Raw genomic sequence first — 72,089 nt, 5'->3', positions numbered from 1 at the left:
ATATATATAAAGTTAGACAGGACAAAAGTCAGCATAAGCCAAACTGAGTGGAACGGAACTCAGCATGAAAGAATAGAAGCTGAGTGGAGTAGAACTTAGTAACAGAAGCTTCCTTCAAAGTTGTCAGAACGAAGCTGACTAAATTAGAAGACTCCTTAAGAATTGTATAAACAGAACGGAGCTGACTAAGAAGGAACTCATCATAGAAGTTGAACATTCGAAGATAACGAATGAAGCTGAGTAACAGTCAGGACAACATGAAGGATCCGTTCACTAAAGACAAAGTCTGCCAATCTTCTGCACCAATAATTGAAGCCTCAGAAGACTAATTCCAAGAAACATGGGTCAATGGATTTTTGGTAAAAGACAACTTCCATAAAAAGACAAGTCTGTAGGAAGAAGACAAGGCTGACACCTGAAGAAAACAGATGACAGGATTGGCCTGCAAAACTGAAGCTGACCAGAAGCTGTCTACTAAAAGAGCCGTTTTGGAATCAACGGACACACCAAATTCAAACGGTATAATCTCCAAATTTCTATCTATAAAAGGACAATCAAAGAACCTTGGATTATTGCCGAAGTACAAAAAGAAAAATACAAGTGAGAAATCTTCAAAGCACTCAAATACAAAAAGATCTTACACCAAATCTTCTATTCTCTGTGTAATTGCTAGATTGATTGTTTGTAATCATCTAAAGTGTTCTTCATTTGAGAGAGAACAATCTTTCATCAATTGTAATATTGAAAGTGTATGCTGAGTGCTTGGTTGTAAGCATTCAGTGGTAGAAAAATCTAAGTGCTGGGTTGTAGTACTTAGTAGGAGCTGAGTAGACGAATAGAGGACGTACTCTTGCATACTCACTGCCTTGTAAAGGGTTTGTGCTCTACCTTGAAAGAGCTCAGTATTGGATTGAAAATCCCAGGAGGAACTGGGGACTGGACGTAGGCAGAGAGGCCGAACCAGGATAAGTCGTGCTGAGTAACTTCTAAACTCTTTCTCTCAATATATATATATATATATATATATATATATATATATATATATATATATATATGTGTGTGTGTGTGTGTGTGCATGTGTTGCTTGTGATATTTACTCAGCATATAAATTGTTAAAACTGAAACTGAGTAAATCTGAGTGCTGAGTTGGAAGCTGACCTTTCAAGAGTCAATTCCCAACTCTCAGGTCAAGCAGTCTTAGTCAGCATAGAACTAAAACTGTCTGACTAATCAATCGGCCGTGCTGACCAACACGCTGAGTTAACAAACTCTTAAAATAACATTAAGTTAGCATAATTAAAAGTGAAAAAGTTACATTAGTTCCTAACCCCCCCTTGGAACTAATTACTAGGGACCAACAAGTGGTATCAGAGCTAAAAGCTCACTACTCAAGGATCTAACAATCTTGAGCTGATCCCTATAAATGGCTGAAAACAACACTCGGTTCCTTCTAGGGAACCAAACAACACAGATACTCCCTGAGGGATTATCAATTAGTCGGCCTCCCCTATTCTTTGGATCTAATTATACATTCTGGAAGAATAGGATGAAGAACTTTATTCAAGCCACAAACATGAGTGCATGGCTTGCAATAGTTCAAGGTCCACATATACCTTACAAAACTGTTGATAATGAGAAAGTTATCAAGAGTGAAACTGAGTGGACAGAAGATGACCTCAAAAAATTGCAAAATAATGCTTCGGCTATCAATATGCTTCACTGTGCTCTAGATGCTGCAGAATACAATAAGATTTCAGGTTGTGAGTCAGCACAGGAGATCTGGAAGAAGCTGGAAGTGACTTATGAAGGCACAAGCAAGGTCAAGGAGTCCAAAGTAAACCAGCACATGTGATTGTATGAACTGTTTGAGATGACTGACAATGAGGACATCTCAGCAATGAATGCCAGGTTTACCAACATAATAAATAAGCTCAAAAGACTCGGGAAGAACTTCACTGAAGAAGAACAAGTGAAGAAAATCTTACGAAGTCTTCCCAAAAGCTGGCAAGCTAAGAAGACAGCTGTAGAGGAAGCTCAGGACCTGACCACATACAAATATGACGAGCTGATCGGTTCCTGGCTGACCCATGAAATTTCCATGAAAAACTTTGAAGCTAAAGAAAAATCTGAGGATAAGAAACAGAAATCACTAGTGATGAAAGCTGACTCCACAGAAGCTGAGTCAACTGATGATGAGGAAATGGCCATGTTTACTAGAAAAATGAAAAAGCTGTTCAGAAGAAATGAAAGAAATAGTAAGCGGCCATACAAGAGAGGAGACAGATATAAAGCTGAGTCCGGCGACACCAGATACAAAAAGGACAGCTCCAAGCCTGTCACATGTTATGAGTGCCATCAAACTGGGCATATTAAGTCAAGCTGTCCTAATCTAAAGAAAGATAAGAATGGAAGCAAAAAGGCAATGGTAGCCACGTGGAGCGACAGTGATGAGTCAACATCATCTGAAGCTGAGCAAAATGAAACAGCCAACATATGTTTTATGGCAGATGATGGAGCTGACCAATCTCAATCTGAGCAAGCTGACCTCTCTGGAGATTCTGAGCAGGAGGAAAACAACTATGAGGTAACATCCTTACTTTTGCTTAGAAACGAAATGGTAAATGCCCTGAGTGACTTATATACACTAACTAAGAAGTGTAACAAAAAGATTAAGGCACTCAGCAGGCGCTGCGACGAGATTGAGGAGGCCAAACTGAGTGATCTTCGATATCTCCTCCAAAACAATTCAACACTGCATAGCAACATAGAAGTTATGCACAAGTTTGTCTTGGAAGTCCAATCAGATTCAAAGAAACTGAAAAAGGACGTCACCACCTTATAGAACCAAATAAAAGGTTCAACTAAGAATAAACCCCATGCTGAGTACTCAGGTACTGGTCAGCATAAACAGTTTACTCAATGTAGCTGCTGTGGGAAGAAAGGACACACAAAAGCTGTGTGCTGGCATAACAAACAGACTGTCCAATGTGACTTCTATGGTAAGAAAGGTCATACTACTAAAGTATGCTGGCACGCTCAACACAACAATGCTGACCACACCCAACATCACCCTCAAAGGGTAACTCAGTGTGGCTTTTGTGGTAAAAGTGGCCATACTACAAAAGTATGCCATCACAAACTAAAATATGACTCTGCATCTGTTTATACTAACAAGAAAGGACCCAAAAGGAATTGGGTACCTAAAGATGAATAGTTTAAAATGCAGGTCAGCTTGACATGCGTGGAGAAGTCAAAACTTTGGTACATAGACAGACAGGTGATGAAACTCAGTTCATCACACTAGAGCTTAAACGAGGAGGTAGTGTAAGCTTTGGAGACAACAAGAAGGGTAAGATAGTTGGCTCAGGAACTGTCGGAGGTAACCCCAGAATTGAGTCAGTCTCCTTAGTTAAGGGTCTCAAATATAATCTTCTAAGTGTAGCTCAGCTTTGCAAGAGTGGAAGGAAGGTTATATTTGATGATACTCAATGTCAAATACTCGAGGGAAAAACAAACGATTTGATTTTAACAGCCCCTCGTGTAGAAAATGTTTATATGTTGAGTTTAGAAAAACAATTTTCAAATAATATATGCTTAGTATCTAAAGAAGACAACTCCTGGCTATGGCATATGAGACTTGGGCATGTCAGCATGGACCTCCTTGCCAAACTAGCTAGAAAGCAATTAGTTGAGGGATTACCCAAATTAAAGTATGAAAAAGATCAACTTTGTAATGCTTGTCAGCAAGGTAAACAAACCAAAAAGTCCTTTCATAGCAAAAATGTTGTCTCAACCAAAAGACCATTGGAATTACTACATTTGGATGTTTTCGGACCTATCCAGCCACTCAACATGGGAGGTAAGAAATTTTCCTTAGTTATTGTAGATGATTTCTCTAGGTATACTTGGATCATCTTGTTGAGTAGCAAAGATGAAACATTTGAGATGTTTACTACATTAGTCAAAAAGCTTGAAAATGACAAAGACCTAAGAGTAGCTCACATTAGAAGTGATAATGGTGGAGAATTCAAAAACCAAATGTTTGATGAATTCTGTGAAACCAATGGTATTGACCACAATTTCTCTGCCCCTAGAACTCCTCAACAGAATGGAGTTGTTGAAAGGAAAAATAGGACAATAGTACAAATTGCCAGGACAATGCTGAGTGAAAATAGGCTTCCAAAGTATTTTTGGGGAGAAGCTGTCAACACAGCATGTTATATATTGAATAGGGCTTTAGTTAGACCCATATTAAAGAAAACACCCTATGAACTTTGGAAAGGACGAAAGCCCAACATTGGCTACTTTCGTGCCTTTGGGTGTAAATGTTTCATACTCAATATAAAAGACAATTTAGCAAAATTTGATGCCAAAGCTGACGAAGCAATCTTTTTAGGGTACTCAACAAACAGGAAAGCATATAGAATTTATAATAAAAGAACTCAAGTTGTAGAAGAGTCAGTCCATGTAGATTTCGATGAAACTGACCCTGCAGGTAAGACAACTCAACCCATGGAGGATGAGCCGAACTCAGCTCATACTGACCTAATAGGAGGTGCTGAGCCATCAGCACAAGAGCTGACCAAAGGTAAAATCGAAACTGAAATCACCTTTGCTGACCAATCTGTCCCTGCAGAGATTGTAGAAACACCTGTCACAAACAACTCAACATTACCCAAGGAGATAAAAATTCCAAGAGGACATTCAGAAGAGTCCATCCTTGATGATGCCAACAACAAAGTAATGACTAGAGACCAGCTTAGGAAATTCCTTTGCAACGTTGCTTTCGTATCAGTTCATGAACCAAAGAACTTTGCTGATGCTGAGCATGATGAGTATTGGATCAATGTTATGCAAGAAGAGCTTGACCAATTCACGAAAAATGAGGTATGGGATTTAGTACCTAGACCTAGGAATCAGAAATCCATAGGAACTAAGTGGGTTTTTAGAAACAAACTAGATGAGCATGGAAATGTAGTTAGGAACAAAGCCCGACTTGTAGCCCAAGGCTATAGTCAGCAAGAGGGCATTGATTATGGTGAAACTTTTGCACCAGTTGCTAGGTTAGAAGCTATACGTATATTGTGTGCATATGCTAGTTTCATGAACTTTAAATTGTATCAAATGGATGTTAAAAGTGCATTTCTTAATGGCTTTATAAACGAGGAGGTATATGTTAATCAACCTCCGGGTTTTGAAGATCCAAAATTTCCAAATCACGTTTATAAACTCAAGAAGGCCTTATATGGCCTGAAGCAAGCTCCAAGAGCTTGGTATGAAAGGTTGACCAACTTCCTGCTGACCAGGAATTATGTCAGAGGAAAAGCTGACACAACCTTGTTCATTAAGAAAAAGGGTAAACATACCCTACTTGCACAAATCTATGTAGATGACATAATATTTAGTGCTACTGACGAATCTTTGTGTCAAGAGTTTAGCAAACAGATGCAGACTGAGTTCGAAATGTCTATGATGGGAGAACTCGGCTTCTTCCTTGGACTTCAGATCAAGCAAGGTAAGAACGGCATCTTCATTAGTCAGTCCAAGTACACCAATGAGATGTTAAAGAAATTCGATATGGAAGATTGTAAGCCCATATCAACCCCTATGGCTACTGATACTGTCCTATGCAAAGATGAGAAAAGTAAGTCAATAGATAGTAAACTTTATCGAGGTATGATAGGCTCTTTACTTTATCTCACTGCTAGTAGACCTGATATACAGTACTCAGTATGTTATTGCGCAAGATATCAAGCTGACCCAAGGGAATCTCACTTAATTGATGTAAAAAGAATTTTTAGATATTTGCAGAGCTCAGTTGATGCAGGTTTGTGGTATCCAGCTTCAAATGACTTCACACTCATAGGATACACTGATGCTGACTATGGACGGGATAAGCTAGAACGTAAGAGTACTTCAGGAAGGTGTCATTTCCTTGGAAGCTGTCTAGTATCCTGGTTTAGCAAGAAGCAGTCATCAGTTGCTCTGTCTACAACTGAAGCTGAGTACGTTGCTGCTGGAAGCTGTGTAGCTCAAGTCCTATGGATAAAGCAACAGCTTGAGGATTATGGAGTAAGAACTGAGACAATAGAGATCAAATGTGACAACAAGAGTGCCATTCATCTATCCAAGAATCCTATCCAACACAGCAGGATGAAGCATGTCAGCATAAGGCATCACTTCATCAGAGATCGCGTACTAAAGGGTGAGATCAAGCTGACCTATGTGCCAACAAATGAACAGCTTGCAGATATCTTCACCAAGCCTTTGGCTCGTGAGCAATTTAACATACTAAGGGAAGCTATCGGTATGTCTAATCCTCTTCAATAATTCTAAATATTTGAATGAATGTTGAGTGATTGTCATGCTGACTGATATCAATCTAGTAACTACTGCACATTGAGCTTAATAGTCTATGCTGAGTAGATACAAATGTTGAGTAAATATTCTGTGCTGAGTGGATAAGCATATTGAGTAATCACCTTATGTTGAGTAGATGTACAGTGAGTAGATGTACATGCTGAGTGATTAACGTATGTTGAGTTACTAAGAGATAGAAAATCCATCTACGTAGAATTAAATACTCAGTTCATATCCTGGCAAACTGAGTAAAAGCCCACTTGTACCAATGAACAATGACACGTGTAACAAATCATACCTAGAAAAACACAAGTAACAAATCATCCTGATTTTCATTGACTCGAGCATACTAATTATTGGTAGTCCACGCAGATCAAGAATATATCTGTTAAAACACTCACATAAGTTATTTAACAATATGTCACATTGTGGAGTAGTCCTGAAGTATGCTCTAGTCCAACTACTTATTGGTCTATCTGGATGAGTTAGCCACTCCCATGCAGCATGGTTCTCCTTTTGCAGAGCTTCTAAAGATTTAGTTAGTTTCTGAACGTAACTAGCTCTAGCACAAATTCCATAACAAGTCCTTTAGGCCTTTTCCCTTAAAACGATCCCTGAAGTTTGTGTAAATGTGTCGAACACAATGCCTATGATCAGCCTCAGGGAATAGGTCATGCACTGCTCTTATCAGTCCCTAGTTACAAATAATACCATCAAAATTGTAAAGTATCCTACACATTAAAAACGTACAGATTCTGGGCAAACATTAAAAACCATTAAGTACAAATTATATTTCAAGCGTACAAAACATTAGACATTAAAAGCCTTTTATTCATAAAACATTAGATATTATATTTCTAAACTATATTTGTCAAGTATCCTAAACATTAAAAGCGTATTATTCATAATTACATTTGTTTACAACATTGACTTTAATATATATAATATAGTTTGTTAATTGAGTTGCATATTGACTTAGTGCATGTCTTTTTATTCACTGCTATGTTCATATGATGAAGTAACAAAATAAGAATGTCAAACATCTTTGTCCACTACTGAATAAACATTAGTGAATTAAAATAAGGATGTCAAACATTAATGAATCAAAATGAAATGTCAAATAACTTTGTCCACTACTTAACAAATATTAATCCAATTCATATATAAAATCATCAAAAGAGTAAAGTATTCAACAAGTTCAAGTCCAAGTCATTACCTTTTGACGATCACTCATGAATGTGATATCTTTGCCATAGTGCAAGTCTAAGTCATTACTTAAATTCTCAAGAAACCACATCCATGTGTCAGTGCTTTCAGTCAATACAATTCCCCACGCAATTGGATATATGTAAGTAGCTGACCTCCATATGTGCCTTTGAGCCAACAACCATCAATATAAATAATTGGCCTACAACCAGTTTTCCAGCCAGTTTTCAAAGGAGCCAAACAAATGTAGTATCCTTTAAAGACCCCCAATTCCCCCCATAATACAACCGTTGAACCAGGATTTGTTGCCTCAATATCCAGCTTATAACTCAAAAGTTTATAATAATGTTCTTTATCTTCACCATATATCCAACTCAATGCCTTGTCCCTAATCTTATAAGCTTTTTGATCTAACAATTGTATATGCAAAATCTCTTTGAATACACCTAATTATCCCATTCACTGACCATTCTCGATCTCCCCGAAATTGATCAAGATACTTCTTAGCTAACCACTCAGCCGTTGCATGCCTATTTACAAAAACTTTACTACAAGTGTGTTCCAAATGTGAAGATTTTATCTGAACTGTGGGATCATCGGGATCACCCTTGGTGACAGGAGCAGCATAGAGTCTGAATTTACACTTGTCGTTATCCTTGTTGTTCTTGTTGGAATGACATTCACAAATGCATCTTTTAAGGTCATTGTATGGAAAATATATATCAAATCGGTGCTTAACTGACCAGTTCCTGCAAGCCAATTTGAATTCTGCAAAATCTCGAAATAACATTCCCGTTTCAAGTGATGGATCATAATAATCCTTTTCCACATCAAATTCTGGCCATCTAATTATATCTTCATCATCAGAATCTGATTCTGAATGAAGTTCATCTGACTGGGCATACTCTGTGTCTGCATCAGAAACATCATTCAAAACAATTTGGCTATGCACAAGGTTACTATCTACCTTCTTGTATGGTCTGCCTCTAGAAGCACATGGTTCAATCCTTCCGTCTCTTTCATTTTTCTGTCTCTGTATTTCATTCACTACTTCATTATAGTCATCGTCCCCGTATGGGATGTCATAGTCATCATCCCTCAGTTCATCATCATCTCCCATCCCAATTGCATTTCCATCAATTTCTTCCACATTACGATGACTATCATCTTCTACATTTACTTCAGCTTCCTCCTGAAAATTAAAAATTAACAAATATAGCTTATCAAACCGTGTATGCTTTATTTTGCATTTTTTGTTATCAAACAGTGTATGAGACTATAGAAGCTTCTTAATTAAAAACTCTAACCTAATACGAGAATGATTTCATAATCTTATAAACTAATCAATATTTTTAAAAGACATTATTAAGCTATTAGTTTGTGGCTTTTACCTCTTCAAGTTCATGATCAGCTTCATAATCTTCTCTGGCTGCATTATGATCTTCATTCACTACATAATGCCCAAAAGAATTATATTTTTCAATATCTTCCAGTCCTTCGTCCGAATTAGCCTGAAACGATTCTTCGGCAGTCGGTGTGCGTACCATCGTTACCAGCAAATTAGTGTTTCTCTGTTAATAAAAAATGGGGTTTTCATGAAAGAAAGCAATTGAAAAAGATGGAAGCTATCAATTATGTAAGAATCCAAGCAACTCTAGAAGAGAAATTCAAGTAATCGATTGTCTAGGAAGGAATTGTCATGGTGATTTTTCTTTTGTAAGGTTTAGAGAAAGATGAAGAGTCAGGAACGGTGATTTTTACCTAGGTTAAATATTTTTAACTAAGCCATGTGGCATTGGCGTGGTGCTAAGTGTCGGATTACATGACACGTCATCAATTCCGGTGAGATAGTTACCGGAAAATGACTAAAGTGACTTTATTGGAACAAAAACAAACAAACATAAGTGATTTTATTGAGACAAAACAAACTTTTGTGACCATTTGGGGATATTGTCCAAACTTTTGTGACCGTCGGTGCTAATTACCCAAAAGATGATGTAGCATTGGGGTTGACAACTTTTAAAGGATGCATACTATTGGAGTAACGGTGGGTGCTAAGCAAGGTTGCCACTTTTTGGCAACATTGCTGCAAGATTACCAAACTTTTTTTAATATAAAAAAGTGATTTACTTGATTACTATTGGTGCATTTTTTTACGAGTCTCTCTCCTTTCACTATTGGTTGACAATATTTATAATTAAAATAAATCATATATAAAGTAATGATTTATGCGGTCATTGTGATAATTTTTAAAGTTGCTTACTATTGGAGCATTTTTTTACAAAAATTGCCACAAGTGATATGGATGATTAAGTTAATAAAATATTATATTTTAGTATGATGTGTTAAGTTTTGGCACTTTTTAAAGTAGCCTCTATTGGAGATGCTCTAAGATGCAATAGGCTGAGCAGGCCGTATTTTCTCATGTTCACCAAGCACAACATTAAAATCACCAATTAATAGAAAGCCTTGAGGCTGCTATATAGATGACCAACCATTTGTATGCGTTACTGATATGAGGAGATCGATTTTCGGACGTCTGCACCACGATAAGATGGGGATTGGTTCACTGGAGGAGGAAAATAATAGTCATAAAAGACTAATATCTCTATTTACAATCAAGTAGTTATCAACTATAAAAAATCAACTAAGTTTTACTGAACAAATTTACACCAACGTAAATATAATTATCTAAATGCGAAACTTTAAACTCTATTTGACAAACAATGTCAAATTCTAAAGGAAGTAACTAATGACCACCTTGAAAAATATACTAAGAATACTTATATATATTTAGGACGCATTTGACATTGCTTTCCCGAACACTAAAAATAGCTTTCTCAACTTTCCCAACTAAAAATATCGTTTGGTAAATGCAAAATTGTTTTTCTTAAAAGTTGGAAAAACCGCTTTTAGGAGAATCTACAATTTGCAACTTTTGTGGAAAATAAATATCACAAATTATCAAGAAAACTCATCTTTTTTGACAAAGTAACTTTCAATATAATCTAATAATTTTTTTTATCTAAGTTTATTTTTTTTTTTTGTTTTTTTGACTTTTAGAACTTTTATTGTTTATTTATCAAATACTTATCAGCTTTTTCTCACAACACTTTTTTCAGATTTTGTTAGCTACGAGCAATACCAAACTAAACCTTAATAATACCATTAAAAGTGCTAAAAAAAAATAATAAAATTCGTGATTGTTTATGATTTTGAAAATAAACTGTAATGTTATCTTCTATTTTTACAATATATAATAAAAGGCAAACAAACAGATTGCATTTTTTTTTTTTTTTCAAAATTGATGTACTTAATTTAGTCCATATTGGAATTAGGTGGAATCCATAAAATTCAATTTAGAATCACCATGTTTCCCGGTAATCTGAACATTCCCACTTTCAAAAATTTCAATGAATTAGGGAAATTGTTGATTTTCTTTTGGAATATTGTAAGTGTTAGTGCTACCGAACAGCCTATATTGAAAAATGAAATGATCAACAAGTCTAATATTCTGAGCTTATACCTAACATTTTTCAAGTTGCACTTTGTCAACTTTAATTCTTCTATTTTTATTTTTAATTCCAACAATTTGTTATAAATTCACACCATTACATTTACTTTTTAATCCCATAAACTAAAATACTAATTGTTATAATATGATTTGTATAAGGTTTATTTGATACTTAATCTCATAACTAATCATTAATTAATCTTAACTAGTAAATCTAAATATTTAATTTAAATTCTAAGTTGTGTTGTGGCTCTTTTAAAGTAAGCGAAATTACGAACGTATAGTACCTGCAAATTTCGAATGCGTTATTTTCGAATTTCAAACCATTCTTGGAAACAAAAGGGATCAAATAGTTTTTTAAAGTTGGAATTATTAAGATATATATATATATATATATATGGAAAAAATACCACAAAATTGTAAGAAAATTAGAATAGAACTGAAATTAAATTTCTTGAATGAACTGAAAATAAAAAAAATGAAATAAAAACAAAGAAAACATGTATAAATTGAAAAATGAAAATAAATTGAAGAGTTTGTCTTTTTCTTTTAGATTTGTTCACTCGGACTTTAAAATAAATAAAATTTCTACAAGCGGGATTTTTTTTTTAAATAAAATACCACATATCATTCCATTAACTTAAAAATACAAGTACATCACGAAACAAAGAGGAATAAAATGTCCATCTCATACAGACAAAGACCCACAAAGGAAAGAAAATGACTACAAAGAGCAATACATAGACTATAAAGAGCAATAAAAAGACTACCCAGAGCAATAAAACCAGAAAAGATACAAATACAATAAACATAGAAATCATATTCTTCTCGTAAGTCGAATCCCGTTGAAAAACCGTTGTAATCCATACTTCATCATTTAGGCTCTTCCGGACGTTCGGATTTGAGTCCTTTCTGTTTGTGCATCCACGCAGATCTATAGATCTACGGACAAGATAAACCTTTTCCGCTCTTGCTAAGACCGAAAAAAGAATAAAAGAAAGAAGTATAGCTCACAAGTGTAGATCTGACGGAAAAAGAAGTTCAAGAAGGAATATAGACTTCAAACTAACAAAAAAAAAATGTAGATATAAAACTAAAAACAGAAACTCAAAATATAAATGGGAGGAGTTCCTTCTTCCTCCTCAAAAAACCTGAAAAGTACTGGTAGAAAGGACTCAGATCTGATTGGCTAGAAGAAAATAAATGATGATGACTGGTTTGCAACTGCTTTCATGCGGAGTTGGATTCCTGAGAAGTATGCGATTTGTCCCTTTTATGGTTATGTTTGCTCTTTATAGTCTTTTTTATTTCCTTTATGTATCTTGTATTAGGTTTTAGCATGTACTTGTGTAAGGTTTTACTTGTACTTCTTCACCTAATGAAATGATTAAAGCATTATTATAAAAAAAATAAAAAAAAAAATCAGTTTTTTTTATCAATGTAATTAGAATCGAACCGGATTTATAAATAGATCATGAGTCACTTGGTCGGACCGGATGGCTCAGATTGGTCAGTCTGGATGACGTAATAAATAAATAATATATATATATATAATTTAAAATTATTTTTTATAAAATTATATATATCGAAAACAAATTATAAACAACTTTGGTTTGTTATTTTTTGTCAACTTGAGGGTTAAATATATAATGGATAAATGAAGTTTAGAATAATTTGAAATATTTCAACGTATTCTATGACATGAGATCTTTTTAACAGCATATTATAAACGCAAAATAGGCAAGTGATGAATGAGAAATTGATGCTCAAAGTGAACTACTTAAAATGGTTTGAAAGAAGATAAAAGAAATAAGAATCTTGACTAGTTTATAAGTAAATGATTTTTACCCAATTACTAGGTGAAAGACTCTTTCACGTGTAAAAGGTGCAGTTGAAGCACCATCGAATTAAGGGCGCACAACGTGGAAACGCGAATAATGAGGCGCCTTAGACCGACCTACTTTTACTAAAAAAATATTATAAGCGAAGCTTTTAGTTAAAAAATGGTTTAAACAGATTTATTTTTATTTTAGACAAATGTATCTTGGGTAAAAAAGCCCCATTTGACAATCATAATAAATAATTGAATTAAATAAATATTAATAGACTAGTTTAATTAAATTGACCTATTGGTTGAGAGTTTACTTATGACCCTAGAGGTTATGGGTTCGAATCACATGAGTGAGGTGGGTTGAGAGTTTTCCTTTCTCTTTAATGTAATCTTTCTTTGTTTAATGTAAATGCATTGCGCAAAATTTTTAAAAAAATAAATAAATTGGCATACAATTATAACATAAATTTAATTAAACTATATATATTAAGTTCAAAATAAAATTATTTTTTTTGAAAGGAAAAAAATAAAATTATTTAATAATTGGTAGAAGCAAATGCCCTCGTAGTATTGGATTTAAAGGCCACGAAAAGGTTCGATGAAATTTTTGGTATTCTGCAGGCGGCGTCTTTTCGCGTTCTCGGTTTATAAATAATATCATGAATAGATTTTAGAATTCTCTTAAAGGTTAAACCACAAGATAAAAAGTGTGACATGCAAGGATTCTATTGATGGGAAATGCATCTTGAAGGTCGGTCTATAAGATTTAAAGGTCGCTTGCAATGTTAGCGTGAAACAAAATGTACTTTGAAGGTCGACATCCAATTCCAAAAAGGCCGCTTGCAAAACTAAAAGGCACACCTGCAATAAAAAGGAACATAAGTAATCTTTGTCCCGATCACATTAAATACACATAGAAATCCTAACATTCATCATAATTATATACAAACAATAACATAACCAATGCAGTCTCTTCATTTATTATTGTCTATCAAAATCTTATTATCAAAGAGGTAAATAACCAATTAAACAATTTAATTGGTCAATAAAATTCATTTAAATCTAAACAAAATAATTCAAATTTAACAATATAATAAATCTTAATGAATATCTATGAAATTGCTAATGAGAATGAGATGCGTATGCTGGTCAACCTGAATGTAGAATGAAACTGAGAAAACTAGCCAACATGAATCTTCTGGACCTAGCCTGAAAATTTCAACGTGGCAAGAGGTGAACTGTCTACTTAATAAACATAATTACCAATATTTATATATATAAATATATACACATATACAAATAATCTCATGCATCTTACATTTAATTAATCAAACAATCAATCAATAAAATATAAAATATAAACATAGCATCTCGCACATGACTTGATTTACTTCAAAAAAACAAAATTATAATTTATTATATTCGTTTTTTAAGTTCTCAGCTAGATCTAAGTGAAACATACCTAATAGTCTCATGGTTAACAACATACTCCAATAACACCCGCTCCAATGTCCAAGTCAATTGGTGCTTTAGGAAGGATTGAAAAGTAATGACTAGTTGTGAGTTGAGTTTACGTATCATAGGATGTGGCTATACTTGTCTATATATAAGGCTAGGTCGAACTCATTCTCTTGTCTTCTAAAAACCCTTTGTGTGTTAGAATTTCTTCTCCTTTTAGGAGTTTCATTCTAGAAGAAGTTCTTTATAGTGAGAAATCTTCGATCTAGCCGCATGGGGGTTCCTTTTAGAGATGAGATGTTCTATGGAAGCTTCATAGTGGATCCATAGACCTATTTTGAGATATGTGGTGGTTGATCCGAAGGCTCCTGAAATACTAGGAGTCGATCTCTTTTTACGATATTATTTATTTAATAGTAAAATTCAAGTTTCATTTAAAAAATATTCATTTTATCAATGTATGAGTACATGAATGAATTAGGAGGAAATTTAATAGGTCTTGAGTTTAAACTCTAGAACCAAGCACCAATTCCCCCATCTATATTAAAAAAGGGATAAGGTGCAAAAATGCAATAATATCCTTAACATAAAAAATGGTACAATTACAGACCTAACGTTGACAACTTCGTTCAAATTTAGACAAACTAACAGATCTTCAATATACTGATAAAATTTCCGTTTGAATATTTACTCTTCATATCTTGCAGCCCATGAAAATTCTAAATGAATTGTAACCTCATAGTCTTCTTCTTCCGGAGAAAATATATCGATTTACCAAATTTAAATGTTTAAACCCTCACCCCAATCTCTTCATTCACAAAACCTAAGAACACCAAAACCATCCATTTTACTTTTTTTTCTTATTCCACTTCGATTCCTTTGTTGTAACCGATTCCTTTCTTGTGATCACTGAGAAGAAGGAAGAAATTGGCCAGGAAAGAAACCAGCACAATGAAAAATGGTAAAGTTTGATGCTGGGTAAAAGAGAAGAAGAAGTCAGTTAATTTGGACAGTATACTAGTTTGCTGTGTAAGAGCTGGGAAAAGTTTCAAATTAAGAGATGATGAAATTAAACAAAAAAAAATAATAATTGGGCCTTTGTAAGTTTTTTGGATTAAGAGATTTGGGGTGAGGGATTTGAAAAGTTAGACTTGGGATTCTTTCACAGATGTAATCCATAGATGTAGAATACGAGGTACAGATAACTTGGGATTCTTCAACTTGATACAAACGGAAATTTGCACCTTAATTGTGAACGAAGTTGTGAACGTTAGGTCCTTAATTGTACCATTTTTTACGTTAAGGGTGTTAGAGATTATAGCAAGTTAATCAACTGTAGCGCAGCGGAATTGCGGTTTAAAATTTATTTCTAATCCCTTTAGTTTGATCTTTGTCCGTTAACCATTGATTGAATAAAACCTTTTGGATCCGTTTAGGGATAAAAACTTACCCGGACTGTCTCTTCTAGAGACGGCTGAAGAATCCACAAAGTAGTAAGATCTCCGTAGTCAAGTGCACGAACAGCTATCGAGCTAAAACCGGTGCTAGCCGAAGAACGGAGGAAGAACTGGAGAGAAAGAGAACTTTGCCAAAATTCCACTACATCAATTGTGTGGTTCTGCGAAAATCAAAATTGTGATTTTCTGCCTATGGCCGCCCAAATGTGAATAGTAGTTAATTAGGATTTTAATGTTTTAATTTATATATACAGTGTATTCCTAAACCTAATTGGTTTAGGGTTAATTGGTTAATTACAAAACTAATCCAATCCTAATTTAATTACATAAATAAATACCAATAATATTTATTCTATGCAATTAATTATGATTAGATTAAATTTAATTACTCCAATTAAATGAATAACACTAATTAATAAATTAACGTATTGATCTAATTAATTATTCACCGAATGCAATTTCATTAATTTACAAATTAACTAATTACATCGTGCAAACTAATTAATCAATTAAATACTCAACACTTAAGACCATTAATTAATTACCTTGATACGTAGTATCAATTAATCAATTAATTAACCACCAATTAATTACCTTGACATTTTACTGTCAATCAATTAATAAATTCTATCTCTCCAATGTACCGTTCTATAAGTTCTAACTCAGATGTTTGATGTGCACGATCCTATGGGACTGTCCTTAGCTAGTAGTGGGCTTATGGCTCACATACAGTAAGTGGGTTCTAGCAAACCATTACTGCCCCTAACTAAGACAGAGTTTCAGCAGTCTAAAGATGCAGAGACCCTGTAGTTATCTCTTAACATCTTTTACCATTTGATATCGATATTATAAACTAGAGGCATGGCGGCTGTCATCCTCTCTTATGTTTATGATATTTCTTGATCTTAAGTAGATTAATGAATCAGATAAGTAAACTACTTATCAGGGTGTGGCCACACACTTATCAATCTCACTTATCAAGTGGCATGTGATATCATCTCACTGTTATGTGAGTGGTAATTCCATCACTTCACTATCAATACTAATGTGTTCACCTGTTCACCCAATCATACCCGTATTTGGCATCCTGTTACAGACCTGTTAGGCATATGTCAAAGTGAACCGAATCCCACATTGATATTATAATGAAATCTGGTCTGAAGACAGTTAGAGACCTACTTAAGAAAACTAATGACACAACCACCATGTAGTTTTCTCGGGCGGATCGATCCAGTCACATGTATACAACATGTACCCATATTCACAACTGACTTATCAAGTGCTATGGCTAGTATAAATTACTACCATACAGTCATCGAATATACAAGTCTGTGGTCCTAATCATTCCCATGATAGAATAGACTTGGGATATGGTTTTACGATTATCAATCAATGGATTCTCTATTCATATTATAGCACAAGATATAAATGAACTAGATTAATGCCTTTATTAATGTGACACAAATACATTTTATAAGAACCAATGCCTATGAACTAGGGCACACCAACAGTCTCCCACTTGAACTAGTTCCGAGCGGGTATTACTCTAAACACTATAGATCTAGTACTACCAATTGCCTTGGTAAACTGATCAGCGACATTGTTCTCAGTGTCAACCCTCTACAATGTAATGTCACCGGGTAAGGTGTTACTATCTAAGTACGCATTTGGATCTCTTGTGTGACATGGGATCCAACGCTTGTGCTATGACCCCATTATTGTCACAGAAAACATCAAGTGATCTTAGGAGAGTTTGACCTACTCCTAAATTAGTTATGAACTTCTTAATCCAAACTACTTCCTCTACATCATCGCATGCAACCATGTACTTAGCTTCCATCATAAAATCGGCAATGGTTGGCTACTTTAAGGATCTCCAACTAATGGCATTGCCATTCAGGAGAAATCCATAACCAGTATGTGACTGGTTATCATCCTTAAAGTCTCGATCAGCGTAACCTGATATTTCCATTCCTTCTCAAATACTAAGAAAACCATCCTTGGTACGGTTAAGGTACTTTAGGATTGCCTTGACTGTCTTCCAGTGTTCCTTATCGGGATCTAACTAGCACCGACTAGTCATGTTTGGTGCAACACACAACATTTGGCCTTGTACATAACATAGAGTACATGATGGATTCTTGTCTATGTACGATGCCTGACTCAAGCCTAGAAGTCGGTTGGATCTAACCTTGTAGATCTTGATCGGCTTCTCCGAAGTCTTTCATTGTGAAGCATTTACTCAACCACTGCATGATCTTGCAGTGTTAATATATTGCCTCCAATGAGCAGTATGTCATCGACATACAATATTAGGAAAATGGATATGCTCCCACTAAATTTCATATACACACAGGGTTCATCAGAATTCTGTACGAATCTACTTGAAACACCACATGTATTACCGGTTTAGCCTCCTCAATGTTTTGAGGATCTATATCGGTTCCCAAAGCATCCTCAACATAAGCTGCAGGAGTTTGTGAGTCTTGAATCTCAACGAGATCAATATCACTCCCACTGTCTACTTTGGAAAGGAATTCCTTTTCCAAAAAGATTGCAAACCTAGCCACGAATGTTTTATTCTCAGCTGGGTTGTAGAAGTAATAACCCTTAGTTTCCCTAGGGTAACCCACGAACTGGCATTTAACAGATCTGGACTCTAGTTTGCCATTTATCAATTTCTTGACATGTGCATCAAAGCCCCAAATCTTTATGAAGGAAACGTTGGGCTTTCGGCCCGTCCATAATTCATATGATGTTCCTTCAACTGCCTTACTCGGTGTACTATTAATTATATGAGTAGCAGTTTCCAAAGCAAATCCCCAAAAGGAGATAGGGAGAGAAGCTTGACTCATCATTGAGTGGACCATGTCGAGCAGGGTCCTATTCCTCATTTCCGACACTCCATTCCATTGGGGTGTACTGGGAGGAGTGAGTTGGGAAACAATCCCATACTCTCTCAAGAATGAGACAAACTCTTGGCTCAAGCATTCGCCCCCTCTATAAGACCGGAGCGCTTTTACTTTCTTGCCAAGTTGATTTTCTACTTCATTTTTAAAATCTTTGAATCTCAGAAGAGTTTCAGATTTATGTTTCATCAGATACACATACCCATATCGGTTATAGTCATCTATGAAGGTAACAAAGTACAGAAAACCAGATCCAGGACTGGTGCTCATTGGACTACATACATCTGAGTGCATCGGCTCCAATAGCTCAGTGGCCCTTGTACCAGTTTTGGTGAAAGGCGCCTTTGTCATCTTCCCTCTTAAACAAGATTCACACGTGTCATAAGACTGCATGTCAAATGACCCTAGCACTCCACTAGAGCGAAGCCTAGTTATGCGTTTCTCATTTATGTGGCTAAGACGATAGTGCCAGATATATGTAGGATTCAGTTCATTAGTCTTAATCCTTTTAGCTTTTATGTTATAGATTGATTCACTACGTTTTAGATCAGGGATATACAAACCATTTTCTAGAAATGCGGTTCCATAAACAATATTGCCACGATGTATAGAAATCATATACGTCCAATATTAAAATTAAAACCATAAATATCCAACATAGAAACTGAAATAATATTCCTGCGCATTGCAAGTACAAGATAGCAATTTCTAATTTCTAAAACTAATCCACTAGGTATCTCTAAGAATAATCTTCGATCTTTAAGGCCTCTACATGAGCGCCATTGTCGACTCGAAGATCCACTTCACCAGATCCCAGCAATCTCCTATTTCTTTGTCCCTACACATTTGAGCAAATGTGAGTACCACATCTAGTGTTTACAACCCACGATGTAGAAATAGCCAGATTAAATTCAACAACATAAATACCTGAACCAGAAGCTTCGTCCTTCTGTTTCTCCCTTAGCTTTGGACACGCATTTTTCCAGTGTCCCTTCTCATTTCACTCATGGCAGATATCATCTGCTGAGGCCAACCTACCTTTAGAAGCTGCCGCCTTCCTAGCCTTGGGCTTGGCCTTTTGGGCCTTTGCTTTGGACTTGGACTTGGCCTTTCCCTTAGGTATGTTCCCTTTGTTAACCAGCAACACTTCTGGAGTCCTCTTGTAGGATTGCTCAGCAAGTTTCAACATGCCATGCAATTCTACTACAGACTTATCAACGCCCTGCATGTGGTAGTGCATGATAAACTGATTGTAGGATGCAGGAAGTGATCCAAGAATGATGTCGACTGCTAGTTGTGCAGGCACTGGTGAGCCAAGCCTTGACAATGTGTCAATAAAACCCTTCAACTTTAGCACATGTGTGCTAATAGAAGTCCCGGCTTGCATCGTAGTGCTGCATAGCGCCTTTGTTGTCAAGTATATTTCCTGACGAGCTTGATCTTGGAACATCCTTTTGAGTTGATCCATGATCTCAAAGGCGTGCTGCTCCATGAACTGCTTCTGAAGATCAGGAACCATGGTACCCAGCATAATGCATGACACATCTCTGTCATCCTTAACATGTCGGTCGTACTCCGCCATTTGATCAGCGGTTACGCCCCGACCTGTAGGACGAGCTGCTGGTAAGGCAGCAGTCAGCACATATTCCTTCGACTCGTGTCTAAGAACTATTTGCAAGTTCCTGGACCAGTCAAGGAAATTAGTCCCTGAAAGCTTTTCCTTTTCCAGGAGTGGTCTGAGTGAGTTGTTGCTTGTTGCAGCCATTTAATTTTCTTTTCGTGTAATTTTGATGTGGAGTTTAATCTACGTGGAAAAAATTACATTAGAGTTAGAATAAAGGGCTTAAGCCAAAGATCAAATTAATAATCCATTTTAATTCGTTATTGGTGATATTTATTTGGCTGTCTTGACCAAGATCCACAATCCATCAATAATCAACCGAGCTAGGGCTCCACCGTCGACCATTGACGATTTGGTAGGATAGACTATCCAATCCTCCACAAGGACTCTTGGTTTGATGGGCTTTGTGACACTTAGCCCATCTGTGCTTAGGGCCCGCTCTGAGCTAATGCTACCCACGTTGAGTCCAACCACTATACACGCGTTAGCCATACCAAAGTATCCTAACCCTCGACGGCCCACTAATTACTACAGCATACCTGCTAGGGCACGTCATACACTGTAGCACTACCTGGGAGGAAGAGGTGTGAATCTGGAAAGCACTTTTAAGCGACTCAATATTTCATTATCCGGATTAATTAGGTGATACGACTTTAACATATAATTATCACGGGTGATGATCTGGTGATCGTTGCTACTTATATTTCATGTTATACTAAGCAATTGTATAATCAAAATAAACATAGAGACTCTATGGGCCTTATAATACATCCTAGTGAAACTAGATATATTATCTAATCTTCACGGGCTTGCTTCAAGTCTCCTTGGGTTCCCACCATGGGCTTGGACCATCTGGGCTTCTTCACGACTAATTACAATTTATGAATAGAACCTATTCTAAAATTACATTAATGAAAGAATGGCACGCAGGCCATATTTCCCAAAATAAATTAAATTACAAACCGACTTTAATTTAGGGCCCATAGAACTCTATAACACATTGCTGCACAGTAAGACATATAAATATAATGCATGATCATGGCATTCCAAAAACATCTAATAAAGTTAAGCCGAGTTACTTAGGGTGAAATCGCCAATTTTACCATATGTGACTAAGGCCCATAAAGGCCCAAACGGTTAACATCCATTTGTATGCAAAATTAAAATTTTGCTCCCACTGAATTTTAGGATCGTCACATATCTAAAATTTAGCCCTCCCAATTTAAACCGGTGTCACGGTCTATTGGGCCAATTTCACAAATTAACCATATTCAATTTTACACAAATTATCAATTCGATTAAAATTAAATATGCATGCCAATCAAAAACGTTTTAATACCAATTAATTTTCATTCAAAACACGTTTAATAAATTAAACGGTATTAGGGCCCTGATTTTATTAAAATTACCCGTGAAAATTTTAAAGATTAAAATCAGTCCCGTCAAATCCAAAATTAAACAAATTCTGAATTTTTAACGGACCCGGGACAGCGATGGGGCTGCTGTCCGCATACAGCAGCCCCATGGCTGCTGTCTGGCGGACAACATTAGTGCTGCTGTCCGCCCAACAGTAGCCGCGGGGCTGCTGTTCGCGGACAGCAGTCCCGCGACTGCTATTCCGTGTCCGAACTATTTTTTTTTCATCACTGTCTAATAAAATTGCTGCTGTATTTTTATTTATTTATTTAATTTTAAATTATTTTAAAATTAATTTCAGAACCACATAATACAAAATACAGACAGAAATAATAAATAGAAAACTTCCTAGAACAATTTCTACACGAGGAATTAATAGGAAATTTCAAAACTTGATTTGGAAAAATAATAAAACCAAATCATATTAATTTTTCAATCAATCAAAACGGACTAAACCATGGCTCTGATACCACTGTTAGGGATTATAGCAAGTTAATCAACTGTAGCGCAGCGGAATTGCGGTTTAAAATTTATTTCTAATCCCTTTAGTTTGATCTTTGTCCGTTAACCATTGATTGAATAAAACCTTTTGGATCCGTTTAGGGATAAAAACTTACCCGGACTGTCTCTTCTAGAGACGGCTGAAGAATCCACAAAGTAGTAAGATCTCCGTAGTCAAGTGCACGAACAGCTATCGAGCTAAAACCGGTGCTAGCCGAAGAACGGAGGAAGAACTAGAGAGAAAGAGAACTTTGCCAAAATTCCACTACATCAATTGTGTGGTTCCGCGAAAATCAAAATTGTGATTTTCTGCCTATGGCCGCCCAAATGTGAATAGTAGTTAATTAGGGTTTTAATGTTTTAATTTATATATATAGTGTATTCCTAAACCTAATTGGTTTAGGGTTAATTGGTTAATTACAAAACTAATCCAATCCTAATCTAATTACATAAATAAATACCAATAGTATTTATTCTATGCAATTAATTATGATTAGATTAAATTTAATTACCCCAATTAAATGAATAACACTAATTAATAAATTAACGTATTGATCTAATTAATTATTCGCCGAATGCAATTTCATTAATTTACAAATTAACTAATTACATCGTGCAAGCTAATTAATCAATTAAATACTCAACACTTAAGACCATTAATTAATTACCTTAATACGTAGTATCAATTAATCAATTAATTAACCACCAATTAATTACCTTGACATTTTACTGTCAATCAATTAATAAATTCTATCTCTCCAATGTACCGTTCTATAAGTTCTAACTCAGATGTTCGATGTGCACGATCCTATGGGACTGTCCTTAGCTAGTAGTGGGCTTATGGCTCACAGACAGTAAGTGGGTTCTAGCAAACCATTACTGCCCCTAACTAAGACAGAGTTTCAGCAGTCTAAAGATGCAGAGACCCTGTAGTTATCTCTTAACATCTTTTACCATTTGATATCGATATTATAAACTAGAGGCATGGCGGCTGTCATCCTCTCTTATGTTTATGATATTTCTTGATCTTAAGTAGATTAATGAATCAGATAAGTAAACTACTTATCAGGGTGTGGCCACACACTTATCAATCTCACTTGTCAAGTGGCCTGTGATATCATCTCACTGTTATGTGAGTGGTAATTCCATCACTTCACTATCAATACTAATGTGTTCACCTGTTCACCCAATCATACCCGTATTTGGCATCCTGTTACAGACCTGTTAGGCATATGTCAAAGTGAACCGAATCCCACATTGATATTATAATGAAATCTGGTCTGAAGACAGTTAGAGACCTACTTAAGAAAACTAATGACACAACCACCATGTAGTTTTCTCGGGCGGATCGATCCAGTCACATGTATACAACATGTACCCATATTCACAACTGACTTATCAAGTGCCATGGCTAGTATCAATTACTACCATACAGTCATCGAATATACAAGTCTGTGGTCCTAATCATTCCCATGATAGAATAGACTTGGGATATGGTTTTACGATTATCAATCAATGGATTCTCTATTCATATTATAGCACAAGATATAAATGAACTAGATTAATGTGTTTATTAATGTGACACAAATACATTTTATAAGAACCAATGCCTATGAACTAGGGCACACCAACAAAGGGTATTATTGTTCTTAGTTGCCAACGTTAGGGACATTTTTGCACCTTATCCCATTAAAAAATAAACCACTCGCAATTTATAGTTTTAAGGACCTCATTAGGTAAAAGACAAGATTGATAATTGACATAGTAATGAGGAAAGTACCTAATCAATTGAAACTAAACTTTGAATTGTTTTTTTTTTTTGGTAGAAACAGGAAAGAAAACAAACCAACACTGAGACAAAAGCTAACCTGGGATCAGCCTAGGAAAGCTAACCCCAACTCTGTCCTCTAAAAGGAGAGAAGAAAGATAGATAGGAGGATCAGAAAGGGTGGAAACACCTAACATCCTCTCGTGCCCAGCCGCCGCCAAGCGATCCGTAATTCGATTTTGTTCTCTGTAGATGTGGCTGAACTCTAAGGACTCAAAGGAGGAGCCAAGACTTCTTATTGCTTTGATAAGGTTCTGGCTACTAAGACAAAAAGCATGATTATTAGAGATCATACTAATAGCCTCCATATTATCAGACTCCACAACAAGCCTTTTAATACCCAGATTTCTGGCAAGCTTGACTCCAGAAAGAATACCCCAATGCTCCGTTGAAAAGGATGAGCCCAAACCCAGGTTATGGGTGAATCCAGACAACCAGGCACCTCCTGCGTCCCTGAGCACACCTCCAGCCGTGATCTTTCCATTGTTGAGACAGGAGCCATCCGTGTTCAACTTAACCACCCCATCCTTCGGCCTACACCACCCAACGAGTTGAACCTCTTTATTCTGGGTAGAATTGGCAAGGGGGTCCCCTTTGAAACTCCCCGTAATGGTAAGGAGCTTTTTAGAGAAGAACTCGGGTAAGTTCTGAATAAAAAAAGTATTCTCACCAAAGATCTCCTCGTTTCTCCACTTCCAAAGGTGGTGGCAGATAATAGTAAATAAAATGTCTCCCTGCTCCATGCTAGCCATTAACCTACCTTTAACCCCATTGGAGAACCAGTCATTCTCAGGATAGGCAAAGAAGGAGGGGAGAATGTGGTGCGGAAGAACTTTCTGCCAAACCTCCTTACTCTTAGGGCAGTCCCTAAGGGCATGGCACAAAGATTCAAATTGGCCTCTGCATCTACTGCAAGCACCTGAATCCGCCAAGTGACATCTATGTCTATCCGAATTAGTCAGCAACCTGTCCTTGACTCCAAGCCACAGGAAGCTCCTCATTCAGTAAGGGATTTTCAGAGCCCAAATGGATTTCCAAGTGTCCGAAAGAGGGTCGGATCTGTCAAGAGTAAAAGCTTCAAAGGCAGACTTGCAAGAGTAAGCTCCATTTTTTGTCAGGGCCCAGCAATGCCTATCCTTGTCCTCCTCAAGGTTACTAATCTTCACTCCCCTGATTCTGAGGAGAGAATCAAGGATCAAGAAGGAATCAAACATAGACCAAATCCAGTCCCCATCAGAGTCCACCACATCAGAAATCCTCCAGTTGCGGAAATTGCTAGGCGGGGGAGAGCAGCAAACCTCTATAAGAGGTTTATCTCCGATCCATGTGTCATACCAGAAGCTTATGGACTTACCATTACCCACCTCCAGGCCAACCCCCGTGCAGAACTCAGCAAACACAACACTGAGCCCTTTCCAAAGGAAAGAACAATTTCCAATCCTCTCTTTAGGGCCCCCAAAGATTTTGTCCTTTCGATACTTGCCACAAAGCAATCGAACCCAAAGAGAAGAAGGGTTCTACCACATTCTCCAGAGGAGCTTCATCAACAAGACCTTATTGTTATCTTTAGCTTGTCTGATGCCAAGACCCCCCTGCTTTTAGGCTGGCAGACCTCCTTCCAAGGGACTAGGTGAATCTTCCTACCCTCTCCAGACTCACCCCAAAGAAAACGCCGGTTGATTTTATCAAGCTCATTGAGAACCGGCTCAGGCAACTTACATGCTTGCATGATATGATTGGGAGCTGCGCAGTTGACAGACTGAATTAAGGTTAGACGGCCAGCCAAGGAAAGAGAATTGGCCTTCCAACTAGCACACAACCCATTAGTTTTGTCCAGAGTCTCCTTAAAGGAGGCTTTGGAAACTCTGTCACTATGAAGGGGGTCCCAAGATACTTTCCCAAGGATTGGGTAAGAGGGATACCCGAAAGATCGCCAAGCTTATTACAGAGGCTTCTATCCATGTTCTTAGAGCAAAGCATCCGGGACTTGTGGACATTGATCTTCTGGCCAGAAGCAACGCAAAAGCACTCCAGGATATTCATGACCACACCAATTTGCTCCTCATTCCCTTCCACAAAGATCATCACATCGTCAGCGAAGAACAAGTGGGAAATAGGAGGGCAAAATCTGTTAATGGACACAGGATGGAGACTCCCCTTATTCACAGCTTCTTGAATTAGGTGAGCCAGCCTTTCCATTGCTATCACAAAAAGGAAAGGGCTCATAGGATCTCCTTGACGGATACCCCTAGAAGGAGAAAACTCATCAGACATATCTCCATTGATCAGAACCTGGAAAACAGGAGAAGACACGCAACCTTCAATCAAACTCCTCCAGTTCTCAGGAATACCAGCTTTACTTAAGCTATCCAAAAGAAAGCTCCAGTTTAAATGATCATAAGCTTTCTCCAGATCAAGCTTGAGAGCCACGATCCCTTTCTTACCCTTCCTCATTTTCATGGAATGGACCATCTCCTGGGCAATTACCACATTGTCCATCATTTGCCTACCAGGAACAAAGCTACCTTGATTTTGGCTAATAATCTCAAGAAGGATCCGCCAGATCCTATTCGCCACAATCTTAGTGATAGCTTTGTATAAAACATTACATAGGCTGATCAGCCTCATTTGTAAAAAGGAGGAGGGCTTTTCAACCTTAGGGATCAGAACTAGGAGGGTTTTATTCACCAGGCTAATCTCGTTGGAACCGCGGAAGATTCCAAAGATAAAATTATAGACACCTTCCTTCACCGAGTCCCAGTGTTTATGGTAGAAACTAGCAGGGATACCATCGATCCATGAAGCTTTAGTAGCTCCAATACTGGTGAAGGTAAGATCAATTTCTTTCCGGTCGATAGGATGAAAGACATCAACAATTACCTCCTCCTCCAGCCTAGGAAAGGTGACCCCAGAGTGGGCTTTGTCCAGATCCACAACTTCCTCTTTAAAGAGGTTTTTATAAAACTCAAGAGCAAGGCGACGAATATCTTCTTCCTCATAAATCCAGTCACCATTAGAATCTTTAATAGCATCGATCTGGTTCCTTTGCCTTCTAATAATAGTAGAAAGGTGGAAGAATCTAGTGTTCCGGTCACCATCCTTAATCCAAGCCTTCCTAGATTTCTGGAACCAAAGGAGCTCTTCCTGTCTAAGGACCGCTTCCAGCTCGTTCTGGAGAGATCTAAGATGACAATTCATACTGTGGTCAAAACGGATCTCCAAACAGCGTTGAATGCCTTCCATCCTCCTTAAGAGTTTATTTTTCCTTCGGATAATATGGCCAAAGATATTTTTATTCCATCCCAGCACATTTCTTCTAAACTCCTCAGCAGCAAGGAGAACATTAGAATGGGGTTGCCAATTATCCTTAACAAAGTTCCTGAACTCAGGATGGGTGTCCCAAACAATAAGGTACCTAAACGGTCTATTCCCTTTGGGCCGATGACCTTTAACCAGCTTAACGAGGATAGGACTATGGTCCGACTGGCGAAAAGGGAGGTTCAGCACGTTTACCTCAGGAAATCTATAGATCGCCGCTACATTCGCATACACTTTATCCAACCGAACAAACATGTTGTTCCTTTTCCAGGTGAACTTGTGGCCAGCCGCACCAAGGTCCGATAGCCCGCAAAGATCCATATTCTGCTTATGGTTAAGGCACCGGTTGATATAATGATTGCCCCCCCTTTCTGATCACTCATCCGGGCAATATCATTAAAGTCACCAGCGACCAACCAAGGATCCATCATATTCGTACTAATAGAGAACAAGATCTCCCAAAGCCTCTTCCGGTTAGTCAGGATCGGATCGGCATAGACAAAGGACACAAAGAAAGGTTTGTTGCCAGGATAACACACCTTGCTATGAATGAATTGGTTATCAATAGTAATAATATCAATACTTACACGACCTGGCTTCCAAAAAAGCCAGATCCCCCTTGCTCGACCAGTCGCCTCCGACCTGACACACTTCCAATTCTTAAACTTTTTAACTACCTTATCTGCTTTAGAACCACTAACCTTGGTTTCAAGAAGAGAAAAACAAAAAGGGTTAAATTGCTTAATAAGATCATTAACATGGATGCGGGTTGCCTTGCTAGCCGCACCTCTAACATTCCAAACAAAGAAGTCCATCAGAAGGAAGACAACTGATCACAGGCACACACCCTAGAGCAGGTATTTATTCGGGGCTCCTGAGAGTCTAGAAGAGGTGCCAACCGGCCCTCTTTTATCCCAAGAATCCAAAGAACCAAGGTTCTTTTTAAGGTTAGCCTTAGGTTTCTTCAAAAGAGACTTATTAACTCCTATAGACTTCCCAATTAGGGGGTCTACAAGGGGATTCAGGACACTAACCTCATTAAGCTTTGCTTTCCCTGTCGAGCCAGTGATTTGGGATTTCCCCTTGGCATAAGCTTTGGGATCGAAGAGAGGATTAATAGAGTCACCAAGGATGGTAGCTGGCTCAGCAGATTCCAGGCTTGGCATACTTAACTCTATGTGTTCAGGTGGTAACTCCGAATCCTGACCATCCACAATAGACAGGGCTCCGAATCTAGATCCTGAACCGGAAGCTGAGTCCCTACCAACACCACTCTTAGTATTAGGAGGCCTAGCCTTGATCTCAGGAGCAATTTGGAGAGAGGTCATCTCCTTGCTGATGTCTAGAACTTGATTTCGAGAAGCATAAGCACGTGGCTTCCTCCGGGCTGACCTTTTGGCCAACATCCATGGCCCAAAATTCTTCTCCTCACCTTTGCTACCTTCATCTCTGCCTATGATAGGCACCACCACCTCCTCGACCACTTTCCTTCTTCTGGGGCAGCCATCATAGGTATGGCCAAACATACCGCATTCATAGCAGATATTGTGAATACCTTCGTATTCAATATAAAAGACCTTATTCTGAACGGAGAATTTAGACAGAAGAGGCTTAGCAAGATCAATGTCAATACAAACCCTGGCAAACTTGCCTCTTTCTGCCCCCACGGTAGTCTTGTCAACGTGGTGAATTTTCCCAACCAGGCCACCAATCTTATTTAGAAATCTTTCATTATAGTATTCAATGGGTAGACCTGGGAATCTAACCCAAGTAAGGATCCTATTAACAGAGCAATCAAGCGGATTAAAATTTGGTACCCAAGGCCTCAGCGCTAAAACATGATTGGATATGATATAAGGTCCACCATTAATCACTGAATTGTAATCTTCTGCCCTTGTAAATTTTATGACATAATAGTCATTCTCCAGATCCGTGATGGTAACCTTCCCTTTCTTTGCCCATTGGGCCTGGATCCTCTGGGCAAAGTAATTGAAGCTTATCCTTTTCCCAAGAACAGTGACAATTAAGGAGAGTTTCCATTTGGATTTAAGAACCCGCTTGTCTTCCGATGAAAGCCGGATAACAAGACACAAAGGGTCCTCTTGCTCACCATCCTCAATATCTGAGTCAGAAACATCTCCCTCAGAAACCTCCTCGATAATGTCATCCTCAATCATGGGTTCTTCCTCTACCACCCCCATTACATTGTCTTTCCAGGATAAATTCCCCAGCCCTAATCCAGGGTTACCATGAATACCGGGATTAGACCTAGGAACTGAGATTTTTAGGCAAGCAGCCCCTGGGCCAAAGCCCCGCTCAACAGGGGAGCCACAAAATCCCCAACATCCCTAAACTCCGTGCCATCCTTCGGGGCCTCGCCTTGGGCATCCACCTTTAGTGCCAGCAACCCCGCGTCGCTGCCTACACTCGTAGGAGCGCCAGGCGAAGGCCTACCGCCCTCCCCAGCCGGGGCGATAAAATCCACAACGCAGGCCAAGGATCCCGCCCCCCGCCCCCCGCCCCCCGCTCATGCTCTCCCTCTCCTGCAGCCGGCAGAGAAACGGAGCCAGCGCTCCCGCCTACACCATCAACCAGTCCCAGCGCCCCCGAAGCCACGGCCGTAATCTGGCCACACTCCGAGCCACCAAGCCCCGCCCCAGCAACACCTTCCTCCGGAACAGAAACCCGTTCCCTCGACCTTTCACGGATACGGTCGGTACTGAACTGTCTAACCCGCGGAGAAATATCCGCCGATCTCCTAGCCTCCTCCGCCAATCTTCCATCCGGATCTAGATCCACGCCCAGCCCCTTCGCCGCCTGTTAGACGAGGTACCGCGGCCTAATCTCCCGGGGGTGGACACCTCATGGCGACGTAAGTGGTGATTGGCGTCGAAAGCAACCAATCGTGGAATCAAGCTGCTCGGCGGGACCGGAGCTCGGAGTATGGAAGAGTCGCCACCCACGAATGGGAAAATGAACACCGATCCCTTGCGGGAGACCGGTGAGGGTTCGGGAAACTTAGGTACGAGCCGAGAAGGCTAGCTCCTTTCTGGAGAAAGGCTACTAGGCACCCCGACATCGCCCGGTTATGAACCACCGGCCTCCTACTCAGCGTGTTAGGCGATAACGGACTAATCGCATATTTCTTTAAGTTTAAAATTCATTTGAAACCTTTTCTTTCTCGTTTTGAAAACCGTTTTGAGCATATATTATTGAAAGCCATTTTGGTAAAGAATCACCCATTTACATCAGTTCAAAATACATAGGAGAGAGAGGGGGGAGAAGAAAGAATTGATTTGTTTACAATGTGATTTATGCTTCGTATTACACACTAACTCTAAACTAAACTCACTTCCAAAAAATGAGTTTATTTACATGGTTCGTACCTTAATCGCCGTTGGAACGATTTAGGTACGTTTCAAAACCCCGTTTAATGACGTTCACACGAATCGCCGTTGGAACGACCCGAGCGTTTGAAAATATTGAGATAAAAGTTTTAACAAGAAAACGTGATTAAGCATACAAGTCAATTTATTTTGTTCAAAAAAAGCATTTAGTTAAGAAAACGATTCAAAAACTCTATTATTTACAATTAAAAGCAATTTTAATTACAAGGTTCGCTTAATCCGTCGTTGGAACGAATTAAGGTTTTAAAACGTGATGTTTTAGGAAGTGATTTAAAGTGATAAGAAAATCTTTTTATTTACACCTTAAGAACATCTAGAAAAGCTTTAATTTAAACCAACAAATTAAACTCTCTTTTTTGTGATTTATTTTCCCCTTTTCCACTCAATTAACTCTTTATTCAAACATAATAGACCAATTGAACCAAAACTCACCCAATTAAACCAATTCAAAATGTCAAAGGAGTAAGAAAAGGATATATACATATATACATATACATTTTTAGCTAAAAATAATGGTATATCTATAGATTTAAGGCAAGTAAATAAAAGGTAATATAGTACTTTATTACGTACATGTATGATAATAAAAGTAAGAAATATCGAATATAATACATTTTCATCCTAATTAAAACTATGTAAAAATAATGGAAAACCATAAAAAGGTTTGATATAATAAGTATATAGAAAACACCCTCCCTTAAATAAGAGCTAAACCAACATTTTGATAACCCAAAAGAATATATATATATATATATATATAAATAGTGAGTCAAAACAAATTAAACTTTACATATGGAATAAATAACTACATAATAAATAATTAATGGTTATATGACCCCAAAAATAATTTTTATAATCATATTACATAATTATATACTTATATATGTAAGAATCAAATATCAAAAAGTTGAGAAAACGGGTTAAAAGATGAATTTTCGGTTTCCAGCAGATTACCGACGGAAAATCCGTCGCCAATCTGCTGTTAGTGACAGAAAATGGAGAATTACAGCAGCAGTCCTAAACTTTCCAGATTTATTCAAACACCTTAAATTAGATCTATTCTATCGTTTTGGAACTCCGAACTACCAAAAATGGATCATAGTCTATAACGGGGGTTCTTAAACGATGTTTTTCATTTAAAACGTTATTTAGAAAAATTTTGAAAACTTATAATTACAACGTTTTTAATACCCGAACTACCTTTGAATCGGATCACGGTTCGTATTGGGATATTAAAACGAGGTTTTTATTTTAAAACAAAACCGAATGTTTGTCTAATACGAGATGAAAATTAAATAAAATGTGATAAATAAATAAATAACTAAATAAATAAAATTATAACATAAAAGTAAATAAATAAAGGAAATAAATTAAATAAAATAAAACGAGTCTAGTCCTCGGATAATACCTCAAGTTCGGTATCTGACAGTCGAAGTCGGTCGATTCCACGAGTTGTGATTTTCCGGTTTTTTGTGTTTTTTTTCGTCTTTTTAGTAAAAATTTTAACTTTTGGGAAATTCGGACTTTTTGAGAAAAAAAATATTTTTCTCAAAAAAATTCACTTTCTCTCTAAAAATGTCTAGAGTGAGAAGAGCTATCCAAAAATCCTCCTCCCAAAATGCATTGGGATCTGTGCCTTAAATAGGCAACGGATCCCGGAAGCTTTGGGCGACGCCCAAATAAAATTGGGCGTCGCCCAAAGCCGGTTGGGTGAACGCCCAACTATTGTTGGGCGTACGCCCAACTATCGTTGGGCGTACGCCCAACTTCAGGGCGCGCGCGCCCAACGCTGGTTGGGCATCCGCCCAACGTCGCTGGGCGCTCGCCCAACGATCGTTGGGCGTCCGCCCAACGTCGCTGGGCGCTCGCCCAGCGGCCATCGGGCGTGCGCCTCGCGCTGTCGGGCGCGCGCGCCCCACGGTCGTCGAGCGCGCGCTCCGCGCTGCCGGGCATGCGCGCCCAACGGACGTCGAGCGGGCGTCCAACTGTCGTCGGACACGCGTCGGCTGCCGCTAGGCGCCCGCACCACGTCGCTAAGCACTCGCGAGCCGTCCACTTGACGACCGCGACTCACATTAACTTTTCTTTTCTTGTTATAAATTTTTGTTTTAAAACTTCCGGAATCAACCGCTTCGACCGTCTTGTTTATAGGTTTTCGTCACAGGTCCTCCGACTCGGTGTCTACATCGCCACATGAGCCGCCGCCTCATTCGCAGCCCGGCCGCCCGCTCCTCCCATCATCACCCTAGACCTAGCCTCTCGTTCCTTCGTCATGAAAAATCGCCAAAAGAATCGCCCGTTTATTTTTAGGATTTAGGTCTTAAATTCTACTATTAGTTATAGTTAATTTAGTTATAACTAATTGAGAGAGAGAGAAAAAAAAAATTGAGTTATAAAATTGATCATGTGTTTTAGAGAGAGAAGAGAGATCTGAAAGAGAGGAGATAGATCTAAAAGAGAGAAAAAGATCTAAAAGAGAGAAATAGATCTGAGAGAGAGAAGATAGATCTCAAAATTCTCCATCTTCATAAAAATTCTTCACCATGACAACAGATCTAAGAGAGAGAAGACAGATCTGAAAAAGAGAAGATAGATCTAAAAGAGAAGAGATAGATCTCAAAACTCTCAATCTTCATAAAAATTCTTCACCATGACAACAGATCTGAGAGAGAGAAGACAGATCTGAAAAAAAGAAGATAGATCTAAAAGAGAGGGAAAGATCTAAAAGAGAAGAGATAGATCTCAAAACTTTCAATCTTCATAAAAATTCTTCACCATGACAACAGATCTGAGAGAGAGAAGACAGATCTGAAAAAGAGAAGATAGATCTCAAAACTTTCACTAATTTTACTAAACTTTGAATTGTTAATTGTACGTTGGACTAATTGTATTGTAGTTGTTTAGTATTTTTTATATTATATATGTACATTCCTCCCATCAATCATGGTTTGCATGAAAAAAAAATAAGGTATAATATTAAGAAGTGCCCGAATTTAGCCAAAAAAAAAATAAAATCAATTTACCTCCTAAACTTCTAAAATTATAAAATATTTCATTAATTGACATTGCTAAATTGACATGATTAATTTTTACATCCCCTTAGCATATTATTAAGAAAGGATTAAAACAAATTAAAATGTAGATCATTTTAAGCAAGTTTAGAGGACGAGTAAAACATTATAAGTAAGTTCACGGAACTAAAAAAAATCACTTTATAAAAATTTAGGTGATTATTAAATCACATTAAAAGCTTGTTTGGTTCAACGGTTAGGTGATAGATGTTACTGTTGCGGTTGCTTTTAATTATTGTAGTTAGCTGTTTGTTGTTGTGATGAACTGTTGATGTTAGTTGTAAAAGGTCTAATATGGTAAGTTCACGGATTAATTAAGTGTTTGGTAAAATTGTGATGAACTGTTGATGTTAGTTGTAAAAGGTCTAATATGGACATATTTTAAATTAATCAATAAATTATAGGCTTAATACATCATTTGCCCCCTAAACTTGTCCAAAAAGTTTGATTGACCCCCTGAACTTTCAAAGTGTCCCAATAGCCCCATGAACTTGCGTAAAATGTAACCAATTGATTGATCGGTTGCAAAAAAGTAAGTTAAATACGGAAGATGTATTCCACGTGTCTTAAAATGTTAGTATTACATAATTCAAGAATAGAGTAAAAATGTAGTTATTACTTGCTCAACTATAAACCTTGTATTCTCTAACATTACAACCGCAATACCTTGATCTTGATTGTTTTACTTTTTTTTAAGACACGTGCAATACTTTTTCCGCATTTAACTTACTTTTTTGCAACCTAGTGATGAATTGATTATATTTTACGCAAGTTCAGGGGGCTAACTGAACATTTTATGCAAGTTCAGGAGGCTGTCGGGACACTTTGAAAGTTCAGGGGGCCAATCAAGCTTTTTGGACAAGTTCAGGGGGCAAATGATGTATTAAGCCTAAATTATATAAATTTTTTATAAATATAACCCATGTGGTTTCACCGATTTGCAAATTAGTGCATACAGTCTTGATCACATGCACCTTAATGAGCATGTAGAATTTGATCATTCACCAGTAGATCTAAGCTTATTAAAATCCTAAGGTGGAGATTCAAAACATTCAGAGGCTTAGATTTAATAAGCCTATATCTAACGGTGAATGAGCAAATTCACTTGCTCATTAAGGTGGATGTGAAAATTCCTGTTAGTGCATATGATGTTTTTTTATTACAAAAAGAGGATTGGGGTTGTCGTCTTTAGCAAGAATAGAGATATTTAGGTTGACACTCTCACTTTTGACCACTGATAAACTCAAAATAGAAAATTTTAAGAATTGATAAATAACTTTAATTTTTTAATTTTTTAATTTTGATATCATTTAGATATGTTTTTATAACGTGCAAATTATACATATTTATTTAAGGTGTTTAGATATGTTTTGGAAATTAATTATGATTTTTATTAGCCTTAAATCTCATAATTTATCTTAATAAGGCAAGTTGTTATGTTTTACTCGTGCATGCTCTCTATTTAGAGAAAGAACAAGCAAACATGAAGGTTGAAGGAGTGAGTGATGAAGTCAAAAGAAGACCATCATTTTTAAGGACTTGTCATTGGAACTATCAAATTGCATTTTCTAAGTTTTTTTTGTCTTGACTAAGGAATTAAAACTTTTAATTGAAACTAGTAATTTATGTGTTTTTTTTGTCTTATGGTGCAAACTGTCCAGTCTGTATGTGGTAGATTGTTTGTCTGTTTCGACAACCCATCTTCAACTGCTAATTTCTATGTAATTTTTGTCTTTGTTTTAGTATTTTATCATTTTCCTTATGTTTTTAAACCCACTATGAGGAGTTATATTGAAGTAAATTATTATCAATCATTATCAATTGGAGAAGGTTTAATATAGACAAAACTTTGTTTCAAAAAAAATTATAGACCAAATTTAAGCTTTCTTTTTCTTCCGTATTTCCTTGAATTGCAGGGTGACAAATAATGAGTAGTCACTCAACGGGCTGAAGTCAACCTTAGGCTGGTGTAAGTAATTTCTCCTTTAATTTTGATGAAAACGTCATTAGAATATTGCTTATTGGGTTCTTAATGCATTATAGGTATAACTAACCTATATTTTAGCCACATAGTTGCGAGGAGGCTCGAATTAGGAGATGGGAATACCATTAAGCACATCTATACAATATATAATAGCTGAAACAGAGAGAAATAAGAAGAAGTGTTTTAAAGGTATTTTTGATGAGTTGTCAACGTAGTAAAAAATCAAGATTAAAAAGATTTAATTAATAAAAAATAACAGATTTATATTTATAATAAATTAAATAATTATTAGCCAATTAATTAAAATAATAAAAGAAAGTAAGAGTTACGAGAAGATGAAAAAACACAAAGTAAAGGAAATCCAAAAGTCACAAATAAACTTCTATATAAAGCATGATAGATAGTATTCCGCTATTATATTCATTGGTCACGATAGATGATATTATATTTTTGAAGGTAATTATTTGATTTTTTTCATATGTTGTAGTTATTTTGTTCTCAATTGTGTTGTTCTTTTATTTTTATTAAACAATATTTGTTATAGTTTCATCTTTCAGATCCATTTCTGTCGTTACCCAGGTTTTATACATCTCGCTACCTTATCCATGTTTTTCTTTTTTATTTGTCTTTTTTTTTTCAAACTGATATCTTCAATTGAAGAAACCCGATAGAAATAGAAGATGCAAGGACAACTAAAACCTGGAAACACAAAAGTGCCAAAAATTACAAGAAATTCTTACGTTTCTCAAGGTAATTATTTAATTTTTTTTCCATATGTTGTAGTTATTTTTGTTCTCAATTGTGTTATTGTTTTATTTTTATCAATAGTTGTTATAGTTTCATTTTTCAGAGTTGCAATTCTATTTCTGTCGTTACCGAGGTTCCATACCTCTCGCTACCTTATCCATGTTTTCTTTTTTATTTGTTTTTTTTTTCAAAATGACTAAAATAAAAATTTTGTATATTTGCATTCGTTTTTAGTATATGTTGCTAGGTGTTATCATTTCAATTGTTAACTCTAACTAAATTTAGATTTTTGGCTTATATGAACTCAATTTTTAGCTTTAATTGAAGTTATATTAATTTTTCTAATTCGAAACCTGTTGATCCACTCATTTTTTTTTAGTTTGAGTTTATCTAACTGATATGGATTGTATTTTTTTATTTCTATATATTTTGGTACAAGTAGATATAAAGTTTCATATAATAGTTGTTCATTGAAGTTTGAGACATATTGAATAAAATATGAAAGAGATATTGAAATATTATACTTACAAAGAAGTTTATTTCCATTATAAATTATGTTATATTATTATGTTATATTATTATTATTATTATTATTATTATTATTATTATTATCATCAATAAGTTATTTTTTCCAGTTCTCTAGACAAAGAGATTGTAAGCGTTTAATGCACTTGATAATATGTTTATTCTTGAAGAATTTGGATTATGCTATATACGAATTTAAAATGAAGGTAAATAAAAATAAATTTTAATGCTCAAAATCTTAAAAATATACATTAATTATATTATGGTTTGTACAAAATTGTTAGTATTTCAAGAGTTTTTAACATATGAAAATGAAACATGGTCATAGGACAAGCTTTGGAAAATATTAATTAAAAAAATATTATTATTTGAATCTCTTCAAATTCTCAAATATTGAGCATAATGATTCTAATTAATAGAATTAATTTCACATATTAATAGAATTATTTTTTATACTGAGTAGACTTAATATTTCATTAAGAAAAAAATAAAAATTTTAATTAATGGGCAAAAAATATTTCCACATTCTCCCTTATTTTCGAAAAAAAACGAGAGGATAGTTCTCTCCTAATTATCTTTTTTGTCCATTCATTTTTGTTTTCTATTCTTTTATTTGTTTTTCTTGCTTACAAAATTCAAGAATATATAATTATTATAAAATATTAATGAAATCAAATAAGTGATATATGCGAGCGTGACTGATATTCTATATAGTGAAAGAATGAAGAACAAATTGATTGAATGTCTTGATGAGATATTACGAGATGAAAATAGGAGAAATCATCACCTTAAGCTGATTCAATTAGATATATTGGGTTATTATAGCAGAATGAATAATTGAATTCGAATACTTGGTGATCATGAAATTCCATCAAGTAAGATGATTATCATCAAGATGAATTTGTGACTAATTCTTATGAATTTTATTTTTTTATCTGTAACATATTGAATTGATAAAGTTTCTTTATGTGTAACATTAGAAAAGTATTGATTGTAATAGTTTATAGCATAATATATTGATATTGCTTCCACTTTAACATAGATTGTAATTCTTTTGTATCGTAAATATAATATTTAATTTTAATTATAGTTTAATTCAATTTTTGTTTAACATATATTGTAATTCTTTTGTATCGTAAATATAATATTCAATTTTAATTATAGTTTAATTCAATTTTTGGTTTTTCATTACATTCTAATATATTTCTTAATTAATCTCCTATTTTATTATTATTGTTTCATAAAATTCCAAAATATGAAAATGTATTAAAATTACCAAAAAGTACAAATCATTGAATTTTATAAAAATAAATAAATCATTCACCTTTAATCAAAATTCTATAAAAAAATTAATCAATTATTTTCAAAATTAATTTAATTTGAATTATCAATAAAAAAATATATATTCATTTCAAATATACATAATATAAAAAAAATTCATAGCATGATGTAAAATTACTTAAAAGTAAATATGTCAATTTATTTATTTATCTAAATTATATAAAAATTTCGTATCCCGGGTTTTCGACTAATATTGATTAAAATTGGAGACATGATTAACAATATGCCAATTGGAGACAAATACCATTTGCCCTATGTTGAAATGCTTTCCTAATCTTAATGCTTTGAATATATGTAAACTTAAGGAGAACTTAGTTTGTATGGTTCTAGAGAATATTGGGAACAAAGGATACTTGACTCAAGCGAGAATAGTGAAAGATACATTTGATCTATGTTCTTAATTTCATGTATTAAAGAGAAATTTGCTTGCCCACTATCCTTTTTTTTACCATCGCATAGTAATCCTAATTTACTTTGCATGTTTATAAATTGTTTAGCCTCATTTATCATCTTGTTTATGCTTAATTTAGTTATTCAAACACCAACTTTAAGTAAACCAATCTTCGTTCTGAGTACCTGGCTGTTCTCTTTCAGTATTAATGACTTTTACTTGTTCTATCCATGTGGAAACGACAATATACTATCACTTTATTACTTTAAGTGCACGTTTGAAGCTCAAAAAATTATGATTTTGAAAAATCGAAAACGTAATTTAATAACAAATGTAGAACTAAACAAATTTAATACTTGAAATTTTCTCATTTAAGGTTATCAACAGTCAAAACTGATAGCGTCAACCTAAAATATCTTAGTTTTTCTAATGGCAATGACCTTAGTCATCTTTTAGTAAAAAAAGTTAAAAATTCAACAAGCACCTATTTGTAAATCGGCGAAACCATATGATTATATTTAGAATTTTTCCAATAAAAGATACAATCTCAATTAATAAAAATGATCTAATAAATAAATAAAAATAAAAAATTTATTTAATAGGGCAAAACTTAGTTTTTTCAGCAATAAAGTTATAGAAATATTAATAATATTAAACAAGAAGTATGTTGTGCGAAATTAACGAAAGATAAATAAGTAAATAATCGAAACACAGATTTACGTGGTTCACCAACGTTGTGTTGGCCAGTCCATGAACAGAAGGAGAATAGTATTTATTAGGAGGCAGAAAAACGGATTACATGATTAGGTTTACATAATGGGGTATTTATAATACCCAATCTAACCTAATCCAACTAGGAACCCATGATCCTAATCCAACTAGAAACCTATGATCCCACAATGTCCCCACGATTCCGAATCCAAGTAGAAATCTGAAACACAATACTACTCCAAATAGAAAACACGATATAATGATTCAAGGCATTACGAAAAAATATATTTGAAAATTAGAAGGATAATTTTGTCAATATCAAATATATATAAATAGCTTTTCACAAAAAAAAAAAACTCTAAAATGTTGATGTTTTATAAATCTAACTAAACACTATTTTTTTTTTTATGATTTCGAGTGAAACGCTATTCCGAAAAGTTGACAAAAATACCCTTAAGCATCCAAATAGTGTAATGGGTTTGAAAGATGGTTGTGGGATTTGGGCTAAAAGTCCACAACTATGAGGCCAACTATAAATCACATTAAGAAAATGGGCTACATTTTGCTCTTTGATACTAGGAAAAGAATGAAGAACAAGATTTGTACGGACAACAAGAAAATAGCAAAAGAGTTTAGAAATTAATTAGAATACCATTCAAAAAAAAAAAAAAAAAAAAAAATTAATTAGAATGTAGTATCTACAAAAAAGTTATATTGTTCTTGAATTTCCGGTTGCATAATAAGTACATAGTATAGTTAAAGGACCCAAATTAGATTACATTTATTATTCCCTTAATTAATAATAATTAGTATGTATTAAACCCCGGATGTTCTCTTCTGTTCTGTTCTTCGGCAAAATTGTCTTGTCTTGGAAAATTTCTACAATGGAATTCCCGTCCACTGAAATGATATCATCTTAACCCAATACTGATCCCGATATACAGTAGAATTCCTCATCTTATCTAATTATAACCACGACTGGATTGAATAGTTGCAATTGAACGAATTAACTCCACTTATATGTGCAAATATATCCGCTGAATCAACCATCTGGTCCTCTTGTTTCACTACTACCTGCTGTTATGCCATTTTACGACGCAAAGTTTAGAAGACTAATAAAACATTCGGGTACTAATCGGTTTTTTACTAGAAAGAATTCCTAATTGAGAATATTCTTACTTCATCCTCATCATCATCTTCATGATTGCTGCAAGCAGCCCGGGTATTGGTCTCGCTAAACTCATCATTCTTAGCGAATCTTCCTCTAACTCGAGGCCTGCTATCTGCTAGTGTTTTTCGGCACGCATACTGCAATTTTTTTTGTTAATTCAAATCATTAGTTTAATGAAATGTTTTTAATCCCAATTATAGAAATTAAAGTAAAAGAAAGAAAAAAGAACAAACCTTGATTTTCTTGCTGAAATTCCTCTCATTCCTCTTCTTCATATATCTATGGATTTTCTCTCTTCTTTGTTCAACAGTTAGCTTTCCAACTTTAAATGCCGGATCTTCCAAACATGAAATATCCGATGATGCCACCGGAGCCGGGTTCACAAATTGCTGATTTTCGTTCCCAAGTGGCTTCAAAACATAACAAAAAAAAAAAAATTTCACTAAACTGAAATTGACCGAAATTGACTGATAATATGAAACGGAGGGAGTAATTAATTAATTAATACCTGTAATTCAATAGGATTATTGAAGACTCTAGGAGGAATGGAATCATGGCAGAAAATTCCACCATTATCTCCCTGAAATTCAACATCTTGATGTTGTTGTTGAAAAACACCACCACCAAAAAACGCAGAATTATCACAATTCAGATTCCCAGCAGACAAGTAATTGTTAATCCCCGGACGGAAATACGAACAGGAAGGAGACGATGGATTCATCGGAACATAAGAAGGGACGGAAGACAAGCAATCATCTTCGAAAACCGACGTTAATGGAGCTCCGATAAACGGAGCAACAGAGTTATTCTGATCAGCAGGATATTGTGTTACTAATCCTTCTGCAGACAACATGTCTGATAGCGAAAACTGAGGTTGCAAGAAATCAAAATGTTCTTGTTGAGTAGTGAGAAATTGAGGAATTGGAAGTGTTGGGGATGAAGAAAAGTCTATGGAAGCTGAAATTTCGTTGTCAAGATCATCCTGAGGATCAAAAAGTAGAGAAAAACTGATGTTGTTGTTGTTGCTGTCGTTGATGTTGTTGTCTTGATTGGCCGCGGTAGTGGTGGTGGTGCTTGTGGTGGTTGTCGCGGTGGCGGTGGAATGAGTGGTGGTGCTATTGTTGTTCCCGTTGTTGTTATTTTGAAGCTGAAGCTGTAAGGAAAGATTATTATTTGTGTAATAAGAATTATCCTCGTAGCAATAGTTGGAGGTTGAAGTCACTTCAGAATTTTGGAAAGTTTCCAAAAATTCAGGATCACAGAATTCCAAAATCTGAGCACTAAGTGGACTTGAAAGATCATCCTGTAATAAAAACAGTCAACAACGTTATCAATTAAATGTCCAAACTTCACTTATACATATATATATAGATTTCATCATCTCATGTTAACTAGGCTTGATCTTGACCTTCTCATGATTCTCCATCATCTAGTTCTTAATATTTTGGATTGATACCTCGTTTTTATGGCTAATCCGATAAGTTATACTGTATACCGAGATGATAGAAAATAGCTACTGTGGGACCTTAACTATCAGCTTGAGTTTTTTGGTCAAATGTTTAAGTATATGCATATCACAGGGTCGAATGGATTAAGGTCGCTATAGAATTTTTCGGGATTGATTGTTATAGTTGAGTAATGGAATGGAAAATGTAAGTATAGGTAGCTAGCTAGTTTATGCTAGTTTTATAATATGGTTAAGAAGCACCAATCTTGTTGCCATAATTGAATAGCACAAGAATTTTGTAAAGGAAGACAATATTTATTTATATATATATATATGATGGTGAAAAAAGAAGAAAGAGATGTGTGATATCTATGTTGCATGTGACTTGTAGGAAGTGAAATAGCTAAGTTTAGGAAAAAAAATAAAAAATTAATTATAGCATTTTTACAAAGAAACAACTTAAAGGAATGCCTTTTTTTTAAAGGGTATATGTTTATATAATTATAAGATGACTCAAATAATTAAAAATCAATGTGAAAGCATTATTAGAGAAATATATAGAGAATCCCAGATTATAAATCTTTAGAAAAAATGTATATATTCCAAAATGATCAAATTTTTTTAAAACTTTGACTGGTTTATTAAAATGGGAAAGAGTTTTTTTTTTTTTTTTTTTTTTGGATTGCATATATGTATAAATCATGTAAGAACATTTCTTTTTGTAAGTCACTTAAAGCTAAATCATTATCAAGCTAGCAAGCATCTAATTCTTGGTAGATATCATACTTATCTAAAATTAATGTTTTTTTCGTAACAAATTGAAGTACGGTGTAAGCACAAACTATACCTTAATCTTTCATACATCAAAAAATGTTTGACAAAAAAAAAAAAAAAAAAAAACATCAATAAGTGGTTCAGAACAAGAATAACATATATCTACTTGCTTGTAATTACATTTTACCTTATTAGTCAACAATAATTGCTAAAGGAATGAAGAATTAGAAAAGTTAAAAATAGCATAAAATTCTTATTTTTTTTAGAATTACACTAATTACTCGTCACGTGTAACTTTTTGAAAAAAAATGAAATTTACTAACTGTAGCGATTATAAATAATACAAGTTGTGGAGGAAAATCAAAACACTATTTTAAAGTACTTAAATGTTTTTTAGAATTAAAAATAATTAATTTGCCAGGTTTTCAGAAATGAAATTCATCAACACGGATGATTATGAACAATGAACTGGAAAAGAAAACAAAACAACAATTTTCACAATTAAAATACTTTCTTTATAAGACAATGAGCACTAGCATACAATAAAAACAAAAGCTAAAAACTTACGACGAAATTTACGAGACATTAACATATATTTAATTGTATAAAAAAATAAGTAAAAATCCAAACTTTAATTCAATTATCGTGTTTCTTGCATATATTATATATAATCATATAGAAAATCTAAATAATAAACACGAAATACGTACGAGAAACATATGAAAATAAAAATAAAGAAACATAAAGAATAAAGAAGAAGGAAAAGAAGTATTACAATTGGGAGATGGTCTGGAGTTGGATGAATGATGTCCTGCTGGAACATGTTGTTGTGCTTGATGTTCTTGCTGGGGTTTTGGTTTTTTTTGTTGTAGATTTGTTTCCTAGAAAGTTGGAGGTTCCCTGAATGTAGGAGTGGATAAACTTAGGAAAAAGCTAGTTGGAAAGAGAAAAGGAATGCAACGACTAACGAAATTGAAAGTAGCAGTATGACAAGGTTATATAGAGGGAAAATCAACATGTGAGAGGATATGTTTTTTAATTACAAGACATTAAAACGTTTTTGTTTTGTTTAATGTTTTATTTAGGATTGTAGTAATTCAGGTATCATTCAAAAGTGAGCGTGACATAATCTGTTCTTAGTGTCAATCCGAGAAAGGAGGAGAGCCTCCATTACCAGATGACGTGGACAAAGTGGTGATGACATGGCATAATTGAAAGATAATTAGCATTTTTATTGGGTTTGAAACATGGTTGACCGCAGAATCCTCTCTTTTTACACACCTTATCCTCTCATATATTTTAGGAACATATGTTTTTTTTTAATGAAATTCAGACTCATGCATTGCGTCTAAATGAGTTCCAAGTTACAAAATTGTCTTGTTACTACAGCATCTTGTAAAAGACATGTTTCTTTTTCAAATAAATATCTTAAAGAGTATATATTGTTTCAAACTTCCTATATATCAGTACACAGGATAAACCATGATCTTTTATTCCTCCACCCTCGCAGTCATTTCATGTTATTCATTGCTACAATTCAGAATTGAATCTACATGATGATAATTATCGGATTTGTGTCGCGTTATTTATCAAATTAGTGTCAAATGAGTTAATCTTAATCTATTTCGTTAGAAAATATAGTACCATCATGTCAACTTAATTGGGTTAATATCGATTTCCTATCATATTTGCGGGTCATATTCATATATGTTATCAAACAACACATTTGTCAAATGAGTTAATTCTAAGTCAATCCAAAAAAATATCGTGTCAACTCAATTGGGTTAGTGCCGATTTTCTATCGTGTTTGCGAGTTGTTTGTAAAGTTACTAGCTATGTAGGAGGATAAGCTAATATTTTTAAATATTATATCATTTTTGGATTAATAGGTTAAATCAGACACTAATTATAAAATTAACTTTCACCTGAACTCTATTTAACATATACTTAACCCGTTAATATGTCATTTGAGTTTCGTTTAATATGTTTTACAAGTTAAATGTAAGACGTAGGTGATCATTTTTATTTTAGGACTTTTTTTAACATTTAGAAGCTATAATAATAATTTGAATATTTGTGATATTTTTGAATTAATGGATCAACTTTAATACAATTCAAAAACAATTGATATCAACTAAAAAATGACTTATTATATGCTTAATAAAACACTAATCTACTAAAAACAATTTCGTGTTGTTGGATCGTGTACATATATTATCACATATAAGAGAATCAAATTGATTTAAAATAAATTATTCTGTTCAAACTAGACATAAGTTAATATATTAGTCTTAATATATCAACGACAATTAAATTTGTTTTTAAAAACCGGTTGACTCATTGAATTTATCAAAGGTCTCGTTAGTTCCATGAACTTGTTTAAAGTGATATAATTAACTCCCTAAGTTTATGATGGGCTTGGCCCATTTATAATTTATGAAATTGGCTCATGCATGTGTCTTTAAGTTTTTTCAAGTGAAAAACATCCCACATTGCTTTCAAAGCACTTGGTGGAGATGTTTATAAGGAAGGTCCTCACATGCTTGGGGTGTGCCCCAAGGGGTACCCACTTTTGTGAAAGGGTGAGGACCTCTTAATTTTTTATTAAAAAATTTTATTATTAATAATATTATTTTTATTTAATTATTTATGCTCTGATTTAGTCTTTGTGAACGTTGTTCACAACGTCCATTTTTCTGAACGTGTCTTCAGTCTCCTCCACCTTCCTGGTTTTCCTCATTCTCTTTCTCCATGAAATTAGAGCTCAAACAGTTCTTTTTTCTTGTATAAATAGGTGATGAGAGACTGCCTTCAAACACAATTTACTTTCATTCATTCTGTATTTTTTCCGAAACTGAGCAAGTAAACAGAGAGTGTATATAGAACGATTTTCGTACGGTGCAATACGAAAATCGTATTTAAGAGGGCTGTTTTATCCTGGAGGCGACCGGAGTTCATACTGTTTGCTAAATTCCGGCAGTTCCGCGAACGTCTTAAAGAAAGCGACATTGTCCGCGACTCTGCCCATTTAATTTTGTTCGGTCTGTTCCTATTTTCTGAGTTCGAGCTACAATAGTTTATGTAGTAGAACAAGAGAGAATTTACATAAATTGAAATGTATATAATTTTAAAAAAGTATAAAAAGTCAATAAATTACCCTAAATAAATTTAAAAGACCAATATATATCACTTTAAAATTACATAAGAGGAAAGAGATCGATGAAAACTTTAAAAGGAGTTAGAAGAGTTTAAGGATAAAACGAATGATTGTATTACTAAAACAAACCTTAACAAAAACAATGAAATCTCGGTTTTCCCTTACCATTTCCCGAAACTTCAAAACAAACGGTCTCTTAGAGGGTGTTTGGTACCTACTTTTCACATCTTGTTTGCCTTTTCACTTTAAAAGACAGAGTTTTAGGCGTTTGGTTAGACACCTACTGTTTGCTTTTTACACTTCAAAAGTAGATTTATTACAAAAGCAGATTTTCCAAAGTCAAACAGCAAACCGTAACAGCAACTAGCAAACAAGAACAACAACCAGCAAATAGCAACATCAAACAGCAAGTAGCCAAACGGGCTCTTAATATGCACATTTATTATTGTTATGATATATACAAACAAACATAAAATTTGAAATATTGTTATATACCGAAAATGGTAAGTTCTGAACTCATTTAAGCAGAAAAGAAAAATGAATCAAACTGAATAATCATATCAATCTAGAAGTTTAAATCCGAACAATATCATTGATAAAAAATTCTGACTGAACTGGAAAAAAACAAAATTCGAAACTTAATAGTACATGTAAATGTTCTTAACTTTTTAAAGAAATGGTGTGTGGAACTTAAACATTACCCTTTTTAAATTTCTGTTCCTTTTGTCTTATGATAATTGACAATTAATTAATTAAAATTAATTAAAGTGATGGATGTTCTATTACATTACATTGTTGTCACCTCCAAATTTGAAACCATGAATAAATTGGTGTCTCATTCCAGGTGGTCCACTGGTCTACATCCATCTTTCACTGTGTAGCCAAAGATTGGTTATTATGGTCAAAACCAGAAATTTTATTTGAAGCATTTCTATGCTAGCTTAATCAAATGGAGGAGCTAGATTCTTAGTGTCAGTTTGTTTTCAATTTTCGAAACTAATTTTTACCAGCTGTTAGTTGCTGTTGCTGTTAGCTGTTGTTGTTAACTGTTTGTTATTAAATGTTTAATTATTAGTGTTTGATAAAATTATATTGAACTGTTGCTGTTCGGATTTAAAATGTCCAATATGGATATGTTTTAAATTAACCAACAAAAAAAATTATATGTTTGTGATATGTTATTAATGATGATAAAATGATACATATGTGAAGTGTAGATGACAATATTCATGACCAAGAAGGCAGTTTGATTAAATTATTTCTCAATTTGACTCAACTTATGAATATTAGGGATAAAATTGCTCTTGACTGCCAACTTTAGGGGTATAATTGCACTATTTTAGACGTTAAGGATAAATTTGCTTATAATTATAAACGTTAGGAGTATTCTTGTACCTTATCCTATTATAAAATAAAAAATGTGTTACACCTATTAATAAAAAAAATCTATATAAATAATAATAATAATAATAATTTATTGAATGCAACAAAACCTTGTTCTTCCGGTAATTATGTTATAGAAATATAAATAATGTTAAAGAAGAAACATATTTTATGGAAATAAAAAGGATAATTTTGTCAATAACAAATAACTACAAACAACTGTTTATGAAAAGCTCCAAATATGAGTTTTTCGTGAAAAGCTCCAAAACACTGCAGTTTCTAGAGAAAATGTTAAGCGCTGCAGTTATATAAATCTAACCAAACGCTATATTCATGCGGTTTGGAATGAAACGCTAAAGGCTTTTCCGAAAAGCTGAAACAAACACCCCCTAAATTAGAGACAAAAAACGTTTGGTAAAAATTCGAAACAACTGCGTTTTAGAGAAAAATCAACAAATACCTGCTACAAGAAACAGAAGCAGGTGAAACAAACGGGCCTTATTCTTTTAAATTAAAAGAAGAATAATAAAAAAAACATAGGGCTGTTAATTAAATTCAAGAGTTTAAGCTTATAAAAAAATCACAGAAATAATTTTTATTTTTACCACACTTTATACCTAAATACTCTTTAAGTTTGAAATGTATACGAATTATGCTTAAATTACCGTAAAAGAAAAAAGGATTATGCTTAAATTAATGTAAGGTATCAAATGTATTAAAATTTTATTAATAAATGATGTTATTAGGATTTCGACCTTTTCTTTAAAAAAAAGGGGTAAATAATTTATTAGTTTCTACCTTTTTATATAATATATTGTTAAATTTTCATATTTTGAAAAACCATATTATCAGGTCTCTATCTTTTATCAATATTAAACCTTTTATCATTTTGTCTATTTTTTAGATTTTTAACCGAATATATCTTAGGTTTCAGAACAGCGATAGTACGATACAAAATGAGCATGTTACTCTGTTATTTTCTGTCTGTCTTTTATGTCAAATATAACGGTTAAAAACTAAAAAAAATAGACAAAAAGACTAAATGGTTAATAATAACAATGATAGGGACCTTACAATATGTTACGTAAAAAGGAGGAGACTAATAAATTATTTACCTAAAGAAAATTGAATCTTTTAACTTAGACTTGGATTTAAAGAGCTGTGAAGATAGTAAAATTACAACTTTGTATAATTGAGTCTCCTCAAAGCGATAAGCGACCTACTTTTCCACCACCACTTCGCCGATCTCAAAAACCTCCCTACCGTCGGAATTCGAGATCAGATGCTGCAAACAAATCTTTTTGAGATGCTATCAAGGTTCCTGCTCCCATGGAAGACATAAATTGCGAAGATTATTTAGCGCTAGGACTAGTTGAAGTGGGGTTTGTGGATAATAACAAATTGCACCCTAAAATTGTGATTGCCCCGCATCTTGCTGATCGTTTATGGCAGTCGTGGAGGGATGCCTTACTCGTTAAAGTTTTAGACCGAGGCATAGAGTTTCTATCACTGGACAAGAAGATTAGGGAATTATGGAAGCCTACGGAGGATTTAGTGTTGACAGACTTAGGGTTTGGATACTAGCTGGTGAAGTTTGATAATTTGACTGATAAGGATACTGTAATGAATAAGGAGCCATGGATGATGCAGGGACATTATTTAACACTTCAGACATGGACGCCAAATTTTATTGCATCTGAGGCGACGGTTAACTCCACAATGGTTTGGACGAGATTTCCAGCACTACCTTTGCAGTATTATGATGAAGATGTCCTCATGCAATTGCAAATATGATTGGTAAAGCAGTAAAAGTTGATATTAATACTATTCAAGCTACACGAGATCGCTTTGAATGTGTCTATATTGAAGTCAGCCTTATGAACCCACTTGTTGCTCAATTTGACATTGGGAATGATACATTAAGGGTTGAGTATACTATATATAAATTATTGAAAGTTTTGGGATGTTACAGTATGAATGTTGTGTACAAGATCTGATATTTGTCACATTGTTGGGATGATAAGTAGATATCATTCCAACCTTGGACAAACATAATGGTCATCTGTTAAGAGAATACCAAAGTATATCAAAGCAAGTGCAGATTATTCTTTATGTTATCAAAGCAAATGTCTTCAACTAAAAGAATATACAAATGTTGATTGCGCAAGAGACTTGGACAAGAGGAATTCCACACTAGGCTATGTTTTCTTGCTAGGAAATGGGACTATATCATGGAGTAGCAAGAAACAGATATGCATATCATTGCCCACCATAGAAGCAAAGTATGTGCCATACTCGTCTGCAGTACACGAGGCAAAATGGCTCAACAGATTCATGAATCATCTGAATCTTACTACCTCTAATACTCATGCAGTGATAAACAGTGATAGACTGGCAGTCAATCTACTATTGCATTTGCCAAGGGTCAAAGATTTCATGGCAAGCCGAAGCATAAAAAGATTAAGTATCACTTTGTTAGAGAATTAATTGCAAGTAAAGAAGTTAGTATGAAGTATGTGTCTACTCAGGACATGGTAGTTGATCCTCTTACTAAACACGTGAGATATGTTTATGTGAAACATATTGAATTCTAGGATTTGCAGAAGATCTAAACATATTTCTATTTCATTTATTTATGAGAAAATGATCATCTAATAAGTCTTTTGGAAATTTTCAATACACGAGTGCAAATATTATTTGTTGATATTTGATGTTATATTGTTATGCATGTCAGATAGAGAAGTATCTTACTCACACGAATATTTATTCTTATTTTGTCACACGGTGATAAAAGGAGTAGGTATGGAGTTTTTTTTAGCAAAACGAGAGCTAGCTCAAAAAACATGAGCTGCCTTGCATAAAGGATGAAATTGATTTCATTTAAAGAGTAAATAAAGATATATGTATGCTATAACATATAACCATATAAGAGAATTATATGATATTAAATTATTATATGTTTACAGGTGGAAGTAGTCTTTGCATGGTGTAGACTGAAGTTAGATGTTTTGGCACATTTATACTGAAACTTACACATGATGCTTTTTTAAAAAAACATGCTCTCCTTTTAGAAACAAAAACATTGAACAATATAATGTATGTTTTCATACCATGTGTGCTTTGTGACCACACAATGGAAACACATTATATATCACAGATCTTAATTATTTTTTTAGTGTGAGACTCGCATCATGAAACTATGGTTTTTTATTATTTTTTATCTTCATGACCCTTAACTTGTTCTGGAAGTAAGATCTGATTTGACTTATCTTTGAAGAAAATTTTGAAGACCATGAGATAATTCAGACCGCAAAAAAATTCGCACATTCAAGTGAATTGGATCATGATGGAAGGAACACGGTAAAAGGAAAGAACCTCATTTGATCAAATGTATGTGTTTCTATTTATCAATGTCCTGGCACTTATGCATATATGCATATTTGTGAAGATAGAAAAGTGTAAATGAGATCAAAGTATTACATATGGTTGTAAGATTGATTCTAGGATAAGACATACCACTTCTCATAATACATGTTCAAATCAAAAGGATGTGTATCTCCAATAAGTATATAACAGTGACTTTGAAACATGCTCATCGAGACACTATATATTCCCAACGAGTATATAACACTAGTACTCTTGAGTGTATGCCGATCATACGAATTATTTGCGAGTATAAATGAGATTGAGAAAGAGATTGGATTGTGTCCCATTACATGCGAGTATGGGATATGTTGGAAATATATAGGTCGAATATAAAACTGCCCGTGAATGGAATAGGTAGGATCCATTAACCCTAGTCACTCTTTGTAAACAGACGACTTGTTGCTCATTTTAACCTAATCACTCCAGCAAAGTAAGAGAGCAAAAGACTGCCTCTTTCTCCCTCTATACACGCCTGCCCCTTTCCTCTCTTACACTTGCAATCACTTTTAATTCGTTTATCTATTCCGATTAAACTCGGCGTAATCAAAACGTGACCGATAATACAAAAGTCATGATGATCCATTCTTCCGATGTTAATCATATAAAGGGTTATTCGCACTTTAAGAGGTAATTCGATAATCCGTTTATCATGTGATATTTATCTTTAAAAATATATATGTATATATATAGTTTGTCCGTAGCAAAGGATATTTAGAAATTAGCTGGACACCATAGTGTACTTTCTTTGTCTAATATAGAGATAGACACTTTGTGAATGTTTGTTTGTAAATGCAAAGTATGTTATATTGCCAAAATGTTGGAAAGTGACCCCCAATTACTAATATTTCTTTAAGAAGCTTTAACTTTATGCCTCATGGACTTTGAATCATTTACCATACACATCAAACTTCACCTATACTAGTTGTACCCCCCACGTGCTTTCCCATTCTACTTGGCAAATTTTGCTCATTATTATTGCATTGTTTTGTTATCACCACAATTCTATATAAATTCTAAAAATAGTTTTATTATTAGCTAAAACAAAAATATCCTATGTATGCTTAAAGAAAACAATATTGGTAGATATAAAGCTCATATACTATGGGCATAAAAATCAAATGTCCTTCAATATTTTAAAAGTATTCTGCTATTTTTTAAAATTTTATTACAATTATTAGGATAAATTATATAAAAGGCGTATAATATTTATCCTATCTGAGAACTTAATGTACAACTTTCATTTTTGCATACAAAATTTCATAATCTTTACCAGTCACCACCCACTAAATTGGTGATGTGACAAGTTGACCAGTAAAATTTGTGAAGTTTTATATGCAAAAATGAAGATTTTACATCAAAGTATGAAACATAGTAAAAGTTGTACACTACAAGCATGTATTTAAAGGTGTCTTCTATGCTTACTTTGTTTTTTACAAAATAAGCTTTACTTTGTTTTTTTCACCATTCAATGGTGAAAAAACAAAGTAAATCTTACTTTGTCAAAAACAAAATAAACATAGAAAACACTTTTATTGAGTCTTTGAAAATAATCTATTATTCAGTTGAACTTGTTTTTAGTGATCTATTAATTCTCTTAAACGTGTTCAAAATCTTCTTTTATTTTATCAAATAGTTAATAAATCATGTTAAACAATAAATTATATATTTATTTTTTTTAATAAATTGAAAAGGCTAATAATGTATTATGTTTATATGATATAGACAAAGATGATTCCAAATCAGGTTAAAGTTGGTAGAAAAAGACAAACCAACAACTACATAAGAACCTATAAACATAAGTCTTATATCCTAGGTTTCTTTTCATTATAAAACCTACCTTTAATTATGTATTAGATATATGATTAAAGCATTATTTACTGCATAACCTATTCTAAATGTTAGTTTTTTCATGGTGAACTAATAAAAAAAATATTGGTATTTGACTATCTATTACTTAGTAATAGTTAATTTTTGATCTCATTCTAGTATCTTATCATCCATATTAGATTTCACGAATTTTAACAAAAAAAAAAAAAAAATCTCTGTTTTTACAATAACAAAAAAAAAATAGATAAAAATGAAATAAAATGAATAAATAATGTATTAGATAAAAATTAGAAATTAATAAATTATTTATTTAAGTGTACATAATAATTCAATTTAAATTTTGGAGTCACTATAAACTTATAGTTCAATTAATACATATCTAGTTTAGAGGTAAGAAGTTGTGCATTCGAATCCATCGGCTTAATAGACACCCAACCCCCTAAATTTGTAATTTTTTTTCACCTGGCCCCTTTAACTTAGGGGACAACCTTTCAACCCCCTCAACTTTCCAAAAACATCACATACAGCCCCTTACACTCCTATATTTGAGATTCGCTTAAATTACTTTTTAGCTTTTTGACATATCCAAAATTTTGTTATTTGGCTGTTGATATATTATTTGACTATATTCTACTCTCAATTGATGAAATTTCATTCAATTTGGATGAAGACTTGATAGAACCATTAACCCCTTAACACATGACGATGTTTTGAGAACTGGACTTAACACGTGGCATGTCTTAAATTTTTTTTATCACGTAAATTTGCTTATGTGGAAATAATTAATTAGATAAAAAAAAAGTAAAAAACAAATCTCTAAACGAAAATCTATTAAGTTCAGGTAGGGGCGGAGAAAAGGGGGGCTTGGCCTTGTTTAGCAATTAGTTGTTAGCTGATAACTGGTTACATTAGGTGTTAGCTGATTTGATTAGCGGATTGTGTGAACTTGTTTTGTAAAAACTTAGCTGATTACTAATAGTTGTTTGTGTAAAATAACAAATAAGGACATGAATAAAATATTTATTTGAGATTAAAGAGTATTAATTAGGGATAAATCTATAAAAAGAGATGAAGCAATAAGCTAATCGAAAAAGCTCTTAAAATGAACTGTTTCAAAATTAGTTTTTTTGACCTAATAAACTCATTCAAACATTTCTTCACCAAACATAATCATTAGAAATTTGATTAATCAAAATTTTTAACTGGCTCAAATCTCTAATTTTACTTTAAAAAAACCTCTTAACCAAAGTAGGCGAAATTGGATAGGTTAAAGGAATTGTATATATTTTCTTCCACAAATCAACGTAAAAAATGAAAAATATTCTGAGCAATAAATGTTGGGTTCGAAGCAGTAATGAAATGTATGGATGCATCAATCATCACATGGCGGTATTTATTCAAGATTCTAATCAGATTTTCCATTTTCCATTTTAAGAATCAAAGACCCACGTCCTAATAGTGCATCCATCACACTAACTCTTTATATTTGAAAAATCTTTGAGTGCTCACCGACGAGCTTGATAGAGTAATCCTTGATTATAATGTTTAGTATAAGTAGGAATTGGTGCATACATCAACTGGGACACTTTATTCCCAACGAAAGAAATGTCCGGTCGGGTAAAATTAAAATATTGCAAGCTTCCAACAATGCTTCAGTAAAATGAGGGATCGGCAAAGGCTTTCCCATCATCCAATTTCAATTTATTTGTCAAGTTCATGGGACTCGAGATAGGTCGTGAACTACAATATTTAGTCTGATGAAGAAAAAGATCATGGACACTTCAATCAAATCGATACCTAAAACATAGGTAGCACATCCGAGATTCTGAATAGCAAGATATGAGACCACGAATGAGAAAGGAACAACTACATGTAATAAACAGATCATCAACGTAAATAAGACAGTAAACTCAAACATTCCTTTTAAGGAAGAAGTGGAGTGGCATGTTTATCTTGGAACTTTGAAAACCGAACATAATTAACTTGGAAGTTAATTTTTTATGCCACATCCTCGGTGATTGTTTGAGTCCTTAAAGTGATTTCCGGAGTTAGCAGACAAAAGTGGAATGGGTTGGGTAATGAAAGCTAGAAGGTTGAGTCATGTAGACATTTTCTTTCAAATCACAGTGCAAGAATGCATTATAAACATCACGTTGAAACACAAACTAGTTTAGAGACATCGCTAAGGTAAAAAATAAGTCGTATAGTTGATTTGACCACATGACTGAAAGTTTGAGAGAAGTCAACTCCAAGACAGTGATGAAAACCTTTATCCATCAAACGAGCTTTATATCATTCAATTGTGCCACGACTTTAGTTTTTGTTGGAAATACCCAATGACAGTCAATGAGATTAACATTAGGAGGTAAAGGGATGAGAGCCCAAATTCCAGATGCCATCAAAGCATTATACTCGTATTCCATAGCCCGACTCTAGTGTGGAAATTTGGACTGGGTCAGGAGAAACTGTAGCAGTCAAGACTTTAGCTTTAAAAACCCCAACTTGCGACCTTATAACCATTCTTTTAGGTAGAGGCACCTCTTGGATATATAGCTTGAATAATATAAGATTGGGACCCTGACGTAGATTCACAAGTAGCTTAGGCGATCTATGAGAGTCGTTAGTTTTAGGCGAGCCATGAGGAGCAGACCGCTCGGCTGATGAAAGGACTTATATATATATGCCAAGAGAGCCATGAAGGTCGTGCAAGCCATGTAAGGCATGTGAGCTACTAGCAGTTGAGCTCTTAGTGAATGAAGAATCACATTATATATGTTTTCCATTTGAACCCAAATTTGAGGGAGTGGGTTTCGAGGGAGAAATGAATGGAAATGTCACAATAGAAGTAGATAACAAAGCAAGTTCTGAAGCATGGATATCAGGAGAATGATAACTCAAATGAAAACTCTTTTCCATCAAAACATACACGATAACAGTGAAATTAATTTCTCGTTAAAGCCCTTCCATGTGAGGTGTCGTTGGGTTCGATGAGGGGCACTTTGATGCCAAAATCAGTAATGATATCAAGAATAATCTCAAAAGTACTTTAGTAAAAATAAAAAAGCATACCTAGTACCCCTTGAGATTGGTGTATTTATATTAGATTCTGTAACCTTCGTCATATACGTTGTAGTATATGAACAGTTAAGGTTTTAGTGCTCTTTAATGTATTTATTGCACATTCTCCATGTTTGTCTGTTAGTGTCACTAATGAACCATTAATGACATTGATTCATGAAGTTCATGCAAAACGGCTTAATTGCAGTTATGATGGTGTATCGGCCTTAATAGGCGTATCCATCCCAGTTGGCATATCCAGCCTCAACTAGCGTATGCCTTATCCTTGTATACGTTGTTTTTACCATGTTCTCGTGCTTTGTACGAACATGTCCTTTTATCCATGGGTTTTTTACTATTTTTCCCCAGAGATAACATGCATATGTTATTAGAAGCCCCCCTAAAATGCCATTCAAGTCCTTTAGGGTTTTTCATCTTCGTGACGTGCTTACGCATTTATTATACTATGTTGGCACGATTTTTCTTACCATTTAGAGGAAGACAGGTGACATGTTGTGATGGGTGTCGAATTCACCAAAAATAAAATACCTACTCTTGGAACTAGAAAACTGTAGTAAATATGGAGTAGGGTCGAATCCACAGAGACTGGTTGAATTATAACTTTTTGAAACTAACAATTAAAAGTAAAAAGGAGGGGAGGGGGGTTGGTTTGTGGAATGAATTGAATATAAGATAACAAGTAAAAATTAAATATCAATAATGAAATAAATGAGAAATATGTATGAGAAAGATTCTAGCCAGAGATTAGGTTCGAGTCTTGAATTGAACAAATTGATCATCGATCACAGAAAATATATATTTCAGCCATTCAAATAAATTAGCTAGTTATTAAAAAGCATTAACAACTAATCTTTTTTTACAGTTTAGATAATCAGGAAACGTTCACTAATTACCTCTATTCAATCAAACCGTTATAAACAAGCTTTAGAATTTAATTTGATTGAAAGCATTAAATATAAAAGAGATGCTAATTCTACTCAACAATCACACAAGCGGGTTATTTAAAGCATGTCAATCTCAATTCACAACATAGGTTAAAAGTTTGTCCACAATCAGCTATGTTATTTGCTACTTGTATCCGATGATTTAAATGATTACGTATTTAAACATCTAATTAGCAAAACGATTGCAAGTAAATAATTAAATCAAGGATTCAATTAAATCACGCAATACGAATAAGAACAGAATGGAAATCAATTACTTGAAATAGATGAAAAAGATGAAGTATAGAATGATCTCATAATTCCATTGTTCAAGACCTAAATCCTCTAGCTAGAAGTTGAAGTTTAGTTCATCATGGAAGAGAGAATAAAACGCCAAAGATGAAGAACCTTGAAGAAGAATGATGTTGCCGGAAGAAAAAGATGTCGATAATGAGAGATGATCCTTGATTCTCTGTTTGTCTTTTTAAAACGTAAAATCCACTCTTCCCACTCTTCCCACCTTTCCACTTTCCACGTTTTTCTCTTAGGAGAAAACTAAATAACTCCTCTAAAAATCTAATAATAAAAATTCTATATAGAATTAAACTCCCATTAGGATTCTGTATTTTGAAATCCTAATAGAATTAAATCCTATAATAATGTCTTAACTTATTTAAAATTAATAATGAAAATTACAAACAGTGAAAATCTTAAAATAGAAGTCTTCTAATCACAACTAAGCTCCCAAATTCGTACTGGTCTTTACCCGTGGGCATGGGTTAGGACAAATCAGCTTTTTAGTGCATAATTTCCTTCTTCAGCATGACCTAAGCCATGAGCATGAGTTAGGACCTGACAGATTTCTCCAATTTCATTTTAAGCTCCATAAATTAGCATTTTAATCTCCAATTTGAATTGAATCTCCAAAAACACCTATAGAACACAAAACAAGATAAATAAGCACTAATAAAGTAAAACTAACATTAAACTAAAGAGAATTAAGATATAAAGATGCACATAAATATGGACACATCATGTTGGTCCCAATTCCCTAGGTACCAACGACCTTTCTTTTATAAGGGTGGAATTTTTCCCCTTTTAGAATTTTCACTTTTTCATCTACTTCTTCACTCTCATTCCCAGAACTCCTCCCTTTGCTTTCCGAATCATCTTCTTTCTATATCTTTCTTTTCATGTAAGTGTCTTTCTTTCTTTGACAAATTTTCTGTAATTTATCTTTGAACATGAGTCAAAATCATTATGCCGAGTCATTTGTGGAGGATTCTGAGAGGACTTTGGGTTTCGAGGAGACATAAATGGTACCTCAGAATCTTCTGGTGCCTCCACCGGCTACAACTCTGGTTGTTAAGGTGGAGACATTTAATCCCCTTTCCGGGGAGAGGGAAGAAGCCAGTTCTTCGGGCCCCAGAAGAAGGGAGTAAAGGTTCCCAGGATGGAAGCCATCGAGTCAAAGGTTAACCTAGGCGTGATTGTTGTCATAAAGAGTCTTTACCCTGGTTGCGGGATGTTGAATGTGTGATCCCAGTACCTTACCACCGTCCTACCCAGCCCCCAAAGGGGTATTTTTCTATATATATGAGTCATATAGAAAGGGGATCCGAATATCCGGTCCCGGGGTGATAGGTAACATCATGGACTTCTTCGGGATTCCTATTTGACAGCTTCATCCTAATGGATGGCTGGAAATTTTGTTTGATTCGTATCTCGCGGTGAATCTTGGAATCACATTAAGTCCTTGTGTCTTTCGTTCGCTACATACGCTGACTAAGCACGAGGTGGAAGATCATCTCACCTTCTAGCGGTTGCGTGGTTTTTGCCCTGTCCATGGTGAGGTGTCGAACGTCCACGATTGGGGGAGCAAGTATTTCTTCATTAAGGAGACAAGGGGCGTTCCCAGATCTTGGAATTGGAATCCTAAGGACCAGGCAAATAGAAAGTTTTATCTGAACCCCGCGAAGGAGAAGATCATTAAGCTGGTGAATTCCATCAAGGCGAGTTTTTGGACATTCGACCAACTACTGGAGTTCAAGAAGGCGGGTGTTCCTTTGGTGGAGATCCGCGATAACATCCTCCACTACCGTTCTTTCTCTTTTTTTGCTGAAGGTATGTTGCTTATTCTTCCCTTGTATCTAACGCTTCTTTTTTCGTCCCTTGGCAGGGAGGTGGTTAACGCAGATTCTCTGATTGCAGAATGCATAAAGTAAAAGAAAGCCCAGGTGGCTCAAGAGAAAGCACATGCGGCCCTAGAAAAGAAGGTGGGCAAGCGCGTGACGACTCAAGTTTTTTGGTCCCGTGTAACGTGTTGGTCCCTTATAACGTGACAAGGTTAGTTCCAAGGGGGGGGGGATAGGAACTATCTAAAATTTTGTCCATTAAGGCTGACTTCATTTCTTAATAAAAGGTTTACACAGCGGCACTAAGTAGTTTTAAGACACAAGCTTAGTCAACTTGTGACTAAGTCTGTTTCTTTCCTTGAGTCAGGAGATAGCACTTAGAGTCTATTCCTGAACTCAGCTTCTTAGTGCACTCAACTCAGTGTGAGTTCGTTACTTAGTCAGTTTTATAGCAAGCAATATATAAAGGAGTTTAAGGGTTAGAAATATGTTACTCAGCAGACATATCCTGGTTCGGCCTCTCCACCTACGTCCAGTCCCCGGAACGCGTTCCAAGCTTTTCGAATTCTCTACTGAGCTCTTTAAAGGTAGAGCACGAAACCTTTTACAATAGAAGCTGAGTATACAAGAGTACCTTCCTCTATACCTCTACTCACTCCTATAACTACTGATGAGTACTATAACCGAGTACTCAGCCTCTCCTTTCTATTCTTCTAGAAATGATAAAGTGTTTGTCCTAAACAACAATTGCTAAGACACTTTAGATGATTGAAATCACTCTAGACTTTTACACAATGATTGGAAATTGGTGTAAGATTTTTCTTTGCTTTTCTCACAGAACTTCAAGTATGAATTTGGTCAGAGTTTCGACTAATTGAAGGTCTGCATCGAATGAAGCAATTGAGAGGCCTTTATATAGTGACACTTCAAGCACCGGTAATTTCAAATTTCGAAATAACCGTTGGAGGCTAACGGCTTCCTGTCGTTGTCACTCAGGACGTGCTCAATGTCGTTGGCTAATGAGATTCTTGCATCTTCTGTCTACGGCAGTGCTCATCAGCTTTTCGTCAGATAAACAGAATGTTTTGACATTTACGGCAAAGTCTTCCAGACAGCTTCCTGCGCCTTCTGAACTTTACCCAAAGTAGAAATACTTTATCTAGAAGTTGGTTTTGTTCTGCCGCTGACCTGACTGCATTGTCGCTCAACTCAGCAGCTTCCTCTTGAAGCTTTTGTTAGAAGGCTTCTCGATCCTTCTTCATGCTGAGTCGTCGTTTCACTTGATACGACTGCGTTTTATCTTCTTGGACCGTGAGGTCTTGATCTGTTGACTTGGGCTTGACTTCCACTTATGGGCCTTTAGACTTTTTATCTTAATATCTTATAAATCAATAAACTCAATATTGAACAAACACATTAGTGTGAATAAATCAAAGCATTTAAATTTAATGTGTTAGAATATTTTTTATCATTTACTTAAATAATTTTGTCAAATCAAAATCATGTGGAAAAGTGTTTCAACAAACTCCCCCATTTTGATGTTGGCAAAAATATTCAGTGAAGAACTCAGTGTTGAGCTCCCCCATGATATTTGACCTTATATTACTCAGGATACTCCCCCGTAAGGGTTGAGCTACTGACTTAGTTTTACTTTAAACATTTCAAGGTTTAATCAAGTAAGTCTAAGGTCAGTTTTCAGAAATAGGTCAGCTCATGGAACATATTCTTTTTAACTCAGTTTGTGCTGAAGATCTAGATATCAAAGAGCGCTGAGTATATCTTTGTTCAATGTGATTTAGTTAAGAAGACATATAAAAGAGGTCAACTTATAGATCAACACAGCATACAATCATAGAGCAATGTAGACAATTAACACAATTGATTTAATGAAGATGCGTTAGAGTTTATCACAAAACATAAGTAAGCATCACATAAGATTGGTCAATTTTGAAAAGGTAGATGCATGCATAGTTTTGTATTCAGGGTCAGCACAACAAAATACATAAGGGAAAGACTACAAGTTTAACAAAACTAAATCTAGCAATCCTAGTCAAGCTATTTTTTCTTGTAGTTAATTTGGACATCATGCTCTTTAGCTTTTCCTTTTCCCTTGAATTTCTGCCGACTTCCTGATGCTTCTCCTGATTGTTGAGTTCTTTGAGCTTGTTCTTTCTCCCCCGTTTTGTCAGCATTGGGAGGAGGAAGAATGAAGGTGTCGTCGATGGCAGCACGAGTTAATCGGCCAGAGAATGCCTTAAGCCTGCGCGTGCTTTCATTGATGCCATCAAAAACAGGAACACCCTCATCCAAGATAGAACGTGGAATCCTGATAGCCGAGGCACTGAGCATACTCAGGATGTATGCTTGAGACTTTCCAACCCAGGTTATACTGTCAGTCAGCATGGCAAAGGCTTGATGAAACATCTTTAGCAAAGCCGAGTCAAAATACTGACGTTGAACATTTGAATGGCGCACATGGTTGAAAGTGACTCGAGAGTACCTCAAAATTTCATTCATCTTGAGTTGGTCAGTTTCCATCTCTTCCTTACTCAAGTTGAGTAGACGGACAGCCTCACTAATTTGCTCAATGGAGCATTGGGAGGAGGAAGAGAGTTGCTCATTTGTTCTGGCTTGCTCAGTGTGAAGCTGGTTGAAGAGTTGATGAACTTCAGCAGAAGTTGCATACATTGTGGTTCTGCTCAATATTAGAAGTGCCAGCATGATCAACGGCTGGTCTTGAGTGGATATTTCCAGCAGGAGCTGACTGGTTGATATTCTGCACTTGTGTTTGTGGAAGAGGATGATCGGTAGAATTATCTACTTGCTCATAGTCAGGCTGAAGCTGACTGGTTTGAGGAGGTTGAGGTGTTTCAGCACTGACCTGAGCAGGTATTTCCTTAGCTATCTCAGTGTGTTGAGGAGCAGGAACTTCGAGCACTTGCTCGGTATCACCTTGGCTTAAAGGAGCAGTTGAGTTGGCATGTTCCTTAGGCTGAGAAACAGCGACTTGCTTTTCCTGTTGCTCTGGTGGAGACTCAGTGGGATTTGAGAAGAACTTAAATTGCATATCTGATAGGTCAGTGATTGGATCCCGCAGAGGTGAGTCACCCATAAGGTCAATAACAGGGGATCTATGTGCCTTCTTCTTAAGTCTCCTTAATTTCTTAGTCTTTTGAGGAGAGGGGTCAGCAGGAATGGACTCAATAGAGTCAGCAGGAGAAGTTGCCCCTTGATCAGTGTGATCCTTTGCTGTTGGCTCAGCTTCTTCGTCAACCTGCTCAGTGTAGGTTGTTTCATGTTGGTCAACATCTGATGGCTCATGTTGCTCAACATTTGCTGTCTCCTCAGCATCAAACTGACCACCCAATTCTTCTTGATCTTGGTCAGTGGGATTTTTCTCAAGAACAATGCCCCGACTTCGCACATAATGAGAGTCTTCAGAAATGACGACTCCAAGTGGGGCTACGTTGATAGGACTTAACCCAGAAGAGATTTTCTTCTTCTTCCTAAGTGGTTGCCCATCAGTAGTGTCCTCTTTTTCTCATTCTTCCTCAGGCTCAGCTTGCCTTTTGAGGTTTTCTGCTGACTTAGGCTCAGCTTGACCTTGTGCAACTTGAGGCTTTGTTCCTCTGGACACAAACTGAACTTTCTTCGGTGGAGAAGCAGCATCTTTTGAAGAGTTCTGAACAGCTTTTCTCTTTCTGTCCTGTTTGTCAGCTTGAACTTGCTTTCCCTTCTTCCCTTTTCGGGTATGCATCCCCTCGGTTTCCTGAACAGCGGCCCCTTTTCCTTTCTTGGGCACAATTGGTTGATCATAGAATAGACCAAACAATGCAGCTGCAGTGATTTCTGTGCCCCAGGTGTGGATTTCCTCAACCAAGCTCACCCGGTGATCTTTGAGGATTCTGGTGATAATGGAGCCTAACCTAAGGGTTCCAGTACTTCTTTGAAATCCGCCGATTATAAAGACTAGCATGTTGATCGGCTTATAGGTCAGCATGTGCCAGATGAAGCACTGCTCAAAGTTTGACGCTGAGTTGGTGGAGTTGACCTTAGGAAAGAGGAAATTGGTCAGTATGTAGTGGGCCATCGTTTGATGTTGACCCATGGAGGTACTCAAAATTTCCCCTATATGACCAGGAGGTTTACAGAACTCAGCGGAATACTCAATCTTATCTTGGTCACCTGATTTTCTGAGTTGAGCTCCTTCGTTTTTCAGTTTGAGCAGTGAGGCAAGGTAAGCAGGGTTGATGAAGATGTCCTTCCCTCGAACCTTGGTGACCATGTAGTCCCGGTTATCATCAGTGGCTCTTAGGTTAGCGTAGAATTCCTTCACTAACTCAGGATATGTAGCTTCTCGAACTGAGAACAGCTCGGTCCAGCCGTTCTTTGTGATCCACTCACAGAAGGGTTGCTCAGCTTCCACAAATCCCTTTGAAAACCATCGAGAGTGGTCAAACTTACACCCTCTTACGCTCTCGTAGACTAGGGAGTAGGTGCGTTCCACGGGTTTCTTTGCCTTATCCTGTTTTTGTTTCCCTTTCGAGGAGGTGGCTTGGTCAGCCTTGGTTTTCTTCCTCGGTGTAGTGACCTTTGAGTGGTCACGCTGACTAGTTTCTTGAGACTTGGTGGGAGTCTCACTATGTTCCTGCTGAGTAGGAGATCGAGGGTTTTCATCGAAGCGGTTGTCGTAGTAACCGGCACCGGAGACGTTCTGAGAATCGTTAGACATGATTCTTAGAGAAGTTTGAGAAGTTTGGGAATTTTTAGAGAAGAGTATTTGAATACCAGAGATTTCTAAGCGTAAAGAGGTAAAAGTGGGAAATCGTCCACTATTTATAGAGGTGTCGAGTTGATCTGAAGCGTTGAGGTGGCTGTTTGACCTCGAGATACTCAATCGATAAAGATTCTGGCATTTATGACACATTCGGCGCATGTATTTTCTAATTATTGCGCTTACGTCATCCTAGGTGGCTATTTAATTCGCGTGTTTTGCATTAAATTTTGCAACGGATCTTTACTCAGTGTTAAGGATTCCAAACGTTCAAAGTTCTGAGTAGTCAGTGTTACGCAAAGGAATAATTCGTATACTTAGTAGCTCAGCTTAAGATAACCACTCAGCGTGTATATCTACTCAGCATGCATATATCACATATTATACTTGGAATTTACTGAAGAGGATTAAACATACCAGTGGCTTCTCTAAGTATGTTGAATTGCTCACGAGCCAGTGGCTTTGTGAAGATATCAGTAAGCTGCTCATCCATTGGGACATAGGTCATCTTGATCTCTCCCTTGAGTACATGATCTCTGATGAAGTAATGTCTTATGCTGACGTGCTTCATCCTGCTGTGCTGGATTGGGTTCTTTGATAGGTCAATGGCACTCTTGTTATTACATTTGACTTCAATTGTTTTAGTCTGAACGCCATAATCTTCAAGCTGTTGCTTAATCCATAGGACTTGAGCAACACAGCTTCCAGCATCAATGTACTCAGCTTCAGTGGTTGACAGGGCTACTGACGCCTGCTTCTTGCTGAACCAGGACACAAGACAGCTTCCAAGGAAGTGGCATCCTCCTGAGGTGCTTTTTCGTTCAAGCTTGTCTCGTCCGTAGTCAGCGTTAGTGTATCCAATGAGTGTGAAATCATGAGTATTGAGATACCACAAACCTGCATTCACTGAGCCTTGCAAATATCTAAGGATTCTTTTTACAGCTATGTAATGAGATTCCTTAAGGTTAGATTGATATCTAGCACAATAACATACTGAGAACTGAATGTCCGGCCTACTAGCAGTTAAGTAGAGTAGAGAACCAATCATACCTCGGTACAATTTGTTGTCTACTGACTTACCATTTTCATCAGCGCAGAGGACAGTGTCAGTGCCCATAGGGGTAGATATTGACTTGCAATTCTCAAGTTCATACTTCTTCAATATTTCCTTAGCATACTTAGTTTGACTGATGAAGATGCCATTTTTCCCTTGTTTGATTTGAAGTCCAAGGAAGAAGTTGAGTTCTCCCATCATTGACATTTCAAACTCAGTCTGCATCTGCTTACTAAATTCCTTGCACATGGACCCGTTAGTGGCACCAAAAATAATGTCATCGACATATATCTGTGCCAATAGGGTATCTTTACCCTTCCTCTTAATGAATAAGGTTGTATCAGCTTTACCTCTGACATAATTTCTAGTCAGCAGGAAACTGGTCAGCCTCTCATACCAAGCACGTGGTGCTTGCTTGAGACCATACAGAGCCTTTTTGAGCTTATAAACGTGGTTTGGGAACTTAGGATCCTCAAACCTTGGAGGCTGATGAACATAGACTTCCTCGTTTATAACTCCATTAAGGAATGCACTCTTAACATCCATTTGAAACAATTTAAAGTTCATATAACTTGCATATGCACATAAAATTCTTATAGCCTCTAGCCTTGCCACTGGGGCGAAGGTCTCACCGTAGTCAATACCTTCTTGCTGACTATAGCCCTGAGCTACAAGTCTTGCTTTGTTCCTGACTACGTTCCCTTGTTCATCCAGCTTGTTGCGGAAGACCCATCTTGTTCCTATGGTCTTCTGGCTTCTTGGATTTGGCACTAAGTCCCATACTTCATTTCTTCTGAATTGATCAAGTTCTTCTTGCATTGCACTCATCCAGAACTCATCATGCTCAGCTTCAGCGAAGTTCTTTGGTTCCTGAACTGATACGAATGCTACGTTGCTGAGGTATCTCCTGAGTTGATTTCTTGTCATCAGGATGTTTTCAGCAGCATCAAGAATGGCACTTTCTGAGTGTCCTCTTGGTATTCTGATCTCTTTTGGAAGAGTGATGTCTTGAGCTGGTTGTGTTTCAACAATCTCTGCAGGTATAGATTGGTCAGTGAAAACAATTTGAGTTTCGCTTTTACCTTTGGTCAGCCCTTGAGGTAGTGACTCAGTGGCTGTTTCTTGGTCATCGGGTGCTGAGTATGGATCATCCTCAGTCAGCTGCTTATCTTTTCCTATAGGGTTAGTTTCATCGAACTCAACGTTTACTGACTCTTCTAGGACCTGAGTTCGTTTATTGAAAACTCTATATGCTTTGCTGTTTGTTGAGTAGCCTAAAAAGATAGTTTCATCAGCTTTTGAATCAAACTTAGCAAGGCTGTCTTTGGTATTTAGAATAAAACATTTACAGCTGATGCGCCTCACGGCGTTCGGTACCGCAAGGCTCACTAAGGGATAAGTGTACCCCGTCATTATTAAGTAATAAATCTGGAAAGTCCAGGTATCGAATCCACAGGACTTATTTACCACAAGTATCGAGCTACTTGGTCTCAAGTGTTATCTAGGCTTTGGGGGTTTTGAGTTTGGTTTTGCTTAAGTTAATCTACTCCTAGGTTGAATTATACTACTCCTAGCTAAGTTATCTAAGTCTAACTAAGTTATTCCACGCCTAATTAAGTCAAACTACTCCTAATTAAGTTATACTACTCCTAGGTGATCTTTCACTAATGCAATTACCCGAAGGAACATGGTATGAACGATAATAATGAAGTTAGGTTATTAGGTCTATTGATTAAAAACCTAATCTAAGTCACTTGTATTCAAGGAGATTAACCCTACTTACCCTCCTGAAGTTCCTAGTGCGTGATTCCCTTGTAAGGCCGAAACTAGGTCTAAGGCTCAGCAATTTGGGCTTAATCAACTAAGAGGTCGTCAATCTCCTAGGCTCTGACTAGGTCAGATTCGGCTCACAATATGTGCCTACTCGATTTTAGGGCTTTTGAATGAGTTAAACCAATTGAATAAAGCGTAAGACAAAGATTAAACAAATAATCATAGAACAAAACAAGAGCTAAAATATTATTAAAGGCGAAGAACAATGTCACAGGATATAATTAGCCTAGGATTCATAGACTGTATCAAAGAGTACAAACAAAGAAAGATAAAAGGAGATACGAAAATCCCTTTCAGGGAACCTGTCTACTCTGCAGCCGGCTTCCTAGGTCTTAAGGACGGACCTTGAATATTCCTCAGAGAATAGCTTTGAAGGAGCTTCAATGGAGGTTGAAGAAGATGGAGGAGATGGAGAGGAATTTCAAAGGGAAAGCTAAAGTAAATTACAATAATGAAACATATCTACTTTACAATGAAAAAGTTCTATTTATAGTTGTAGCTCGGGCCCTCTTTTTGACCTATTTCGTATCCTTATGCGGGTGGGAAGTCATGGGACCGGTCGTGGAGTCGTGGGGTCAAAACTGCTTATTTTGACCAATTCCCGCATGTCAGCTCGCCGAGCAGGGCGCGCTGCTCGACGAGCTGGCCCAAAGGCCAGCTCGTCACGAGCTGGCATGGCCAGCTCGCCCGAGCAGGCCCCTGGAGGCCTGCTCGGCGTGCTGGTATAGCCAGCTCGGCGAGCTGGCCTAAAAAGGCCAGTTCGACGAGCCGTTTTGCCCTGCACGCATCCGCACGGTTGCTCGATATTCCACGATGTAATTTTCGCCCGAATTTATCCCTGCGCATGCACGAAATCTCCAAATAACATTAGTCTCGAGGCTAAATTGACCCGCCAATCGCTCATTTTATGCAAACGCTCCGTTTGGTGCGACTTTTGGCGGATCAATTAGCTATAAAAGATAACGGAATTATAACATACATGCCATTTTGGCCTTATTTGCCTAAAATGATCATAAAACGAGCCTAAACAACAAAAAGTTAATAAAACATTTCCAATTCCTAACTAACTCACACAAAGGCATATAAATGCGAGAATTGCTCGCTTATTAATGAAATAACACTAAAAACCGTCCTAAAACTGTACCCAAAGATAGGGGTTTTTGACCCCTATCAAACCTCCTCGCACTTAAAACTTTACTTGTCCCCAAGTAAACTAAAAAACTAAACCCGCAATCACAAGCAAGCTAGAAAACCTCCCGGTTTGACTAGGTGCTTGACACAATTTCGAGCATCTGTAATTACATGCATTCGGAAATACAAAGTAGAGACACGATATCCAAAAGCCGCATTTCAATTATCATAGGTCATATGTTTTAAGAAAAAGGACACATGTTCAATTAAACGAGCTTAAAGGGATAGCTAAATAAAACACCTCACCATAGGTAGTTCACTCAATTCACACAATTTTGGTGGCTAAAATGTTTACTCTCGGCTTATGTTCTTGCTTAGGATTACGTTGATTTTGCACGTTCATCCGAGTTCCTCTACTATGCTACATGACTCCGATGATATCAAAAACAGCCTCGAATTGGGGTTGTAATGTGGTTAGATGGTTAAAGGTACAACAAGGGTTAGGAGTTCTAGCGCTAGAAAAACAAAGTTTAAAGATGGCTTTAGCAAATTGTGAAGTGATTGAGCTTTTTATTTACATATATATTTTTTTTCTTTTCTGGGACGTTCTAATTTTAAGAACTGGGAGATAGAGTTCTCCTTCTTTTGTTCGTCTCTTTTCTTTTCTTTTTCTGTTTTTCTTTTTCTCTCTTTTCTTTTTCTTTTTTTTTTGAATAGTGATGCTCATTCACTTCTTAGCCTTTTGGCTTGCTACTATGATGCCATAAACAAAGATAAAGCGCTAGAAGAAAACAAAGGCTCGATGCGAGCTTCGCAAAGACTCGGGTTAAGTAACAAACCAAGTGATGGTTTGCAAAAATTGGGTTAGGACGAAAGAAAAATCTACAAACTACAAAAAAAATATAGGCTCAAAGGGGCTTCCTAGAGTGGATGAAAAAGAGAAAATAAGGTAAATAAAAGGGTTAATTCTAATAAGGCTGATTCATCGTTTATCATCTCAAATCATTGCATGTAGGTTCAACACAGTATTAGGTGCAAAATCTGTAATCTTTCCACAAGTCAAAGCATTCACACAAAAATGTCAAGAAAAAGAGCTTTTTGATGTTCGCTCTTAGGCTCAAATTCAACTCACAATTCTTTGGGTTTCAATTTTGTGTTTACTAGTTCTCCCCAAACTCAAGTTTAACATCACATGCCTTCAATTCTTAAGTAATCTACCTAAGTAATGATTTTAGCATTTCTTCAAAAGTAGGGTCTAAATGCAAACTTTAGCTCATGCTTTTACAGATATAAGGATTGTGTCCTACACCTAAACTAGTTGTCATGCAATCTTAGATTCGGTTCTCAGCCCTCAATGACAAATAACGAAGTTTAGATTCGAAGGAGGCTCACGGTTTTAGGTCCTAAGCATGCAGAAACATAAATAAAACCCGAAAGCGTTTAACTAAGCTAGACACGACGCAACAAAAATTTAAAAATTATACAAATTTTTGTAAGTTTGTCTACCCCTCCTCCTCACACTTAAAGTATGCAATAAGTTCCAACATTGCATCTAAAACCATAAAACACATGTGCAAGAAGTTAGGATGGAGAAGACAACTTACTGATTTTATCGCAATCGCCAAAAACTTGATGATTTGCGGTGCCAAATTTTTATTATTATTTATTTATTTATATATATTTTTTTTCAGCTCCGTTCGGAAAAAATCCCGAAATGTTGCTTATCTCGGCCGAGCAGGGGTGCCCGGTGGGCTGCGCGGCAGTGCCCAGCTCGCCCGAGCTGGGCCTCCCGGGGCGAAATTACGATTTTTTTTTAATTTTAATTTAAACCGAACACTGAAAATAAAAACCTAAATGAACTAAACCAACCTAAAAGTATATCTATAAAATTTATTAAAAAGAAAAACAAACCTAGAAAAAGTTTAATCCGAACTTGGGTTGCCTCCCAAGAAGCGTTACTTTCATAGTCGGTTAGCTCGACGTAGAGTTCCTTCCTAAGTATAAGCTTCTATCCGCGTTAGGAACTCGAATTCCTTAACAAATAATCCGTACCTACAAAACGGATTAGGAGCCTCAAATGAGTTAAATAAAAACAAGAGGCCAAATTTAAATAGATTATGAAAACGTTTGGTTTGCTCCCTTTTGGATTCTCTTGGTAGGTCGAAGAGAATGAAAACTTTTGAACAAGGAGTAAATCCAAACTTTTCTAACTTCTGAGGAAAAGGTAGTTCATATACACAAGCTTCAATCTGATCATTTATTTCTATCACATGATTTAGGATTTTAGGTTTTGAACCGGGGTTGCTTACCACTTCCGATTCCTCACTTACCTTGAGTGATGCATGTGACAGTGGGCTTGGTTCTACCTTTTTGTCGTTCCTCAAGGAGATGGCTTGAGCTGATTCCCTTTGTGGGATTTCTATGTTTTCCTTTATGCCTGGGAGAGCATCTCGGGATTGCTCTTGCATCTCATGGTTTATTTGAGCCAATTGGTTGCTCAAGTCCTTGCAAACCTCCTCGTTGATTGTAAGTCGGGCTGATATTCCATTCAAAAGGGACAGCACCTCATCTCGTGAGCTAGAGGGTTATGGAGGAACTTGGCTTGCTTGTTCGTAAGGGAACATTCCCAATTCGTTTTCCCTATGTCATTAACAAACCTATTTGGAGGCCTCAACATGTTAGGGTTCCCGTAGGACAGATTTGAGTGTTGAGGTCTCCGCCAATCACTACAATAAAAGCTGTAAGAATTGGGGTTAGAATTATACCTTTGGTGATTACCCACAAAACTTACACTTTCATTTGTGTTGAGGCTCAGTTTCGCCATCAAGATATCCATTTTCTTATTTAAGTCGGCCATGGAGGGATTGGGAGCCTCATTCTCCAGGGTACGAATGTATTGTCTTGATGGTATAGTAAACTTTTGAGCTTGCCACTCGACTCTTTCTTGCCAATTCATTGATCAGAGAATGCTGAGAAAAAGTAAAGTTCTAGCACAAAAGTTGATAAGCCAGTTTTTACAGCTATGAATACAAAATTTTAACAAGTATAAAAGAGTGTAAAGAATTATATATAAACAGGTATAAACGATATAAAATTTTCGATTTTCATCGAAAAAACCCGGGTTTTAGCAACTTTTTTATCTAAAATGATATTTCTATTTTAAAAATGAGTTAGTTGAACTTGAAAATTCACTTTGAAAAACTTTGAAAATAAGTAAATAATTCAATTGGATTTGTTAGATGGCATCAAATCAAGGAAATCGAGTACTAACTCCCATTTTTTACTGAATTAATTGATCAACTTGCCATCGAACATTTATTTTGGACTCGAAAATTTTGAAAAAAAAAAAATGCAACATATTTCTTTGTTTTTCTTATTTTTATTACAAAGGATATTCATAAACGAATGCCTAAACTAACAAATCGACCTTTGGTTCGATATTATAGAAGAAATAAATCCCCGGCAACGGCGCCAAAAACTTGATGCGCCTCACGGCGTTCGGTACCGCAAGGCTCACTAAGGGATAAGTGTACCCCGTCGTTATCAAGTAATAAATCTGGAAAGTCCAGGTATCGAATCCACAGGACTTATTTACCACAAGTATCGAGCTACTTGGTCTCAGGTGTTATCTAGGCTTTGGGGGTTTTGAGTTTGGTTTTGCTTAAGTTAATCTACTCCTAGGTTGAATTATACTACTCCTAGCTAAGTTATCTAAGTCTAACTAAGTTATTCTACGCCTAATTAAGTTAAACTACTCCTAATTAAGTTATACTACTACTAGGTGATCTTTCACTAATGCAATTACCCGAAGGAACATGGTATGAACGATAATAATGAAGTTAGGTTATTAGGTCTATTGATTAAAAACCTAATCTAAGTCACTTGTATTCAAGGCGATTAACCCTACTTACCCTCCTGAAGTTCCTAGTGCGTGATTCCCTTGTAAGGCCGAAACTAGGTCTAAGGCTCAGCAATTTGGGCTTAATCAACTAAGAGGTCGTCAATCTCCTAGGCTCTGACTAGGTCAGATTCAGCTCACAATATGTGCCTACTCGATTTTGGGGCTTTTGAATGAGTTAAACCAATTGAATAAAGCGTAAGACAAAGATTAAACAAATAATCATAGAACAAAACAAGAGCTAAAATATTATTAAAGGCGAAGAACAATGTCACATGATATAATTAGCCTAGGATTCATAGACTGTATCAAAGAGTACAAACAAGGAAAGATAAAAGGAGATACGAAAATCCCTTTCAGGGAACCTGTCTACTCTGCAGCCAGCTTCCTAGGTCTTAAGGACGGACCTTGAATATTCCTCGGAGAACAGCTTTGAAGGAGCTTCAATGGAGGTTGAAGAAGATGGAGGAGATGGAGAGGAA

General features: G+C 35.8%; 1 protein-coding gene across 2 annotated transcripts; it reads right to left on the bottom strand.

The window, feature by feature from the left end:
* Nucleotides 1-40,297: 40,297 nt before the first annotated feature.
* Nucleotides 40,298-43,930, bottom strand: LOC136216487 (uncharacterized). 2 transcript variants are annotated; one of them, XM_066003006.1, is made up of 5 exons: nucleotides 43,764-43,930; nucleotides 41,276-42,070; nucleotides 41,001-41,177; nucleotides 40,776-40,904; nucleotides 40,298-40,673 (listed from the first exon to the last, which is right to left on the bottom strand). In XM_066003006.1, exons 1-5 carry the CDS (start codon nucleotides 43,809-43,811, stop codon nucleotides 40,563-40,565), a joined length of 1,260 nt encoding a protein of 419 aa, XP_065859078.1. In that variant the 5' UTR covers nucleotides 43,812-43,930; the 3' UTR covers nucleotides 40,298-40,562. The 2 variants fall into 2 exon arrangements, with proteins under 2 accessions (XP_065859078.1, XP_065859079.1); XM_066003007.1 differs by lacking the exon at nucleotides 43,764-43,930 and adding an exon at nucleotides 42,176-42,336.
* Nucleotides 43,931-72,089: the final 28,159 nt, after the last annotated feature.

The sequence above is a fragment of the Euphorbia lathyris genome, chromosome 2 (assembly GCF_963576675.1).
Source record: "Euphorbia lathyris chromosome 2, ddEupLath1.1, whole genome shotgun sequence".
NCBI classification, from domain to species: Eukaryota; Viridiplantae; Streptophyta; class Magnoliopsida; order Malpighiales; family Euphorbiaceae; genus Euphorbia; species Euphorbia lathyris.
This window is presented reverse-complemented; position numbering and strand designations above follow the sequence as displayed.

What these genes read in the sequence shown, in the direction of transcription:
- LOC136216487 (XM_066003006.1), bottom strand. Translation starts at nt 43,811, where the DNA reads ATGTTCCAGCAGGACATCATTCATCCAACTCCAGACCATCTCCCAATT. An exon ending in CTCCAGACCATCTCCCAATT is followed by an intron (nt 42,071 to 43,763) that starts GTAATACTTCTT and finishes TTTTTATTACAG; the next exon opens with GATGATCTTTCAAGTCCACT. An exon ending in AAGATGATGATGAGGATGAA is followed by an intron (nt 40,674 to 40,775) that starts GTAAGAATATTC and finishes ATGGCATAACAG; the next exon opens with CAGGTAGTAGTGAAACAAGA.